The sequence below is a fragment of the Somniosus microcephalus genome, unplaced genomic scaffold (assembly GCF_052327205.1).
Source record: "Somniosus microcephalus isolate GS21.2 unplaced genomic scaffold, FLI_Smic_1.0 unresolved_chr4, whole genome shotgun sequence".
Taxonomy (NCBI): domain Eukaryota; kingdom Metazoa; phylum Chordata; class Chondrichthyes; order Squaliformes; family Somniosidae; genus Somniosus; species Somniosus microcephalus.
Genome location: NW_028225182.1, coordinates 11,785,073 through 11,857,161, shown reverse-complemented (window position 1 = coordinate 11,857,161; position 72,089 = coordinate 11,785,073). Strand labels below are relative to the sequence as shown.

The 72,089-nt window shown below is 43.9% G+C and overlaps 1 protein-coding gene across 1 annotated transcript; it reads left to right on the top strand.

Moving 5' to 3' along the window:
* The first annotated feature begins 35,954 nt into the window (after nucleotides 1-35,954).
* Nucleotides 35,955-37,960, top strand: LOC147089574 (putative G protein-coupled receptor 139). Its single transcript, XM_085977093.1, has 2 exons — nucleotides 35,955-36,185; nucleotides 37,049-37,960. Exons 1-2 carry the CDS (start codon nucleotides 36,035-36,037, stop codon nucleotides 37,948-37,950), a joined length of 1,053 nt encoding a protein of 350 aa, XP_085833219.1. The 5' UTR covers nucleotides 35,955-36,034; the 3' UTR covers nucleotides 37,951-37,960.
* Nucleotides 37,961-72,089: the final 34,129 nt, after the last annotated feature.

The window sequence follows — 72,089 nt, the reverse complement described above, 5'->3', positions numbered from 1 at the left end:
ATCATACAATGACAACATGTTCCCGTAAAGGTCAAGGGTGGTTCCCAAAATCACAGGGAACCTTGGATGCCAGGGGATATACGAGAATGGATTAGGAATAAAAGGAGGGCTTTTGGCAGATACAAAAGGCTAAAGACGGAGGAAGCCCTAGAGGAGTACAAAAAGTGCAGGGGGATACTTAAAAAAGAAATTAGGAGATCAAGGAGGGGCCATGAAATAACACTGGCGAGCAAAATAAAGGAAAATCCTAAGATGTTTTATAAGTATATTAAGGGTAAGAGGATAATTAGGGAAAAAATAGGGCCCATTAGGGACAAAAGTGGCAATCTGTGTGTGGAGCCGGAAGATGTAGGAGGGGTTCTAAATGAATTTTTTGCATCTGTTTTCACTATGGAGAAGGACGATGTAGACATAGAAATAGGGCGGGGGGACTGTGATATGCGTGAACATATTAACATCGAGAGGGAGGAGGTATTGGCGGTTTTAGCTGGCCTAAAAATGGATAAATCCCCAGGCCCGGATGAAATGTATCCCAGGCTGCTGTGTGACGCAAAGGAAGAGATTGCGGGGGCTCTAACACATATATTCAGGACCTCTCTGGCCACAGGGGATGTGCCAGAGGACTGGAGAACCGCTAATGTAGTACCATTATTCAAGAAGGGAAGTAGGGAAAAACCGGGGAACTACAGGCCAGTGAGCCTAACATCAGTGGTAGGAAAATTATTGGAAAAAATTCTGAGGGACAAAGTTTGTCTCCACTTGGAGAGGCAAGGATTAATCAGGGATAGTCAACATGGCTTTGTCAAGGGAAGATCATGTCTGACTAATTTGATTGAATTTTTTGAGGGGGTGACTAGGTGTGTGGATGAGGGTAATGCAGTGGATGTGGTATACATGGATTTCAGTAAGGCCTTCGATAAAGTCCCGCACAGGAGACTGGTCAAGAAGGTAAGAGCCCATGGAATCCAGGGTGCCTTGGCACATTGGATACAAAACTGGCTTAGTGGCAGAAGGCAGAGGGTGATGTTCGAAGGTTGTTTTTGTGACTGGAAGCCTGTGGCCAGTGGGGTACCACAGGGATCGGTGCTGGGTCCCTTGCTGTTTGTGGTCTACATTAATGACTTGGATATGAATGTAAAAGGTATGATCAGTAAGTTCGCGGATGATACAAAAATTGGTAGGGTGGTAAATAGCGAGGAGGGCAGCCTCAGTCTGCAGGACGATATAGATGGGTTGGTCAGATGGGCGGAACAGTGGCAAATGTAATTTAACCCGGAAAAGTGCGAGGTGATGCACTTTTGGGGGACTAACAAGGCAAGGGAATACACAATGAATGGTAAGACCCTAGGCAAGATGGAGGGTCAGAGGGATCTGGGTGTGCAAGTACACAGATCCCTGAAGGCGGTGGAACAGGTGGATAAGGTGGTAAAAAAGGCATATGGGATTGAATATAAGAGCAAGGAGGTTATGATGGAGCTGTATAAAACACTGGTTAGGCCACAGCTGGAATGCTTTGTGCAGTTCTGGTCGCCACACTACAGGAAGGATGTGATCGCGTTGGAGAGGGTGCAGAGGAGGTTCACCAGGATGTTACCAGGGCTGGAGCGCTTCAGCTATGAAGAGAGACTGGGCAGATTGGGTTTGTTTTCCTTGGAGCAGAGGAGGCTGAGGGGGGACATGATTGAGGTGTACAAAATTATGAGGGGCATAGATAGGATGGATGCTGAGGAGCTTTTTCCCTTAGTAGAGGGGTCAATAACTAGGGGGCATAGATTCAAGGTAAAGGGCGGGAGGTTTAGAGGGGATTTGAGAAAGAACTTTTTCACCCAGAGGGTGGTTGGAGTCTGGAACTCACTGCCTGAAAGGGTTGTGGAGGCAGGAACCCTCACAACATTTAAGAAGCATTTGGATGAGCACTTGAAATGCCATAGCATACAAGGCTACGGACCAAATGCTGGAATATGGGATTAGATTAGACAGGGCTTGATGGCTGGCGTGGACACGATGGGCCGAAGGGCCTCTATCTGTGCTGTATAACTCTATGACTCTACATTTCTGAACTTTAGGGCTTCAGAGATTCCAGGGATTAAAAGCGTTCAAAAGATGAAATGGACCTCACTGTGGATCAGTTTTCTCTCACTCAAAGGTATCTGATTAGTGAAGTGAAATATAGAACAATTAAAGAATAAAGGAGAAGCCGCTGTCGCCCTTTTGACAGGAGAATAAACTCGCCATACATCTCTCACGTTTCCCAGTTATAACGCAGTGTAATCGACTTGAAAGCTTCACTCTGTTTTTTTATCCACAGATATTGCCTGACCTCTTGAGAATTTCCAGCATTTTCCGTTTCTATTTCACATTTACAAAATTTACTTTTGTCACAGCAAGCTTAAACATAATGCCCCCGCTCGGGCTCGAACCGGTGATATTTTGCGTATAGAGCGAACGTGATAATGACTACACTACGGGAACGGCTGCATGCATGCGTTTAAGAGAAGGGAACTGACCAGTGAACTCCCTCTGTGCTGATTGGTTCACCTTAAACAGCATCACTCAATATAAAGGATGAGCTCACAAATAGGCACAGTGCAGTCTGGTCAACGACAGCCCCTCCTTTCTTATGTAACAGAGGAAGAAGAGACATGAACGGGAATCAGACGCCACAAACTTTAATTAAAGGGACAAATACGAGTAATACTTACTTCCAAATCGTTTCACTGAAAAATGATTTCACTTGATGTAAAAGCTGGCTGCGTCGAATCTGAAAATGAGCACCGTGAGGTATTTTGTTCACAACTGATTCTATTCTCTGTGAGCAGTGAAGCAGAGGTTTCCGTAGAGTAGCGGTTATCAGGTTCACTTCACACGCGAAAGGACAAAATGCATTATTGAAGTGTGTTCCGCCTTTCTTTCATTCTGTAAATTATGGTCATCGGCTATTCTTTGGTGATTGCAAAAGAAGCCTTCTAATTCGGTGTGAGACGCGCTACCGTTGTGCCATGAGGTCTAGACAGCTTTCTACCCATATTCAGGTTGATATATATGTACAAATATGGTAGCTGGTCCCTGGTGGTCGACTGGATTTCGCCCGGTTTCGATTCTCAATCAAGGAATTCCTTTTGACAAAAGATTTGGGAACAGTTCATTGCATAAAAAGTAACTCAAGTTTGTGAGACGATTATTAATTGCTTTAATCGCCATTAATAAACCCATTACATTCTGTTACAGATTTAGCTTACAGACTCTCTTTGAGGGACAATTGTCCCCGGTTTAATTTTACAAACTGGGTGAGATCGCTGATGGCGGGGAGACACGAGGAGCTTCCGCGATCCCTCTGTGAAGTTGTGGAAGCGAACACGATGGGCGTGTGTGCGGGAGAATCAGTGACATTATTTTAAAGAGTAGCGGAGGAGAAGCATTTAGAGCTTTCAGTGTGGGACAGAAGTCAAGCAACACATTACCGATCAGCACAGAGGGAGGTCTCTGAGTCAGTTTCCCTTCTGCTAATAATATAGAGCCGGCGGGTTCCTCAGTGTAGCAGTTATCACGTTCGAGCCCGGGTGCAAACATAAGTTGTTAAACTTGCTGCGGCAAACAACCAGAGGCGAGTTTAATCTCCTGGAAAAATGCAGCACCGGCTTCTCCTTTACTCTTTAATTGCTCTTTATTTCACTTCACTGAATAGTTACCTTTGAGTGAGAGAAAACTGATCCACAGTGAGGCCCAATTCATCTTTTCTTCCCTTTTAAACACTGGAATCTCCGAATCCCTGAAGTTCACAATGTAAGTCATTAATCTGCAGGGTGGCCGTCATTAAGAAGACTTTTCTGTCTGGATCCGGGAGTGCAGCTGGTTTCACACTCAAGATTACAGCTACTGTCGTTCGAGTTTTATTGGGTAAGTGTATTAAGGGTTAAGGAAGCAAAGCTGGTACATGGAGTGAAGATACAGACCAGACTGATTGACTGGTGGAACTGTCTCGAGGGGCTGAACAGCCTCCTCCTGTTCCTATGTAACAGGCTCGAGGGGCTGAACAGCCTCCTCCTGTTCCTATGTAACAGGCCCAAAGGGGCTGAACAGCCTCCTCCTGTTCCTATTTAACAGGCTCAAGGGGCTGAACAGCCTCCTCCTGTTCCTATGTAACAGGCTCAAGGGGCTGAACAGCCTCCTCCTGTTCCTATGTAACAGGCTCGAGGGGCTGAACAGCCTCCTCCTGTTCCTATGTAACAGGCCCAAAGGGGCTGAACAGCCTCCTCCTGTTCCTATGTAACAGTCTCGAGGGGCTGAACAGCCTCCTCCTGTTCCTATGTAACAGTCTCGAGGGGCTGAACAGCCTCCTCCTGTTCCTATGTAACAGGTTCGAGGGGCTGAACAGCCTCCTCCTGTTCCTATGTAACAGGCTCAAAGGGGCTGAACAGCCTCCTCCTGTTCCTATGTAACAGGCTCGAGGGGCTGAACAGCCTCCTCCTGTTCCTATGTAGCAGGCTCAAGGGGCTGAACAGCCTCCTCCTGTTCCTATGTAACAGGCTCAAGGGGCTGAACAACCTCCTCCTGTTCCTATGTAACAGGTTCGAGGGGCTGAACAGCCTCCTCCTGTTCCTATGTAACAGTCTCGAGGGGCTGAACAGCCTCCTCCTGTTCCTATGTAACAGGCTCGAGGGGCTGAACAGCCTCCTCCTGTTCCTATGTAACAGTCTCGAGGGGCTGAACAGCCTCCTCCTGTTCCTATGTAACAGGCTCAAGGGGCTGAACAACCTCCTCCTGTTCCTATGTAACAGGTTCGAGGGGCTGAACAGCCTCCTCCTGTTCCTATGTAACAGGCTCGAGGGGCTGAACAGCCTCCTCCTGTTCCTATGTAACAGGCTCGAGGGGCTGAACAGCCTCCTCCTGTTCCTATGTAACAGTCTCGAGGGGCTGAACAACCTCCTCCTGTTCCTATGTAACAGGCTCGAGGGGCTGAACAGCCTCCTCCTGTTCCTATGTAACAGGCTCGAGGGGCTGAACAGCCTCCCCCTGTTCCTATGTAACAGGCTCGAGGGGCTGAATGCCCTCCCCCTTTTCCTATTGAGTTGCTACAATGCAATGCACCCGAGTGCTGGAGGGTTTCCGGTGTGTAGCGGGGAGACACACGAAAACTCAACGGTTCGAAAGTGGGGAAAGGCAATTTAACGCCTTTACTGCATTCAAATTTAGTTCATATGAAAACTGGAATAATTTACTTGTTTTTAAGCATAAATAAAAGACGCATTGTGAGTGAATTATGACATTTAAATGGCAGCGTTACAGCGAGTGAAGTAATTCTCAATGATATTCCCCATATAATTTGGGTTGCGATAGTGTAAGGAGGAATTGGGGAAATTTAGCGCTGATTTAGGGAATGACCCTCTCGCGTGTCGCTACTTGAGGAGGTGGGCCTTATTTTATTTAAAATTTAAGGTTCAGAACTGTGTGACTGAGAATGTGGAAGCAGAACAACACAGATTAATAGAAAAACACAGGGCCAGCGATAGGATTCAAATTACAGTTTCAATCGCTCCGTCTGGGTGTCTTTTCAATAAGTAATAAAAAACCGCGTCTCTAAAAATGTCCCCCATCATGTTATGATGCAGAAAACTGAGACAGGGGAAACAAATTAACAGGGATATAGACAAGAGGATGAGAGAAGGGGAAAGATCCCGTTTCCACACAGAACTAATGCCGAGACTCCTCTGCTGCCCCTGGGGCGGCCTCCTGCAGCCCCGATGCATTAACGTCCTAACAGCTCATTAACTGTAGGAGTGGGACCGGGCGGCGCTTCAGAAGACAGGTCGAAAAGGCAAAGACACTGTTTTGGTCTCAAATGCTCTGCCCATCAAGAATAGCCACACAATAGATGGTTTTACAATGGTAATCTCTTATCTCGACTAATACCAGCCAATCCGCTCGTTGGTCTAGGGGTATGATTCTCGTTTCGGGGTTATTGGTTGAAATTTGCGAGAGATCCTGGACGAGCCCTAATTTTGCCCGCGGATTTTGAAATGAGGTTGAAACTGTTGCAAAGAAATAACTCCATTAATACGCGCTTTTCACGAATTCAGGGCATCCCAAAGCGCTTTACAACCATTGACGTAACTTTGAAGTGTGGTAATGTGAGCAAAGATTTGCCCAAATCGCCACCACCTGAATCTGAACTCTTTGGGAAGGTGTTCGGTGCAAAGAATCAGACACCTCAATGACTTGGACTTTCTTTGAATGAGCTCTGCCTCTAACTGCACTCGAGCTTAAAACAACACCTGGGCCTCCATCTCAGGGGAGCAGAATGTGGTCGCTGTGCAGCAGTTAGCGAGTCGGTGACGAGCTTGGGGTCGAGCCGCGTCGCATTCGAGCTATGAAATTTCACCAAAGGCCAGAGAAAAGATATGCTGAATGTAACTGTCCCTGTGAGCGATGAATTTAAGGGAACACTGGAAAACGCGCAGTGCACTAAAAGGGTTCCCAACATTAAATGTCAGAGTTATTAAGCATGCAATAAATAGTAATATCATTAACAACAGCATTTAGACAAATCCTTGCGAATTCTAGCCGGAGAATTCAAATACGTTATAGTTCCGAGTTCGATATACAATTTCGTCAAACTTTTATCGGATTCTAAAGTGTCTGCTCCAAACGTCACTTTGATATCTTATCCTCACCTCTTCTACGGGATCATTTGCACGTTTAGTAGTGTTACCTAACACAACTGCACAACTTCTGATGGAAGGTCATCGAACCTCGGTTTCTCTCTCCACAAATGCTGCCTGAACTGCTGAGTGTTTCCAGCATTTTCTCTTCTTATTACCGGACCTTGTTACCAGAGTATCACTCCCCTTATCTCCTTCCTTACATGTTGCCTTGTCAGAAAAACAGACTCCTTTCGCACAACGGGATTTTCTGGTCCAAGCATTAATTGGAACAATAAATTCTTTAGGATAACAACAACAAATTGCAACATCTCAAACGGATGTAGCGTCTCAAACTAATACAACACCTCAAACTTACACAGTACCTGAAACTAATAAATGCCTAGAACTAATTCAGCACCTCAAACGAATACAGCCCCTCAAAAAATTGCAGCTGCTCATACTAAGTCATCACCTCAGAGTGTCATAGATTTATACAGCACAGAAAGAGGCCCTTGGGCACATCGTGGCCGCGCAGGCCATCATGCCCTCTCTATTCTAATCCCATTTTCCAGCACTTGGTCCGTTGCCTTGTATGCTATGGGGTTTCAAGTGCTCATCTAAATGCTTCTTGAATGCTGTGAGGGCTCTTGCCTCTACCACCCTTTGAGCCAGTGATTTCCAGATTCCAACCACCCTCTGGGTGAATAAGTTTTTCCCCAGATCCCCTCTAAACCTCCTGCCACTTACCTTGAAACTATGCCCTCTGGGTATTGACGCCTCAACTAAGGGGAAAAGTTCCTTTCTGTCTACCTATGCTCCTCATAATTTTGTACACATCAATCAAGTCCCCACCCAGCCTTCTCTGCTCTAATGAAAACAACCCCAGCCTGTCCAGTCTCTCTTTATAGCTGGAACGCTCCAGCCCAGGTAATATCCTGGTGAAACTCCTCTGCACCCTCTCAAATGCAATCACATCCTTCCTATGGTATGGCGACCAGAACTGCACACAGTATTCCAGTTGTGGTCTAACTAACGTTTTGTACAGCTCCATCAAAACGTCGCTGCTCTTATATATATTGCGTCGGCTAATGAAGGCAATTATCCCATAAGCCTTTTTAACCACCTTATCTACCTGTCCTGCTGCCTTCAGGGATCTATGCACATGCACACCAAGGTCCCTCTGATCCTCTGTCCTTCCTAGGGTCCTACCATTCATTGTGTATTCCCTTGCTGTGTTACTCTTCCCAAAATGCATCACCTCACAATTTTCAGGGTTAAATTCCGTTTGACACTGTTCTGCCCATCTGACCAACCTGTCTATATCGTCCTGTAGCCTGAGGCTTCCCTCCTCGCTATTTACCACTCCAACAATTTTCGTGTCATCTGCGAACTTACTGACCATACCTCCTACATTCGTATCTAAATCATTACTGTACACTACAAACAGCATAGGACCCAGCACCCAACCTGGCGGTTCACCACTGGAGACAGGCTTCCAGTCATGAAAGCAACCTTCGGCCATCACCCTCTGCCTCCTGTCACGAAGCCAATTTTGGATCCAATGTGCCAAATTTCCCTGGATCCCATGGGCTCTTATCATCTTGATCAGTCTCCCATGCGGGACTTTGTCAAAAGCCTTACTGAAATACATGTAGTCTACATCAACTGCTCTACCCTCATCCACAAAACTAGTCACCCCCTCGAAAAATTCCATCAAATTGGTTAGACATGATCTCCCCTTGACAATGCCATGCTGACTATCCTTGATTAATCATTGCCTCTCCAATTGGAGACTAATTCTGTCCCTCAGAATTGTTTCCCATAATTTCCCAACCACTGATGTTAGGTTCACTGGCCTGTAATTCCCTTGTTTATCCCTACTACCCTTCTTGAATAATGGTACTACGATGTTTGTCCTCCAGTCGCCTGGCAGCTCCCCTGTGGCCAGAGAGGATCTGAAAATTTGTGTCAGAGGCCCTGCAATAGTCTCCCTCGCTTCACAGAGCAGCCTGCGATACATCTCGTCTGGGCCTGAGGATTTATCCAATTTGAAGCCCGTTAAAACCGCTAGTGCCTCCTCCCTCTCAACACTAATTTGTTCAAGTATATCACAATCTCCCTGCCTGATTTCTCTGCCTACATCAACCTTCTCCATAGTGAACACAGATGCAAAATATTCATTTAAAACCTCAACTACGTCTTCTGGCTCTACACACAGCTTGCCACTTTGGTCCCTAATGTGCCCTATTCTTTCCCTGTTTATCCACTTGCCCTTAATATATTTATAACGCACCTTGGGATTTTCCTTAATTTTGCCCGCCAGTGTATTGTCATGCCCCCTCTTCGCTCTCCTGATGTCTTTTTTAAATAACCCCCTGCAAATTCTATACTCCTCTAGGGCTTCCACTGTCTTTAGTCCTTTATATCTGCCAAAGCCTCCCTTTTTTTCCTAATCCATTCTTGTATATCACTTGACATCCAGGGTTCCCTGGAATTTTTGGTCCCACTCTTGACCTTTATGGGAACATGTTGGCGTTGTACTCTCCCTAATTCCTATCGGAATGACTCCCACTGCTCTGATGTGGATTTTCCTGGAAATAGCTGAAGCCAGTCCACTATGGCCAGATCCTGCCTTATCATATTAAAATCGGCCTTCCCACAGGTTAGAACCTTTATTTCCGGTCCACCTGTGTCCTTTTCCATGATTACCTTAAATCTCACCGAATAATGGTCACTGTCAGCAAAATGCTCTCCTAATGCCACTTCTACCAATTGCCCGGTTACTTTCCCTAGAATTAGGTCCAGTACCGCCCCTTCTCTTGTAGGGCTTTCGAAATGCTGGCTCAAAAAGCTCTCCTGGATGCACTTTAAGTATTATGCACCCTCTAAAGCTTTCACACTATGACCATCGCAGTTAATATTGGGGAAGTTGAAATCCCCTACTATTATTTCACTATTATTTCTACACTTCTCTGAGATTTACCTACATATCTGTTCTACGATCTCCCCATGACTGTTTGAGGGCCTGTAGTACACTCCGAGAAAAGTGCTTGCCCCCTTTTCGTTTTTAAGTTCTACCCATATGGCTTCATTAGAGGAACCTGCTAAGATATCATCCCTCCTAACAGCAGTAATTGCCTCCTTGATGAATATTGTGACAACCCCTCCTCTTTTACACCCCCTCTGTCTCGCCTGAAGATTCTATGCCACGGAATATTGAGCTGCCAGTCCTGTCCCTCCCTCAACCATGTCTCTGTGATAGCAACAATATCCTACTCCCATGTGTTCATCAATACCTTCAATTCATCTGCCTTTCTCGTAAGAATCCTTGCATTAAAATAAATGCCATCCAGCCTTGCCATACACCCTGCTGCCATTATCTATTTGTGCTGCCTTCCAGACTGACTTGTTTTGTCCTCTATATTTGGCTGTGCATTACCGTCTGCTGCAGCTCCACTCTGTATCCCACCCCCCTGCCAAGTTAGTTTAACTCCCCTGCAACAGCACTAGCAAGCTTCCCCACAAGGATGTTTGTCTGTTCCGGTTCAAGTGCATCCCGTCCGACTTGTACAGGTCCCACCTTCCCCAGAAGCAGGCCCACTGATCCAGGAAACGAAAGCACTCCCTCCTGCACCAAAACTTTAGCCACGCATTCATTTGCTCTATTCTCCAATTCACATATTCTCTAACACGTGGCACCGGGAGTAATCCAGACATTACTACCTTTGAGGTCCTGCTTTTTAATCTGCTACCTAGCTCCCTAAATTCTTGTTGCAGGACCTCATCCGTCTTTCTGCCTATGTCACTGGTACCAATGTGAACCACGACCTCTGAATGTTCGCCCTCCCCCTTCAGAATGCCCTGCAGCCGTTCAGTGACATCCTTGACCCTAACACCAGGGAGGCAACATACCATCCTGGAGTCACGACTGCGACCACAGAAACACCTGTCTGCACCCCCCACTATCCTACCACTATTGCACTTCCACTCTTACTCCTCCCCGCCTTGTGCAGCTGAGCCACCCACAGTGCCGTGAACTTGGCTCTGGCTGCACTCCCCAGAGAAACCGTCACATTCACCGTTTTCCAACACAGAAAAATGGTTGTTGAATGAGATGCACTCTGGGACTTTCCTGACAAATTGCCTGCCCCCCTTCTTCTGACTGGTGGTCACCCATTCCCTCTCTGACAGCACTTTCTTAAGCTGCGGGTGACCACGTCTAAAAACGTGCTATCCACATAATTCTCAGTCTCGCGGATACACAGCAGTGCCTCCAGCTGACGCTCGAGCTCCGAAAACCGGATCTCAATTTGGCCAAACCGTTGGCACTTATTGCACACGTGGTCTTCCTGACTGAAAGAAGCGTCTAGGAATTCCCACATGCTGCAGGCCGTGCAACTCACGGGACTAAGGTGCCCTGGCATACTTATAAATAAAAAACTCATAACTGAAATTTAAGCTCTCGGATTGTTGCTCTCCCGAAAAGCATTAACTATGAACTACCTTAAAAGAAATTAACATAGAATTGAAAAAAAAGCACTCACCTACTACTCATCAATCAGCTTCTTCCCCTGCGCCAGCGTGACTTTCTTTACTCTGACGCCACTCTCGAATTCTGCCGCCGCTCCTGCTGCTCGACTGGGCCTGAAAATCACCGACCTAAATTTTGTCCCCCAGCCGCTGCTCCCTGGCAGGTCCGCCGCTCCCGCTTCTGCCCAAGAAGAAGCAGAACTCGGCATTTCTGGCAAAAGCTGGTTGCAAACTCTTCAGCCTTAGCATTTGCACTCACACGCTGCCCTCCGCCACCATTGGGGATGGGGACACAGTAACCAGACATTGCTCTAAAGTCTGTCTCACTGTTTCCCCATTGTCATGCACAGAAGTGCCTGATGACCCCATTTTGATGCTTGGTCTCCTTAGGCACCTTGGAATTCTGGAGAACATGCTTCGTAGTTTGCAGAAACGCCGCTTAAATCTGCTGTTGTGAACCGAGGCAGCACTTTAGGATCCTTTAATAATCTCTCACAAATGAACTGAAAGCACCGGACTGTGCAGCTTTGAGAGGGGCTTTCTGCACCGTCAGGGCTGGAAACGGGAGGGAGCGAGCGACACTGTAGAGTTTTGATGTGCACAGAACTGTACAGAGAATCAACAAATGTAACAGGACTTTGTACATTGAATCACAAATGCGAATTTTTCCATTTTTCTTCTATTAAATTGAACAGATTTCAAAATGTTTCCACACGGTTTCGGACCGGGGCACCTCCGCGTGCTAAGGGAATGTGATAAACGCCGAAACGCTCTGCTAAATAGCCACCTTCTGCGCTGAATGTATAAATCTATAAAAAAGTTATTCAAGTTTGACTGTCACCTGGCAAGCATGTTAGCATTTCCTTCAGTGTGCGAAAAAACAGTTGTGGGTTGATTAAAACAATTATTAAGTGTCTCACAGACTTGAGCTATTTATTTCAGAACTGAATTCCCTGCCTGGGAATCAAAGTTGGGTCTGCGGTAAGAGCGCCGAATCCGAGCCACTAGACCAGCAGGGAAAACTTGAGCAAAATGCAGTATCTCCCAGTCCTTTGCCTCGCTTCATAACAGCTGATCTGAGCCGCATTTCAATTTTGGTCACCTTACCTAAGGAAGGATATACTTGCCTTAGAGGTAGTGCAAATAAGGTCCCACTAGCTTGATTTCTGTGATGACAGAGTTGACCAATGAGGAGAGATTGAGTAGATTGGGGCTATATTCTCTGGAGTTTAGAAGAACGAGAGGTGATCTCATTGAAATATACAAAATTCTAACAGGGTTTGACAGGGTAGATGCTGATAGCCTACAGGGTCCCCTGGCTGGAGAGTCAAGAACTAGGAGGCATAGTCGTGGGATAAGGGGTCGGTCATTTAAGACTGAGATGAGGAGAAATTTGTTCTCTCAGAGGATGGTGAATCTTTGGAATTGTCTACCCCAGAGGGTTGCGGATGCGCAGTCATTGAGTATATTCAGGGATTTAGGTGTCCTTGCATATGAAACACCGAAAGTTAACATGCAGGTGCTACAAGCAATTCGGAAGGCGTATGCCATGTTGGCTTTTATTGCAAAGTGGTTTGGAGTACAAGAGTAAAGAAGTCTTGCTGCAATTGTATGGGGCCTTTGGTTTCTAAGGGAATCAAGGGATATGAGAATCAGGCGAGAAAATGGAGGATAGGTCGAAGATCAGCCATGGTCTTATTGAATGGCGGTACAGACTCAAAGGGACGAATTTCCTACTCCTGTTCCTGATTCTTATGTACCTTATGTAACAGGGTTAGGGAGTTGGGGTTAATTGGAGTGGCGCTTGCAGGCGTGATTAGGTCCCCAGTTTAAATTCCCCATACTACCACTTGCAACAAAGCTTGGAGTAATATGCAAGGACACCGACAGACCCTCCAAAGCCAATATATCCTGGTCACTGAGCCTTCGAGCAGCATTCAACAAGCACAGGGACTGAAACTTTCTAAATGCGATATCGCTGAGTTTCAAAACTGACATTAACCTGTCAGGATAGCCGAGCGGTCTAAGGGCACCAGTCACGTTTGCAATCTCCTTTGGGACATCCCTCAAAAGTGGGATTTAGCGGTTCACCTGCTCGCTGAACATTTCCATCTGACCTGGTACTGAAAGTGGAGATGTTTCCGCAGCGTAGGAGCTATCAGGTTCGCGGAAACATTTTGTTGGAACTTGCTCCTCATGCATGTCCAGGGGTGAGTTTGCTCTCATGTGAAAGGACATAAGAACATAAGAATGAAATAATTAGGAGCAGGAGTAGGCCTGATGGCCCCCCGAGCCTGCACCGCCATTTAATCAGATAATGGCTGATCTTCGACCTCAACTCCACTTTCCTGCCTTTCCACATATCCCTTGATTCCACTACAGTCCAAAAATCTATCGATCTCAGCCTTGAATATCCTCAACGACTGAGCATCAACAGCACTTTGGGGTAGAGATTTCCAAGGAAAGGGGCTGCAATCCTTTAAATCTAACAATGGCTGATGTCACAAGCACCGAACATTTTAAGCAAATTCTGAAAATAGATTGTGTAAAATCAGAAGGGAAAAAATTCCTGACATGCAAAGCATGGAAAGTACAGTGTGAAATGGGACTTGGATAATGTTATTGTCAATATTTTTCTGCCTGACAGGGTGGTGGAAGCAGATTCAATATTAACTTTCAAAAGGTAACGAAATTGAATAAGAAACACTTGCAGGGCTTTGGGAAAAGAGCAGGGGAGTGGGAATAATTGGATCGCTCTTTCAAAGAGCCGGCACAGGCACTATGGGCCGAATGGCCTCCTTCTGTGCTGCCTGATGCTATGATTCTATAATAAGATATTACAGTTTGTCTGTCACCCAGTAAACTTGTTAGCAATTCCTGCACTGAGCAACACAATGTTGTGGGTTGATTAATGATGATTGAAACAATTATAAAGAGTCTCACTGACTTGAATTAACCCTTAATACCTTTGGTTAACAAAAATCTATCAATGGCAGATTAAAATGAACAATTGATGGAGCATCTTTGAAAGAGCTATCCAATCAGTCCCACTCCGCTGCTTTTCCCCCATAGCCCTGCTGACACTCCTGCCAGTGGAAACAGATACCCCCATAATTTTGAACAACTATAAGATCTCCCCTGAACAGCGATTAATGGAGTTCAACGTGGGCAAGCGTCAGATCATTCACTTTGGGTCTGACAAAGATCGGTCAGTGTATGGTCTGAAAACACTTTGTCAGAGAATATTTCGTTTCTGTGAAATAACCAGTCCTGTTAAATATAACAAAAGTTGCCCCAGCACCCTGCTTTCACAAGCAATGAACATTTAAAACCATTCTCATGAAATACGATGTATAAAATGAGATATAGGTTAAAAGTTCAGCACATGCAAGAGCAAATTAAATGACTGAAGTTTCGATTGTCCCTCAGTAACCAAATTTTATGTATTTCAATCTGCAAAAGAAAGTTATTGGTTCAATAATGGTTACTGAAACAATTCTTATTTTTTCACATTAGATGCATGTTATTAATTAAATAAAATTACTTCGCATTAATTAATTAAAAACGGTGATATAAAAATAATTCCCTAACTGGGAATCAAACACAGGTCGTACTGCTAACAGAAATCGGTTGCGAATCGTTTAAAGTTGTCCTCTAAACATCTCACGCTGCTAAATTAAAATCACGGTTACAATTTGTTTTGGTGTAAAAGAAGGAGATTGAAAATTATAATAACAACACCTGCGGTGAGACATGGCTCGAACTTACAATTAAGTTGGTGCTGCGAAGTAACCGCTGAGCTAAAGCTGCCGTCAACTAAAAAGCGAGAAACTGCTCAATATAAAGGATGAGCTCACAAATACCAGGGCCAGTGCAGTCTGGTCAAGGTCATACCCCTCCTTTCTCATTCAACAGAGGAAGAAGAGACATGAATGGGAGTCAGACGCCACATGCTTTAATTATAGGCACAAATACGAGTAACACATACTTCCAAATCTTTTCACTTTAACATTCTTACAAAGCTGATTGCGTTGAATCTGAAATTCAGCCCAATGGGATTTTATGTTCACTGCTGATTCTATTTGCTGGACGAGTAGAACTAACCGGTCCTGTTAAATTTGAGCAAAGTTGCCCAGATTCCTGGTGTCATCAGCAATGCACATTTTGAAAACAGACTCCTAAAGTACAGTGTGTAAAATGAGATATGGGCAACAGTACAAATTACTGAACTATCGACTCTCCCTCAGTTAGCATTTCTTTCATTGTGCAAAATAATATTATTGGTTAACAAATGATGCTTTCCGTGAAACCAACATAAAAGTTTAACAAAATGCTTTCGCCCAACGTGGTGCTCGAACCCACGAACCTGAAATTAAGAGTCTCACACTCTGCCGACTGAGATCGCCAGGTCTGATCACTTTGAACGTCTTTGTCGCTGGTTGCAGCCAGGCGCCTGCTGGCTCCGCTCCAGGGGTTTAACTTGTTCTGCAAACCACGAACCAGGTTCTCCTGAATTCCAAGGTGTGTAAGAAAATCAAGCATCAAAAGCCCTTTCATTAACCACAGGGCTTCAGGCAATGTTCTGATCGCAAAGCGCTTTTAGACACAAAACTACGGCATCTTTCCAGCAATCTGAGAAGCAGAGTTCTCATCTTCAGTTTCTTCAGGTAATCCACTCCCCAGGTCATTACCTTCTTTATTCAGGGCTATGGGTAGAAGCAAGTGCCGAGAGAGGATGATGGGCTGGCAATATCAGCAATCTTTATAAACCCCAGTATATCCAGCTCTGTGCTGATAGTTTTTGGGACAGGCTCCAGTTCTTCATCAATGATGATAGGTTCTGGTCTCGGAAACATCTGCTTGTCAATATCTCTTGCCCATTTCCCGGTGTTTCCCGATTCTGTCTGTCTCTCTGGCTCTGTTTTTTCTATGTGTGGCCACCTGCAGGTTGATTTTGAACGAATAACTATTTGTGAATAGCAAAATGAAATACATGAAGGCATCAGGTGCTTCTGTCCCTGACATTGGGGAAACAGTGAGACAGACTTTAGAGAAAAGATCTGGTTATCGTGAAACAGCAAAGAAAATATTAATTCCAGGATTATTCAAAAGAACAGTGATCTCGACGTTATTTGAACATGCAGACCTTTTAAGTTGGAGTCAGACGCGCTACCATTGTGCCACAAGGTCCACACTGCATTTAACGATGTTTGTATATATACACGTTCCTCAAACACTGTTTCATTTCTCCTGCCTTGGAGTAATTAAAGGGCTTTAAAATCCCCACCCACTCGAGTCCCCCGGGTGTCAGACAGCATCAGAAGCAGCGCTCACCTGTCACTCACCGTCTCACGCCCGCTTTCACCACCTGCTGCCGGCTGACTGCAGCAAATCCAATGACACACACCGAGCCCCCACAATCATCACATCACAGGGAAATAAACTGGGAAACTGCTCCAAATACACAACTGGTCCAGCAGCTTCTGAAAAACAATTAAATTTGCGGCGGGGAACAATATTCAGAACTGCAAACAAGGCTGTGTAAAAATATAAACTGTGTGTGTGAGCCGAGGCCCTAAGCTCTGGAATTCCCTCCCTAAACCTCTCCGCCTCTCTTTCCTCCTTTAAGATGCTCCTTAAAATCTACCACTTTGACGAATCTTTCGGTCACCTGTCCTAATATCTCCTTATGTGTCTCGGTGTCAAATTCTGTCTGATAATCGCTCCTGTGAAGCGCCTTGGGACGTTTTACTACTTAAAAGGTGCTACATAAATGCAAGTTGTTGTTGTTATGTATATGGGTGTGGTGCTTATATATAAAATGGGTGTTTATAGAATGAGTGCGATGCTGTGCACGTGCGTTAATTGTAAATAGCGGTGAACGGTTATTTTCAGACTGGAGGGAAGTATACAGCGCTGTTCCCCAGGGGTCGGTATTAGGACCAATGCTCTTTCTGATATATATTAATGACGTGGACTTGGGTATACTGGGCATAATTTCAAAGTCTGCAAATGGCAGGAAACTCAGAACTATAGTAAATAATGAGACAGAAAGTAACAGACTTCATGAGGACATCTACAGAGTTGTGAAATGGGCAGAGACACAGCAGATGTAATTTAACACAGAGAAGTGTGAAGTGATCCATTTTGGTCGGAAGATTGAACTGATGCAATATAAACTAAATGGTATAATTTTAAATCGGGTGCAGGAACAGAGAGACCGGGCGGTGTATTTCTCTATCTTTGAGTGTGGCGGGACAAGTTGAGAAGGCTGTTAAAAAGCATACGGGACCCTTGGCTTTATTAATAGAGCCATAGAGTAAAAAAGCAAGGAAGTAATCACAGAAACCCCACAGTGCAGATAGAGACCATTGCGGCCCATCGAGCCTGCACCGACACATATCCCACCCAATCCCCATAACCCCTACACCAACACATATCCCACCCTATCCCCGTAACCCAACTTATTTAATCCCCCCTAACACTAAGGGTCAATTTATCATAGCCAATCAACCTACTCTGCACATCTTTAGACTGTGGGAGGAAACCAGAGCACCCAGAGAAAACCCACGCAAACACAGGGAGAATGTGCAAACTCCACACAGACCGTCACCCGAGGCCGGATTCGAACCCGGGTCCTAGTGCTGTGAGGCAATAGTGCTAACCACTATGCCACCGTGCTTTACTGAGCCTTTATACAGCATTGGTTAGGCCTCAGGTGCAGGATTCTGGGCAGAATATTTTAGGAAGGATGTGAAGGCACAAAACATTTTCAAGTATGTTTCGGGGGATGAGGGACTTCAGTTACATGGACAGACTGGAGACGTTTTTGTTTTTCTCCTCAGAGCAGCAAAGATTGCGATGAGATTTGATGGAGGTGTTCAAATTCATGAGGGGTCCAGCATTGGCAAGGAAACCTCCAGCTGATTATCACCTACCGCCCTCCCTCAGCTGATGAATCAGCACTCCTCCATGTTGAACAACACTTGCAAGAAGCATTGAGAGTAGCAAGGGCACGGAATGTACTCTGGGTGGGGGACTTCAATGTCCATCACCAAGAGTGGCACAGCAGCACCACCACTGACCGAGCTGGCCGAGTCCTGAAGGACATAACTGCCAATCTGGGCATGCAGCAGGTGGTGAGTGAACAACACGAGGGAAAAACCTACTTGACCTCGTCCTCACCAATCTACCTGTCGCAGATGCATCTGCCCATGACAGCATTGACAGCAGTGACCACCGCACAGTCATTGTGGAGTAGAATTCCCGTCTTCACACTGAGAACACCCTCCATCGTGTTGTGTGGCACTACCACCGTGCTAAATGGGATAGATTCAGAACAGATCTAGCAACTCAAATCTGGGCATCCAGGAGGCGCTGTTGGCCATCAGAAGCAAAATAATTGCATTCCACCTCAATCTGTAACCTCATGGCCTGGCATATCATTCACTCTACATTTACCACCAAGCCAGGGGACCAACCATGATTCAACAACGAGTGTAGAAGAGCATGCCAGGAGCAGCACCAGGCGTACCTAAGCATAAAATGCCAACCTTGGGAAGCTGCAACACAGGAGTACATGCATGCTAAACAGCAGAAGCAGCATGCTATAGACAGGGCTAAGTGATCCCACAATCAACGGATCAGATCAAAGCTCTGCAGTCTTCCCACATCCAGTCGTGAATGTTGGTGGATCATTAAACAAATAACGGGAGGAGGAGGCTCCAAGAATATCCCCATCCTCAATGATGGAGGAGCCCAGCACGTGAGTGCAAAAGACAAGGCTGAAGCATTTGCAAACAACTTCAGCCAGAAGTGCCGAGTGGTTGATCCATATCGGCATACTCCCAAGGTCCACACCATCACAGAAGCCAGTCTTCAGCCATTCGATTCACTCCACGCAATATCAAGAAATGGCTGAGCACACTGGATATAGCAAAGGCTATGGGCCCGGACAACATCCCAGCTATCGTGCTGAAGACTTGTGCTCCAGATCTAGCCGCACCTCTGGCCAAGCTGTTCCAGTACAACTACAACACTGGCATCTATCTGACAATGTGGAAAACAGCCCACAAAAAGTATGATAAATCCAACCCGGCTGTTGCCGCCCCTTCAGTCTATTCTCAATCATCAGCAGCGTGATGGAAGGTGTCATTGACAGTGCTATTAAGCGGCACTTACTCACCAATAACATGCTCACTGATGCCCAGTTTGGGTTCCACCAAGACCACTCGGCTCCAGATCTCATGACAGACTGGGTCCAAACATGGACAAAGGAGCTGAATTCCAGAGGTGAGGTGAGAGTGAGTGCCCTTGACATCAAGGCAGCATTTGACCGAGCCTGACATCAAGGAGCCCTCGTAAAACTGAAGTCAATGGTAATCAAGGGGAAAACGCACCACTGGCTGGAGTCATAACTAGCACAAAGGAAGATGGTTGTGGTGGTTGAAGGTCAATCATCACAGCCCAGGAACATTGTTGCAGGAGTTCCTAAGGGCAGTGTCCTAGGCCCAACCATTTTCAGCTGTTACGTCAATGACATTTCACCAACATAAGGTCAGAAATGGGGATGTTTTCTGATGACTGCACAGTGTTCAGGGCCATTCACAACTCCCCAGATAATGAAGCATTCCATACCCGCATGCAGCAAGACCTGGACGACGTTCAAGCTTGGGCTGATAAGTGGCAGGTAACATTCGCACCACAGAAGTGTCAGGCAATGACTATCTCCAAGAAGAGAGAGTCTAAACTCCTCCCCTTGACATTTAATGGCATTATCATTGCCGAATCCCCCACTATCAACATCCTGGTGTCACCATTAACCAGAAACTTAACTGGACCAGCCACATAAATACTGTGGCAACAAGAGCAGGTCAGAGGCTAGGTATTCTGCGGCGAGTTTATCACCTCCTGACCCCTCAAAGCCTTTCCACCATGTACAAGGCACAAGTAAGGAATGTGATGGAGAAATCTCCAATTGCTTGGATGAGTGAAACTCCAACAACACTCAAGATGCTCGACACCACCCAGGACAAAGCAGCCCGCTTGATTGGCACCCAATCCACCAACTTAAACATTCACTCCCACCACCACTGGTGTACCGTGGCTGCAGTTTGCACCATCTACAAGATATACTGCAGCAACTCGCCAAGGCTTCTTCGGCAGCACCTCCCAAACCCGCAATCTCTTCCACCTAGAAGGACAAGGGCAGCAGGCGCCTCCAAGTTCCCCTCCAAGTCACACACCATCTTAACGTAGAAGTATATCGTCGATCTTTCATCGTCGCTGGGTCAAAAACCTGGAAATCCCTACCATACAGCACTGTGGGAGCACCATCATCATGCGGACTGCAGCGATTCAAGAATGCGGCTCACCACCACCTTCTCAAGGGCAACTAGGGATGGGCAATAAGTGCTTGCCAGCGAAGACCAGATCCCATAAACGCTTAAAAAATAAAGAAAGGCAGTGTGCTAGGCCTAACCATCTTCAACTGCTTCATCAATGACCTTCCATCCAAAATAAGGGCAGAAATGGGGATGTTCACTGAAGACTGCACAGAAGGGAATGCAATGGATGTTGTCCACAGGGATTTTAGGAAGGTGTTTGACAAAGTATCACATAGAAGGCTGGTTAACAAAATTGAAGCTCATGGAATAGGTGGTCAGTGGCAGCTTGGATAAGGAACTGGCTTAAGGACAGAAAACAGCGAGTTGTGGTAAATGGCTGTTCTTCACACTGGAGGATGTTCCCCAAGGGGCAGTGCTGGGGCAATTGCTTTTGTGATATTTATAAATTACCTGGATATTGGAATAAAGAGTAGAATTTCTTAATTTGCCGACGACACCAAACGTGGGTGTGTAGGAAAAAGTGAGGATGATACCAATCGACTGCAGCAGGAAATAGAAAGCCTAGCAGAATGGGCAGACAAGTGGCAGATGGGATTTAATACAGAGAAGTGTGAGGTGATGTATTTTGGCAGAAGGAACAGTGAGAGGCAATATACACTTCATGGCACAGTTTTAAGAGTGTGCAGGGACAGAGGAGCCTGGGAGTTAATGTGCATAATCCTTGAAGGTTGCAGGACATATGGAGAGAGTGGTTAAAAAAACATACGTGATCTTGGGCTTCATAAATAGAGGTAATGAGTACCAAGGTAGCGAAGTTACGTGGAACGCTTATAAAGCACAGGTTAGGCTACAACTGGAGTACTGCATCCAGATCTGGTCACCACACTTTAGGAAGGACGTGAAAGCCCTTGAGAGGGAGCAGAGGGGATTTACCAGAATGGTCACGGGGATGGGGGATCTTAGCTACAAGGACAGTTTTGAGAAGCTGCATTTGTTTTCATTATAACAACAAAAACGTGCATTTATATAGCACATTTCACGTAGTAAAACGTCCCAAGGCGCTGCACAGGTGTATTTTAAGACAAAGGCGTTTATGGGGTGATTTGATCGAGGTGTACAAGATTATGATGAGCTTGGATAGGCTAGATGTGGAAAGGCTGTTCCCACTAGTTCATGTTGATGGACTCGGGGACACAGATTTAAGTTATTGGGCAAGAGATAGAGGGGGGACATTAGGAAAACTTTTGTTACGCAGTGAGTGGTGAGGACCTGGAATTCGCTGCCGATGGAACAGGTGGAAATGGAGATATTCAATGTTTTCAAGGGGAGACTGGATAGGCACTTGAGAGAAATAAACTTCCCGGGCTACGGGGATAGAGCGGGGCAATGGGACTGACTGGATTGCCCCATAGAGAGCTGGCACGGACTCGATGGACCGAATGGCCTCCTTCTGTGCTGTATGATGCTATGATTCTATAAAAGGCTATTCAAGTTTGTCTGTCACCCAGTAAACTTGGTAGCGATTCCTGCAGTGAGCAACACAATGTTATGGGTAGATTAATGATGATTGAAACAATTATAGAGTCTCACAGAGTTGAATTATCCCTTAATATTTTTGTTTACCTAAAATCTTTCAAGCACAGATAAAAATGACCAATTGATGTAGCATCTTTGAAAGAGCTATCCAAGTAGCCCCACTCCGCTGCTCTTCCCCCATAGACCTACTGACACTCCTGCCAGTGGAAACCGTTTCCCCCATAATTTTGATCACCTCTATTAAAGCTCCCCTGAACTGTGATTAATGGAGTTCAATGTGGGTCAGTCACCTTCTCACGCCCACTGTCACCACCTGCTGCCAGCGGACTGCATCAAATCCAATTACACGCGCCAAGCCCCCTGACTCAGACTCTGCACTGCTCATTAACGATTCATCAGTCAATTAATTATGGGGTTTGGCGGCACAGAGATTATATTACTCGACCAGTAATCCAGAGGAAACTTTGAATGGTTAGGAAAAATTGTCCTGTGCTGGCTGGTGGGAGAGGTTTAACTTGAGGGGGCAGCGATGAAGCGCCATTGCAGTGCTGGTCCACGCCACAAACTCTGTTCCTCAAACACCGACTTCATGTTGGTCTGGAGACCTGAGTTCACAGTTTCACCATGGCAGATGTTTAAAGGTTTAAAATCGGGGATGTGCAAGAGCCCAGAATTGGAGGAGCACAGAAATCTCAGAGGGTGTAGGGCTGCAGAAGGTTACAGAGGTAGGGAGGGGCAAGTCCATGGAGGGATTTGGAAACAAGGAAGATAATTTGAAAATTGAGTTGTCGCATGATTGGGAGCCAATGTAGGTGAGTGAGAACCGGGGTGATGGGTGAACGGGACATGGTTCGAGTTAGGATACGGGCAGCAGAGGATTGGATGAGCTGAAGTTTATGGAGGGAGGAAGATGGGAGGCCTTCCAGGAATCATACCTAGCACAAAGGAAGTTGGCTGTGGTTGTTGGAGTTCATTCATCTCAATCACATGACATCACTGCAGGAGTTCCTCAGGGCAGTGCCCTAGGCCCAACCATCTTCAGCTGTTTCATCAATGACCTTCACTCCGTCATAAGGTCAGAAGTGGAGATGATTGCTGATGATTGCACACTGTTCAGCACCATTCGAGACTCGTCAGATACTGACGCAGTCCGTGTCCATATGCAGCAAGACCTGGACAACATTCAGACTTGGGCTGACAAGTGGCAAGTAACATTCGCACCACACAAGTGCTAGGCAATGACCATCTCCAACAAGCGAGACTCTAATCATCTCCCCTTGACATTCAATGGCATTACCATCGCTGAATCCCCCACTATCAACATCCTGGGGGTTACCATTGATCAGAAACTGAACTGGACCAGCCATATAAATACTGTGGCTACAAGAGCAGGCCAGAGGCTGGGAATTCTGCGGCGAGTGTCTCTCCTCCTGACCCCCCAAAGCCTTTCCACCATCTACAAGGCACAAATCAGGAGTGTGATGGAATACTCTCCACTTGCCTGGATGAGTGCAGCTCCAACAACACTCAAGAAGCTCGACACCATTCAGGATAAAGCAGCCTGCTTGATTGGCACTCCATCCACCACCGTCAACATTCACTCCCTCCACCACTGGCGCACTATGGCTGCAGTGTGTACCATCTACAAGGTGCACTGCAGCAACTCGTCAATGCGCCTTCAACAGCACCTACCAAACCCGTGACCTCTACCACTTAGAAGGACAAGGGCAGCAGACGCATGGGAACATCACCACCTACAAGTTCCCCTCCAAGCCACACACCATCCTGACTTGGACCTGTATCGCTGTTCCTTCACTGTCGCTGGGCTAAAATCCTGGAACTCCCTTCCTAACAGTATTGTGGGTGTACCTATACCATATGGACTGCAGCGGTGCAAGAAGGCGGCTCACCACCATCTTCTCAAGGGCAATTAGGGATGGGCACTAAATGTAGGCCTAGCCAGCGATGCCCACATCCCATCAATGAAAAAAAAATGTACATTAGAATCGTCAAGTCTAGAGGTGACAAAGGTAATGATGAGGGTTTCAGCAGCAGATCAGTTGAGGCAGTGGCGGAGTCGGGCGATGTTACGGAGGTGGAAGTAGACCATCTTGGCCAAAAGCTCATCTCGGGGTCAAATATGGCACCCAGGTTGCAAGTTATCTGGTTCAGCCTCAGTAGCCAGGGATTGGGATGAAGTCGGAGGTGCGGGGACGGAGATTGTGGCAGGGATCAGCCCCGCAATGGCGATACATTGCTCCCCCCTCAAGGCTACTTGCAAAACACGCCCAGCAGCAATATTGGAAGAACTGGATAATTTTAACTCGACCATTCCATTTTGCTCCGGCCTTTTCTCATCCATACCTTCAGCTTCGACACTTTCCCGCTGCTGAACAGTCAATCACACAGCTGCCATCAAAATTATTTTTACTTGCTTGTCGCAAATTTTACAACAGCTGGAACAAGAGAGAATCAGGTTTCTACCGAGATTTGAACTCGATTCAAAGTCCAGAATGCTCACCATTACACCATGGAACCCTGATACACTATATTGAGGCCAATTCGCTTTTCTCCAACTCACCTACCATTCACAGCTGCTGAGTATTTCCAGCAAATTCTGCTTTATTACAACTACCAGCATTCGCAGCATTTTGTCTTGTGTGAGAAAAGCAAATGGAATCCTGGGCTTTATAAACAGAGGCATAGAGGGCAAAAGGAAGTAAGTTATGCAAAACCTTTGGAATATTGTGTGTAATTCGGGCACTGCGCTTTAGGACGGATGCGGGACTTCAGTTCCATGGAGTAGTGGAGAAGAAGAGGTTGTTCTCCTCAGGGGAGATTTTGTCGACGTGTTCAACATCATGAAGAGTTTTAATAAAGTAAATAAGGTGAACATTTTCCAGCGGCAGAAGTGTTGCTAACCAGAAAACACATATTAAGGTGATTGGATAAAGTAACAGTAATAACGTTCTCTCGGGCTTTTGTTGGCCGATTTACTGGTAAAGCTGGGAATTGAGGGGAAACTGGTTCATGGTTTGTAACACAAGCAGTGCGCGGGGTCAGACCGGCCCGGCTAGCTCAGTCGGTAGAGCCTGAGACTCTTAATCTCAGGGGTGGTTTGTGTTTCAAATTATTGGGCTGATTTCACAGGCGATCCCCAGCTCCAAATCCCCCGGCACCTCTCGGTCAATGACTCTTTCAAAAAATGCGATTCAACAACATTATCAGGAAATCTGAAGTGTTTATAAACACCGGCAGCTGACACACCAGGGAAGGCCTCACAGTGTTGGACACAGAGTGAAATACACTGAAGTGTTTATAAAACGTTACAGAGCACAACACGTGTGTAAAATTCCCCATTGTTTTCTCGGCCCTGATGGGTTGTGAAGGGAGAGATGGGCCAAAGTCCCACTGAGCCGCACTGACCCAGAGCCAAGGTGAAATTAAAGTCAGTTCAATCTTTAGCAGCGAGCGGCTGGAGAGAGATAAGATTCCGGAATCAATGAGAGATTTTCTTATTTTGTTGAACCGTATTTATATGAAACACTCATTGACCGAGCTGGGAATCACCTTTAAAATCAGCCCAAAAATTTAAAACGCAAACTCCCCACCGTGGGGATGAAGTATCCGACACTCCACCGACTGTGCTAGCCGGACTGGTCTGTCGCAAGGACCCTGCCTGTGCTCCAGTTTCCTCTCAATTCCCCGGTTTATCAGTAAATCCACCAACAAAAGCCCGAGGGAACCTTATTACTGATTCGTTATCCAATTACTTGAATAGAAAGCGAGCGGAGGAGAAGGATTGAGAGATTTTAGTGTGGGACAGAAGTGATGTTGTTTGATGGAGAAGCGAAACAATCTTAATCAGTGCAGAGAGAGGTGAGTCAGTGGGTCACCTTCTCCCTTAACACATCCTTCTGACTCGCGGCTGACAAACTGAGCAGAGATTTCGGGACTGCAGCAATTATCACGCTCGCCTTACACGCGAAATGCCCCCGGTTCCGCTCCAGGACGGGATGAATGATTTTGGAACTTGCTTCAAGTGAATCTCCAGGGGCGAGTTTCTTCCCCTGTGTAAAAACGGTGACAGTTGTCGGTCCCTGTTTAACTGAACAATGGCTGCACCAGATTCCCTGTGTGATAAACACTGAACATTTTTAACCAACTCCTCAAATACCATCTGTAAAATGAGAACTATTGAAAATTCATCGCAAGCAAAACACAAAACACTTATGAAAATTTTGCCTGTCACTCGGTGACCATGTTAGGATTCCCTTCAGTCTGAAACAGAAAGTTGATTCATCAGTTAGAACAATTGTTCATCTTTTTACAGAGTTTAATGATTTCAGTGAAATTCAGCTAATAAATTGTATTAATACAAAATGTAATCCTGGACATGCATGTGAAGACCCCGGTTCTCTTCTGTGATGTTCTTACATCAAGTTAGAGAACAGGGTTTCCGTAGTTTAGTGGTTATAAGATCCTTGGTTCGATACCGGGCAGAAATATTTTAAACACCTTCCCCATTAAAATTGAATTAATTTTAAAAAGATGGAAGAATTGATTTTGTGGTTAAATATGAATAAAGTTAAGAATCTCAAAGAACCCTTGTATTTTACCTGAACAACTCTGCACAGACTACAGTTCTACACAGATACCGACAGTGTCCCTCCCTCACTCCCGTTTCCTGTTCTGAGGGTGCAGAAACCCCCTCTCAAACCTGCACATTGGACTGGTTTCAGTGGATCCACGGGAGACCTTTAAAGGATCCTGCAGCGTCGCCTCGGAAAATAACCAGAGATCGTCACCATATTTCATACACGGTAGCAACCCCATCCATTTCATCGAAGTCCCCTTTTTACTGTCTTAATAATCTCAATTATGACCAAAAAACCTCTTTGACACTGAAAATTTACTTTTATAAGCACAGAGTCTCATTCATTCAGATTTTAATTGTTGCTGGAGATTTTTAAATTACAAAATCTTGTTCTTACTTTTTTCTGTTTTTTCTTTCTCCCTCCCTTAATCCAATCTATCTTTTCCATTCTTTATTTTGCTTTCTGCATCTAGTTTGACATTGAATTTGCTCTCCGAACTGATATGATATGGCATCATAAAGGTTATGTTTCTCGACTATTAGTGATCCATTAATGATGTAAGACATGTGAGTTCAAATCTCACCGCATTAGCTGGGGATATTAATTTAAATTAAATAAAACTGGAGTGGTGACAATGAAACGACCAGATTGTCTTAATAGTTCACTAATGCACTTTAGGGAAAGAAATCTACCGTTCTTACCCAGCCTGGCCTAAATATGACTCCCGACACACAGCAGCATGTTGTCTCTTAATTGTCCTCTGAAATGGCCTAGCAAGATACTCAGTTTCATCAAATAACCACGAAAAACATTAATAAGAATAAAACCGAATGGACCCCCAGCACTGACCGACGTACCAGTTTCGGGATGACAATGGCCCGCCCAGTCGACGCTGCAAATTCCTCATCACTAACATCTGGGGTCTTGTGTCAAAATTGGAAAATCTATTAGCCTGTCATTGTCATACTTACAGAATCGAACCTTTCCCCCAAAGTCCCAGACTTCTCCATCAACATCGATGGTTTTTCCTGTCCCACCGGCACAACAGATCCACCAGAGGTGCCTCGACATCGGTATTCAGTGTGGAAGGAGGGGACCTGGGAGTCCTCAACATTGACGCCAGACCCCGGTCTCATGGCATCAGGTCAAACATGGGCAAGGACGCCTCCTGCTGATTATCACCTACCGTCCTCCCCTCAGCTGAAGAATCAGTATTACTCCATGTTGAACACCACTTGGAAGAAGCACTGAGAGTAGCAAGGGCACATAATGCACTGTTCGTGGCGGACTTCAATGTCCATCACCACGAGTGACTCAGTTTCACCACTACTGTTCGACCTGGCTGACTCCTGAAGGACACAGCTGCCAGATTGGTTCTGTGGCAGATGATAAGCGAACCACCACGAGGGAAATAGCTACTTGACCTCGTTTACACCAATCTACCTATCGCAGATGCATCTGTCCATGACAGTATTGGTCGGAGTGACATCTGCATCGTCTTTTTGAAGACGAAGTCCCATCTTCACATTGAGGACACAATCCATCATGTTGTGTAGCACAAGCACTGTGCTAAATGAGTGAGATTTTGAACAGATCTGGCAGCTTTAAAACTGGGCATCCATGAGGCACTGTCGGCCATTACCAGCAGCAGAATTTTATTCCAGCACAATCTGTAACCTCATGCATGGCATATCCCTCAATCTACCATTATTTTCAACAAGGGGACAAACCCAAGTTCAATGAGAAGTGTAGAGAACCATGCTAGGAGCAGCACGAGGCGTACATAAAGTGAGGAGTAAACCTGGTGAAGCTGCAACACAGGACCACATGCATGGTAAACAGCAAAAGCAACGTGCTACATGATAATGAAGCAGTCCATGCCCACATGCAACAAGACCTGGACGACTTTCAGGATTGGGCTAATAAGTGACAACTTACATTTGCGCCACAGAAGTGCCAGAGAATGGCTATCTCCAACAAGCGAGAGCCTAACCACCGCCCCTTGACATTCAATGGCATTACCATCGCCGAATCCCCTACTATCAACAACCTGGAGGTCAACATTGACCAGAAACTTAACTGGACCAGCCACATAAATATTGTGGCAACAAGAGCAGATCAGAGGCTGGGTATTCTGCGGCGAGTGTCTCACCTCCTGACTCCGCAAAACCTTTCCACCATCTACAAGGCACAAGTAAGGAGTGTGATGGAATACTCCCCACATTTAGGGATGAGTGCAGCTCCAACAACACTCAAGAAGCTCGACACCATTCAGGACAAAGCAGCCCGCTTGATTGGCACACCATACACTACCTTAAACCTTCACTCCCTCCACCACCAGTGTACCGTGGCTGCAGTGTGTACCCTCTACAAGCCAAGGCTTTTCCGGCAGCACCTCCCAAGCCCGCGACCACTTCCAGCTAGAAGGACAGGGGCAGCAGGCACATGGGAACACCACGACCTCCAAGTTTCCCTCCAAGTCACACACCATCCTGGCTTAGAAGTATATCGCCGATCTTTCATTGTCACTGGGTCAGAATGCTGAAACTCCCTCACTAACAGCGCTGTGGGAGCACCATCGCCACATCGACTGCAGCGGTACAAGAAAGCAGCTCACCACCACCTTCTCAAGGTAATTTAGGGATGGGCAATAAATGCTGGCCTTTCCAGGACGCTCACATCCAACAAACAAATAAAAAAAAGCGATCCCACAACCAAAGTATCTTATCACAGATCTGCAGTCCTGCACACCCAGTCTTGAATAGTGGTGGACAATTAAACAATTAACAGAGGGAGGATGCTTCATCAAAATCCCCATCCTCGATGAATGCAGAGCCCCGCCAGAAGGATCAAGTGGATGGTCCATCTCAGCCTCCTCCTCAGGTCCCCACCATCACAGAAGCCAGTCTTCAGTCAATCCCATTCAATGCACTTAATATCAAGAAACGACTGAGCGTACTGGATGAAGCAAAGAATAAGGGCCCTGACAAAATCCAGGCTGTAGTCCTGAAAACTTGCAGAACTAGCTGCGCCTCTAGCCAAGCTGTTCCAGCGCAGCTACAACACTGTCATCTACCCGACAAAGTGGAAAACTGCCCAGGTATGTCCCGTCCATGAAAAGCAGGTCAAATGCAATCTAGCGAATTACCACCTCATTTGTCTACTCTCAGTCAACAGCAAAGTGATGGAAGGTGGCATCAACCGTGCTATCAAACGGCACTTCCTCACCAATCATCTGTTCACCGATGCTCAGGTTCAGTTCTGCCAGGATCACTTTGCTTTAGACGTCATTGCTGCCTTGGTCCACAGAGACACCAGAGCACAGGTCACTGATGGGGCTCTGCCCTTTCTGCTTTTTATGGGGGTCAGTCGCAAACTGATTGAGAACAACGAACCTACAATAGGCCTGCAATTGAGCATTGGCCCTTCCTAGTCTGTGGGACTCAGTACCACACTGCTTGAGATGGAGCAACATGCCACAGGCCGGGGATGGAGCCTGGGCCCTTCCTGCTCTGTGGGGCTCAATAAAACACTGCTTGAGATGGAGTAACACACCACAGGCCGGGGATGGAGCCTGGGCTTTCCATGTTCTTTGTGGGGCTCAGTACCACACTGCCTGCAATAATCTAACAGGTCTAAGGTCAAGGAAGGAAACTAATCACATTCTGTTGTGTGGGGCTCAGTACCACACCAGGTGAGATCTGAAAACACTGCTCACAAGCGGAGCCCCTGGGGCGGAGCCATCAGCAGCCTCCCTGCAATAACAGAATTAGAGGAGGGTCTGAGGTTGTTATTTCAATGTTTATAAGCTAATTTCACAGGCGAACACCAGCTCGGAATCCCCCAGCTCTGAATCACCCAGCAGAGAATTCAGTGTTGGACACAGCGAGAAATGCACTGAAATATTCAAATAAAGTTACAGAACACAACACATGTGTAAAATTCCCCGTTGTTTTCTCGGCACTGATGGGTTGTGAATTGAAAGACACTGGGCCGCACTGATCCTGAGAGATGGTGAAATTATATCAAGTTCAAACTTAAGCAGCGAGTTGCTGTAGAGAGATCAAAGTCTCGAATCAAGGAGTAAATGTGGTGTTACTGTTGTTGAATCTTATTTATATTAAACACTGTTTGAATTCCCTGCTGGGTGTTTCAGAGCTGGGGATCACCTGTGAATTCAATTTAAAAACATTGTTGTACTGTGGCAGTGGCGGAAATCTGATTGGAGGGATTCAAACATGGAGTTCCGGGAAGCATGCTATGGATTTGGGAGGCGTAAACACGTTCGAGGACGTTGAAGAGGAAAGGGAGCTTAGAGGTTGGGCGGTGGTTAGCAAGGACGGAGGGGTCAAATGCTGATTTTTAGAGGGGAGAGATGATGACAGCAGATTTGAAGGAGAGTGTGACAATACCTGTGGAGAGAGAACAGTTAACAATACCAGCTTACATGGGAGCCAGAAAAGGAAGTTGGGTGGTTAGCAGTTTGCTGGGAATAGGGTCGAGGAAGCAGGAATTGTGTCTGGTGGACAAGATGAGCATGGAGACGTCATGAGGGGAGATCGGAGAGAAACTGGAGAAAGATGCGAGTTCAGGGCTAGGGCAGAGGGAACCTTAGAGGAAGTTCGGCCCAATGGGCTGGGGGAAGGACTGGACGTGGCAGAGGCATAGAATGGATGGTCTCAGTCTTAGTGACAAAGGAGTCTATGATCTCCACACGCATTTTTTTGGAGATGGAAGAGATATGGGAGAGGGTTTTAAGAAGACTTTTTTTGTAGTAGTTAAAAAGAGCCAGCAATTATCTTTGCAATCCAGAATGATCCTAGAATAATGTGCAGCTTTGGCAGACCGGAGCAGGAATCTATAATGGTTTATGTAGTCCAGCCAGATCTGGTGGTGAATTGATATACTAGTTGTCCACCATATTCTTTGAAGTCTGCATCCCTTGGACTAAAGGGAGCGAAGATGAGGGCCATCCAGGGGGAATGGTCAGGGTGATAGTGTGCGTGGTTTCAAGAAAGACTAGGGCACCGAGCTGGGGTGAGGTTATGGTTCAGCATATCAGTAGCTGCAGAAATGTCATGGTGAATGGTGGCCCAACGTCTGGACAGTTGTGATTTAATAAGTACAGTTATAAGTGCTTTATAAGAGAATGTTTTCCACACGCGGACAAATAAGGGAGTGACGTTGGGGGTGGGTGCGGAAGGGGATTGCGGCTACAGCGCTACACAAGGAAGTGGTCAGAGATTGCCTTAACTGTGATTGACACAATGGGTGTAGCGAGGCCACGAGAGATGGCAAGATCAAGGGGAATGCCATGAATATTGGTTGAGGAGTTTACATGGAGGGAGAGGTTAAGAGTGGATAGGAGTCTACTGAACTCAAAGGAAAGAGAGTATGATGAACGGAGATGGAGGTTGAAATCACCGAGGATGAGACGCTCACTGCAGAGGCTGAGGGAAGAAAGCCAGTTAACATATCGCAGTGATATTATTTTTATGGTGCTTGGGTGAGCGGTAGAGAAACGAGAATTTTAAATGGGGTGATAGGGGTGGATGGAAGTCAGATGCTCAAAAGATAAGAAAGGACCAGAGGAGTAGAGGGGCAGACCAAGTTTTGATTTGGTGATGAGAGCCACACCTGCACCGTAGCGGTCTGGGCGGGGTGAGTGGTGGAAGGTAATTTAAGTGTAAGGTCTCATCACCACCCAGCCAGGTGTCCATCAAGGTCACAATATTGCTGCAATCATCAAAGATAAGCTCATGGATGGCAAGGACCTTGTTCACAGGTGAACGGACTTTCTGGAGGAAGATGCGGAGAGTGTTGGTGATGGCTGATCCATTGCTAGAATACACAGGGTCAACACTGTGATGGGTGAGTTGGATTGGGGTGGGTGCAGAAGGGAAATGTGCCTGGAGTGCGATACAAGGAAGTGGTCATAGATTGCCTCAACTGTGATTGACACGATGGGAGTAGCGAGGCCACAAGTGTTTGCAAGATCAAGCCTGGGATGGCGGCAGGAGAGTGGGCAGGCCAAAGTTTAATGAAGGTTTAACGTAGGGATTTAGAAGGGGAAGTACTCGAGAGAGCAGAGATGAAAGGAGGCATGACGACAGAGGACAACAGTCAAGGAGGGATAGGTACAAAAAAAAGAGTAAGAAAAAATGGAAAAAGAAGTGATTGGCTCGGGTCCAGAGCAGCAGCCAAAGTCTCCATGCGAATGGAGACAGGGAAAACTTAAGTTACATTAGCATTGTTATAAAGCAATTATTCAATACATATTTCCTGGTAGCAACAAGGAATATTTAGGCGACAATAGGAGGAATTCCAGAGTTAAAGACATATAACTCCAATGGCGACAAGAGCAATTCTGAGGCTGGGTATTCAGCTGCAAGTGACTCACGTCCTTACACCCTAAATCGTTTCCTTCGTCTACAAGGCACAAGTTAGGAGTGCCATTCAATACCTTCCAATTGCCTGGATGAGTGCAGCTCCAACAACACTCAAGAAGCTTGATACCATCAAGGAAAAAACAACCCACATGCTAAGCTCCCCATCCACCAATTTAAACATTCACTCCCTCAATCACCGGGGTGTCGTGGCTGCAGTGCATACCATCTACAAGATGCATTGCAGCAACTCGCCAAGACTTCTTCGACAGCACCTCACAAACCCACGCCCTCTTCCACCTAGAAGGATAAGGGCAGCATCGGCATGGGTGTACCACCTTCTGCAAGTACCCCTCCAAGTCACACACCATCCTGACTTAGAAGTTTATTGCCGTTCCTGCATCGTCGCTGGGACAAAATCCTGGAACTTCCTCTCGAACAGCACTCTGGGAGTATCTTTACTACAGGGACTGCAGCGGTTCAAAAAGGCAGCTAACCACCACCTTCTCAAGGGCAATTGGAGAGGGGCTAAAATGTTGGCATTGCCAGCATTGGCCACATCTCAGGAACAAATAAGAAAAAGCCTTCAACTGATAGGATCCTCGCAAGGTTTGTGACTAAAGAGACCTGAGTACAAATTCTAGGCTGACACTCCCAGTATTGAGGTGTTCACATGGGACGTCAAACCGAGGCCATGTAAAAGATCACATGGCACAATTTTGCTTTTAGAGCAAGTGAATTGTCCCTTTTTTCCTTCGCATTATTTACTCGTCAACAAACTGAGAAACCGATATCTGATCATAATCACTGTGCTGTTTTAGCAACATATATTGTGTTGTTCAACTGCCGACTGAAAATCTAACATTACAACATTGACTACACTTCAAAAGTACAGAGTGCTGTTGTTGCAACATTGGCTGTGGACGCTGAGTCAACTGGCCTTTTAAAGACAGCAATCGATAGATTTTTGTTAGGTAATGGTATCAATGTAGTGGATGAAAGTGGCTAAATGGAGCTGAGGTAAAGGTATTCATGATTGAAGAGCGGAACACGCTCGAGGGGCTGAATGGCCTTCTCCTGTCCCCACCTTTCTATGTTCCTCTAATGGCATTTTCAATGCTCGGAGGTGCCAGCTGATATTTGGCTGCAACTTAGTGTACAGAGTGAGGCAGACCTAGCTTGTATCAATCTTTAGAGGGTAACGCCTCGATATTTTCAGAGACAGCAGAGAGGTTAAACATGCAGAAAGCTCTTACAGCCTCCTTTTCAACGGAGTCGGCGGTACTGAGGCTCTATGTGTTTCGTGTACAGTGGAGTCAGATTTAATAAAAATTTTAAAAAGGGACTGTGATAAATACTTGACAGGGAAAACATGGCAGGGCTACGGGGAAGGAGCAGAGAGTGGGACCAACTGGATTAAACTTTCAAAGAGCCGGCACCGGCAAGATGGGCCGAGTGGCATTCTTACGAGCTGTATTAATCTATCATTCTTTAGGATTTTAGTTCCAGTGGGAGCTCTTACCATGTTAGTGGGTAATGGAATCTTTGATAGTGGAGCAATATTTCCACGGGATAATATGGATTTCATGCACGCAGGTGATCTTCAGACTGTTGGGGGTGGGGTGAATATAGGTGTAAGTCACTGTTTTCAGGTGATACTGGGTACCTTAGCATTTATACAGGGAGCCCGGGTATGGTCTAGTATTCTAATACGGTTGACAGGAGCCTTTGAATAACCAGTAACATGTCAGTATGCTCAGAGTTCTGTAAGAGATTTAAAGTCCCCTAGCAGAGCCTCAACATTAACAAGGGATCTGAGAGTGTGTCATTATTTACATGCAGTAGTGGAGACTTTTCACATTCAGGAAGTTCCCAGACTGGCAGCATTTACAGGGGAGTGAGGAAGCTCGTTTCTGGAGCACTTAAGTTTTCTTTCAAAGTGTCCGCAGAGGGAGATCTAGCATATTTTCCTATTTTTTTGTGCCGTCCATGAGAGTGACACAATATTTCCAGGGCCTGTCAGACAGATTCCCCCTCTGTGGTAATGTTTACTTGGGTCTGTGGTGAGGCGAGTGGAAGGGCGTTCCTCGAAAGAGTTCAGTAGTTACAGGGGACCTTCAGATGTATGTTACATTCTCACAGGCCATCGGGGCAGTGTGTCAGTATAAAGGGGAATTCCAGCAACCGTCACTTTAATGGCTGAGATTTCTGTGACTGATTCAGTATTTGAGGGGCAAATGACAACGTCTGGTCAATTGTAAGAGGCTGTCTGCCGGATGTAGTCAACATTTGCAGGGTGTTCCCCGGAGCAGGGGGCGGTGGATTGTAATAACATTTCCAGAAGTATTTATAGTATTTTACACTATTTTCTGGGGATCCAGCGCCAATAGTCATTGGAGAACCAGAAAATGGCAGATATTTGTAGGTGATTGTCGGTAGTGGTACATTATTGACAGGGTTCTATGAATTTGTTAATATTTGCAGAGGGTCCGACAGTCATATAATATTTGCAAGAGGTCCCTGAGAGCTTCCGTGGAAATTTCCTCTGGCTTTCTCGGTATTATTTTGATCACCAGAAACCATGTAGATCTAGATCAGATGTGAATGTCAACGGCGCCAGCGCAAAGTTGATCGGATTTTACTGATGTCACAGGATTGCATGGCATCACAGAAACAATCTCAATCGAGTAAAGATATCTCCTCTCACTTTAATCTGCCTTTTAGACACAATCCTACTTTAGTTATATCAATTATTTGAATAACACTCTGGCCTCTGGTGGTTGTCACTGACGTTGATGTAACATGTGGCAAAATTGGTTTGTTCTATAAAAAGTGTCCGCGTGTAATGGATGAACGAAACCTGTTTGTTCAGTGACTGTAATTAATGTTAGTCTCCATGGATCATAATTGATTCGCTAGAGGGTTTCCAGTATTATAAGTCAGAGGGCTGAGCTCCCAGTGTCAGCGGACTCTGTGTCTCTCAGAGAAAGGGGAACATGGCTCGGAGTCAAAGGCTGCAGATTCACAGATCATCAGCTTTCACACAAAGTGAACGGTGGTCTTTTATGGATCATCTCAAGATACATTTCATTTTTCGTGATATACAGAGTATTTACTATCCAGTACTGGCGGCTTTCGGTGTTCCTTGTAAGTCACTCTTTCCAGATATGATTTCTGTAATTCCTGCTTTAATGTATTACTGTTCTTGTCGTTCACTATCCCAGCCTCACTGCTGTTGGTAAACCAGTCATTCGGTGTAAAAAGATCTATCCTGTGTAAACCATGTTCAATTGTATGGCTACTCTTAACATTTGTTGTCCTACTTTTGCAGCTGGTAATGGACCAAGTTAATCACTATATTCAACTATGCGTTCTATAAACTCTCTTTTAATTTCTTTCTTTCACAATATCGGTGGTTTCTTGTATTAAGTGTATTGAATCCATTGTGTGGATAATAATTTCCAATGTTTCCCTGACATGATTGTTTCTCCAATCACTTATTCACTGGTCTGAGATCAGTCGCATTACTGTTCACCATTTGTTTGATTTGATACAGTCTATTTAGGCATCTGACGTTCTTTGAGTCTATATCATCATCAGTACTGTTGGATAATTATTTGTGTTCAACATTTTGTATTTTGTTGTCTTCATTGAGCGCTTGTATCAAACCAGAAAGATGTCTTGCCGGACTTCGATCTTATCGACATCCCATGTTGCTTTGAAGATTTAAAGGATGTCAGGCGCACACACTTGCCACTGCTCTCTTCCTGATTAATTTAAAATATGTTATTCCTTTGTTAAATTTTATGTCGGCCTTATGTTTCATTCACATTTTAATATTGATTATGTTATGGTAAATAAAATGTCTCTAGCAAACAATGCTTCTCTCAGGTAATATATTTAGAATCCCTCATTGGTTGATTGGTCAAAATATCATTTTTTACCAATAACTCAATCCACACAGATGCTTTTTCTCTGATCCTGATCCTTTCTCTTTTAATTCCTTACAGTTAACGTGGTGACGATTGTGATCCTGTCTCGGGGAAAGTGCGGTCTCTCCAAATGTGTCACTCGCTACCTGGTGGCCATGGCAGGGGCGGATCTACTGGTCGTTATCATCGATGTGATACTGAGACATATCCCTGTTGTTTATTCTCTAAAGTTCACTTTCATGAGATACCTCCCAGTGTGTAATATCCACGCCGTCCTGCTGTACGCAGTCACAGACTGTTCTGTCTGGTTCACGGTCAGTTTCACCTTTGATCGATATGTAGCCTTGTGCTGCCAAAAGCTGAAAACTAAATATTGTGTGGAGAAAACAGCCATTGTGGTTATAGCAACAATTACTGTGTTTTTCTCTTTAAAAAATACTTTTTGGTTCTTTATGTACACGAGTAAATACTGGTTCGTCAATCAATCCTGGTTCTGCCTTGTAACAGATAGTGTGGCACAATCTCAAGTCTGGGGCGCAGTTGAATTCTTTCATTATATTTTAACTCCATGCATTCCATTTTTTTTGGTCTTGCTGTTTAATGCTTTAACCGTCAGGTACATTTTAGTGACAAACAGAGCCCGCAGGCGACTCCGGAGTCCTGTCGGTGCGGAGAGTCCCAGTGACCCAGAGATGGAGAACCGCAGGAAATCAATGATTATATTGTATGCTGTCTCGGGGAATTTCATACTGTTATGGGCGCTATATATGGTATTTTGTATTTATTGGCGAATGGGATACCTGGGCTACGATGCAGTGTATCTACCTGTGTTCATACGGGAGTTAGGCTTCATGCTTCAGCTCATGGGTTGCTGCACAAACACCTGTATTTATGCGGTGACACAGCGCAAATTCAGAGATGAGTTGAAGAATCTGTTAAAATATCCCTTCACTATAATTTTTAAATTAAATAAAAAATGAGAACAACTCAACACTTGAACGGAATCTGGTCTCAACTTATTTGAGTTCCACTCTCTTGCAGTCTCAGTGATTGGGACATAATGGGCCACATGCTATGCAATCTCTCACTTTTACAGATATCACTAATTTAGGAGGGACAGTCAGTATTGCAGATGGGAGCAGGCTGTTGCAAAAGGACTTGGACAGATCATGTGAGTGGAAAAATCCATAGCAAATATAGTTCAATGTGTGGAAGTGAATGCAATTTGTACCAAAGAAAGATTCATCGGAGGATGTTCTAAATGCCGAGAAAAGAGGAATTTCGAGTCCATGTACACAAATTATTAAAACCTAGTAAACAGGCGCAATTGGAAACAATTCTATCGGGTGAATAAAGAGGAACGATTGCCTCTCGTGTTGTGATGAAGGAGAATGGGCTCACCTTAAAATTAGAGCTCAGACATTCCGGGGGGAAATGAGAATTCACTTTGTCAAGGAAGGTTAGTAGAAATCTGGTTCTCACTCCGCCAAAAAGCTGTGGATGTTGGGGCTCAATTGGAGCTGTTAAGACTGAGGTCGACAATTTTTTTGTTGGGGACGCTTATCAAAGCATGTGGAGAAAAGCCTGGTAAATTGAGCTGAGGTGCAGATCAGCCATGATCTAAATGAATGGTGGAACTGCCTCGAGTGGAGGAGTTGCCTGTACCTGTTCCTAATGTTCCTATTTTCCTATGCAAACCCACCCGAATCCAAATCTAGGGATAGTTATCTTTCGAAGCGTCTTTGAGTTCTACTTTGTGGCAAAATGCACAGTTCTTCCCCAGCATCCGGCCTTACATATTGGATATATTGAGCAACTCGAGCCTGTTCCGCAGTTCAATCAGGTCCTGTTCGATCTGCAGCTCAGCTTCATTTATGCACCTTTGTTCCGCAACTCTTGACATCCTTTTCTAACAAAAACTATAGGCAGAGAGTTGCAGTTGTCCACCACCCTTTGTCTGAAATGTTGCTTCCTGATGTCACTCCTGAATGACCGAGCTCTAATTTTAAAATTATGCCCTTCTTCTAAATTCCCCACCAGGTGAAACATGTTCGCAATATTTACCCTATCAAATCCTTTCCTATCAATTTAAACAATTCTCTTCAATCGCCATCAATCTTTTATACTCAAGGGAGTAAGGGACAAGTTTACGCAGCCTGATCTCAATTTAACCTGCCTGTTATCATTGTGGTGCATCTGTGCTGCAACGCCTCCAAGGTCAATATATCTTTCCTCAGGTGCGGTGGCCAGAACTGAATTCAATACTCCAGATGGGGTCCGATATAGGATCTGTAAAACTGAAGCATCACTTCCTCCTATTTTTCTTCCAGCCACCTTGCCACAAAGGCTATCTATCCATTTGCCTTTTAATTCCATTAATACATGTATCTCAGCTGTGTTTTTACATTTATACCTGAGATAATAGGAACATTAGGAATGCTACATTTATTGCCAATTCTCTAAATTCCCTCTGCTGTGGATTAAAAAGCCAGGTGGATGACTGAACAATGAGCTAGGCTTTCAATAAGGACATGACAATTCCACGCAAAGCCCAGTCAATCATGCACTATCCTTCCACTTAACATCTATGGAATTGTGCCAAAGTAGGAAGCCCTATCGCACTGACCTAACAAGCAACAATCTGGCAACAATCATTGTTACAGAATCATAGATAGCAGCCAACGTCACAGATTCTTCTATCACCATGCCTGGGTATTTACATTCACACCAATAATCCAGACCCACATGAGGTGGGGGCGTTGTGCTTTAAAGTCGTAGGAGATTGTCCCTGGGAGTCCTTACCATTGATTCTGGATCCTATGTATCATCATGTGTTCAGGAAAAGAATGGAAAAGGAAACCTCCTACTGATTATCACCTACTGCCCTCCGCTAGCTAATGATTTATTACTCATCGATTTTGCATACCACTTGGAGGAAGAACTAAGTGTAGCAAAGCACCGAATATTCTCTGAATAGGGGACCTCAATGTCCATGTATTGGTAGAATCTAAATTGGCTGAGCTGGCCGAGTCCTGAAGGACATAGCTGCTGCAGGTGGTGAGACAACCAATACGAGAGATTAAACTAATTGACCTCCTCCTCACTAATCTGGCTAATTGCATCTGTCAATGGTGGTAATGGTCGGAGTGACTATCACATAGTGCTTGTAGAGAGCAAATGAAGACTTCTCACTGAGATACCCTGCATCGTGACATGTGGCAATATCATCGGGCTAGGTGTGGTAGATTGCAAACTAGTACACCTAGCAGCTCCAAGCCTGGCATCTATAAGCAACAGTGGTCCATCATCATCAGCAGAAATGTATTTCACCTCAATCTGTAACCTTATGCCCCGGCATATCCATCACTCCTCATCACCATCATGTCATATGACACAATGAGGCGTGCATAAATGTGTAAGCCATTTAAGACTGAGATGAGGAGGAATGTCTTCACTCAGTGGGTTCTGAATATTTGGAAGTCTCTGCCCCAGAGGGCTGTGAATGCTGAGTCTTTGAGTATATTCCAAGCTGACATAGATAGATTTTTGGACCCTAGGGGAATCAAGGGATATGGATATCGGGCGACAAATTGGATTTGAGGTCGATCATCAGCGATGAACTTATTGAATAGCGGTGCATGTTCGAGGGACCACATGGCCTGCTCCTGCTCCTAATTCTTATGTTCTTATTTTCTTATAAATGCATGTCAGGAGCAGAAACAGGTGTACTTAAACATGAGGTGCCAGCTGCTGAAATCACCGGTCAGGGAACTTTACTTTCATGAGTTTTTCAGGCCCAGTCTCTTTGCTGAGACTATGGCAAATATTGACATTAATATTCTTATCTGGTCGTGGTTTCGCTGTTGCTACAGATGCTTCTACATCTGCTGCTGAAGAGAAACAGGAACAAAAGAACCAGGGGTAATTAGAAGAGTATGACAATGATATGGAGCTTGGTCACTTTGATTAAATGTGCCACTGATCATGATGTTTGTAATTCAAAATAAAGAAAACAAAGACTTGCATTTGGCCCGCGCCTGTCGCGACCACCGAATGTCTGAAAGCACTGTACAGCAAATGCAGTACTTTTTTGAAGTGTAGTTACTGTTGTAACATGGGACAAGTGGCAACCAATTTGCGCACAGCAAGCTCCCATAAACAGCAACGTGATAATGACCAGATAATCTGTTTTTTTTTGTTATGTTCATTGAGGGCAACATATTGGCCAGGACACGGGGGATCAGTCCCCTGCTCTTCATCGAAACAGTGCCTTAGCATATTTTACATCCACTTGAGAGAGCAGACGGGGCCTCGGTTTAACATCTCATCTAAAAGATGGCACATCTGACAGTGCAGCACTCCCTCAGCATTTCACTGGAGTGTCAGCTCAGATTTATGTGCTGAAGTCCCATGGAGTGGGATTTGTGCCCACAACCTTCTGAATCTGTAAGGCGAATTTGCTAGCCACGGAGCCACAGCTGACACTAGAGAGAATCAAGGTGATGTGTGTCTTGGATGGGATCTAAGAGGTGATGATGTTACTCTTTTATTGCTGTCTTGTTCTTGGTAAGAATGTTAAAACAACTGGGAGATTCAGTCAATGTAAACGTGAGATCGGCTACAGGATTTCCTGTCGAAAGAGCTTGCAGCAGCGGAGATGAAGGGCCTGAATAATGAGGAAGGGCCACAAAGGAATCAGATTGATTCGGTTGGGATTTTGCCCAGCTGGTTGCAGTGTTTATGTTGATGTACACACATCACTCCATTCTCCAAAATATTGTATTCATTGACATGACAGTCGGTACCAGAGGGCACAGATTTAAAGTAATTATTAGAAGGATCAGAGGGGAGATGAGGAGAATTATTTTCACGCTGCGAGTTGTTATGATCTGCAATGTACTGCCTGAGAGTGTGGTGGAACACGATTAAATATTAACTTCCAAAAAGTGAAATGTATAAATACTTGAACATGATACATTTTCAGTGCTATGGCAAAAGACCAAGATGTGGTTCTAATTTGATAGCTCTTTTTAAGAGCTGGCAGAGGCACGATGAGCCAATGGCCTCCTACTGTGCTGTAAAATTGTATGAGGTTTATTGGGGTCAGTAATTGCTTTGCAACTGGACCAACCGTGTAACGTCTTCAAATATGAGATGGCTAGACTACAATATCAATATATTTCTATAAGAAGGAAAATTATCCGTCAAAACATCGTGGTCTGTCGTTAAATAGACAATTGCAAACGAAACTGAAAATTAACATGGCAAAGTAGGATAACCATTGCAGGTAACGCCACAAAGAAAATCGCGAGGAATATAGAAAGTGGGCTGAGGAGCTGAAAAGTGGGCTTAAAAAAGGTACAGAGCAAAAACAAGCCTGATGGTTAATACAAAATTAATCCGTAATGCCTATTAACGTACATTAAAAGGAACATTCCTGTAATGACAACTTCCTTAGGTTCAGAGACACCGATCTAACTAGTTTTTTTCCCGACCACTTTCTTATTTATCAGTGTTTACTGGGATCACCAGCCTGTATATCTGGGTTTATCGGATTTACTGGGATCAGTAGCCCATTTATCTGGGTTTCTCGTGTTTACTGCGATCACTGGCACCTCCAAGTTAACATTAAGTCACACACCATCCTGACTTTGAAGTATATCGCTGAGGCTTCATCGTCACTGGGTTAATTCCTGGAACTCAACACCTAACAGCAGTGTTGGCGTACATTCACCACTTGGACTGCAGCGGTTCAAGAAGGCGTCTCACCAACACCTTCTCAAGGACAACTAGGAATGACCTTGCCAGTGACGCCCACTTTACATAAAAGGTATTAATTAACCTTTATTTTTGAATTGTCAGAGCTTATTGGAATCACCAGCATATAACTGGGTGCATATGAGGTTACTGAGAAAATCAGCCTATATATCTGGGTTATCAGGTTTACTGAGTTTATAACTAGACTAGATAATTCAGACCATGATAAGCTATTTCATCTTGTTAAGAACTGTAAAATCAGAGGACATCGCCTGTGTTTGAGGCAGATTTAATCAAAACTAATCCAGTAACAATGTTTCAGTGAGCGAGTGGTCAATCTATAGAAGAGGCTTCCTTGGAAGACGGTGAGAGGAGTTAATATTGATTCATTCCAATACAAATTGGATAGATTTCTTTCAGCAAATAATATCTCGTTGTACAATATTTGAGACTTGACATGTGCAGGTGCAGCATACTTGGGAGAAACAGGTGACTTTGGATCTGTGATTTGCAAAGCTCTCCACAACTGGGGGTTTCCTTGCGACCAGCCTGTTTAATATTAATTGAAGAGATTGATTGCTATGATTAGTCACCAACTACATTATCATTGCACCATGTGACAGCCAGGATGATAAGAGGAGAACTAGATGGACGTCGGTCTTTTACTGTCTAGCAAAGCCTGTGTTCCTATACCTGCACTACAAAGAACATAAGAAATAGAAGCAGGAATAGACCATTTGGCCCCTTGAGCCTGCTCTGCCATTCGATAAGTTCATGGTCTTGGCCCCAACTCTTCTTTCATGCCCGCTCCCCATAACCCTTGAGTAAATTATCTTTCAAAAATCTGTCTGTCTCCAACTTGAATATACTCAATGATTCTGCCTCCACAGCTCTCTGGGGAAGAGATTTCCAAAGATTCATGCCCCTCTGACAGAAGAAATTTCTCCTCATCTCCATTTTAAATAGGCGACTCCTAATTCTGAATCTATGCCCCTTAGTTCTAGATCGCAACACGAGGGGAAAAATCCTCTCTGAATCTACCCTGTCAAGCCCCCACATAATCTTATACGTTCCAATAAGATCACCTATCATTCTTCTAAACTCCAGTGAGTACAGGCACAACCTTTTGATGGAAAGGCTTGATTTATTTCAATTTCCGGAGAAACACTCATTGCCTTGAGCAATTGACCATAGTCATTTCATGAGCACAGAGTGTGGGTGCTGTCAACTTTCGATTCCATTCATGAGGGCACCATCGCTTCAGCCATTCCTGTTATTCCCAGGCATCTTTACCACCTCCCCACCTCAAGACATTAAGGTTAGTTGTATCACCCCAACAGCTAACCCACAGATACTACAATTTAAACCTACTACACCCCACCTTTATTCTCCCCCGACTCAGGTGTAAGTGTGGCTGTCACTTCTCGATTGGATACTTTTGCATTTAATCTAACATCGGCTCCTGTTTTTAACCCTGTTTCATTTCATCTGTTGCGTCACATAATTGTCTATTGATTATTGATAACTATGTTTACAATCTATATCCAGGACGCCCTGTCAGAGCTAAAATAATCAGGTACCATCACTGGATGCAAAGCCAAAATGGAACATTCTTGGCGTATTTCAGGTTATTGAGAAAAATGTTAATGTGTTTGTTGTATAACCAACTTCCTAATTTAACTGGAAGCACATCACACTACTGTTTGCGTCCGGTGTCGTGAGAATAATTCCTCCATTTTCCTCTTGGTTACAGTTGATGTGGTGACAATTGTGATCCTGTCTCGGGGGAAGTGCGGTCTCTCCAAATCTGTCACTCGCGACCTGGTGGCCATGGGAGGGGTGGCTGTACTGGTTATTAACACCTAACAACTAATGCAGATTCTTATTGTTTGTTGTGAAAAATTTATATTTGTGCGGACATGTCCCGAGTGTAACATCCACGTTTCCTGGTTTATGCTGCCACAGTTCAGTTCACCGTCACTTTCACATTTGATTGGTTTGTGCCCATTTGTTGACAGAAGCTGAAAACTAAAGATTGCACTGAGAAAACGGCGGCTGTGGATCTAGGAACACAGGGCTGGAAAATACCCTGGGCTGGTGGCAAAAAATGGGAGCTATTGGGTCGTCCGCCTGTTATATGCAGCATCTGATATGCAGGTCTATTACTGCCAATCGCACTGAATATAATGCACTGTGTATAACTGGCGGCCGATCCGACACCGGTCCCTTACCGCCACTGCCTGAGACGAATTTCTAGGCCAGTGAGTGTGCTGAGATCTTTGAAGAAAAGTTTCTGGCATTTTCTGTATCCCAGTGAATATTGGCTTTCTACCTTTTTGGCGGTTTTGCTGTGTGCCTTTGTGTATAACGTATTCGCTGGTCTGCAGCCTCGTTGAATGAATGCATTACATTTTAACACCATTTATTCAATTTCTTTTGATTTGAGTGCTGTTTGCATTGACGTTCAGACACGTTTTAGCCCGCAGCAGAATCCGAGGTTGGACAGAGGCAACAGCCCCACTGACCCAGGGATGGCTAACCGAAGGAAATCCATGCTTCTACTATTTGTTATATATGGGAATTTCATACTGTTATGGGTGGTATTCACGGTTTATTCTATGTGGAGACGATTGGATTATTTGGGGTATCCTGTGTCTCTGTCCACACTGGCACCAGAAATCGGCTTCCTGCTCCAGCTCCTGAGTTGCTGCACGAGTACTATTTAATATGCAGTGATCGAGAGGATATTCATAGAGGAGTTGAGGAATGGAGTGAAATATACCGTCGTAATGATGCTCAAGTTAATTGGATCAGAAGACCAAACACTTTCTAACATTACCAAATAATTATTCATGAGCTATAGAATGCAGCACCTTAAATTCTTTATTTCTGAAATATTTCATAAGCTGGTCCAATCCGCAAAGTAAGTTAATCTCGTAGTTCGTGTCCTGTTAGCTATATTGCCATGGATTGGACCCAGACACGAGTTACCTACAGATGCACTTTGAGCAGATATTTGCACAAGAGCAGTTAGCTGATTTAAGCAGCTCAATGCTGAGCCCACAGCCCAGCGATGTTTTGGGAATGAGTGATTGTTGTGATAATTTCCCGAAAAGAGACCAATCGTTCTCAATGTCCTATACATCAGGGGACATTTATTACAACACTGCTGAGAAGCTTCTCTGTTAATCTTTGAAGAATGAATTTTTGAAAATCCGGTCCGATACCAGAAAAAAGTCAAGGTCGTAGGAAGAATGCCGAGGATATTAATCTCTGCAACATCACTGGGACAGATAGTGAAAATGAATCACCGCCCACCCCACACCCCCTCTGCACCACTGCCTTGTGTTAGTTTATCTCTGTTCTTTGTCTTTGTAACAGGCTCCAGGCATATTTTGAATTGATTACACCGAACATATTCAATTGTACTCAGTGTTCTGTATGCTTATACTGTTCTCCAATAAAACAGATTGAGAATCGAACTAAAATTCACTTTGCGCAGTGCTAACTTACTCCACCAGTAAAGAGATTTGAAGAGGACACAGACAGTCCTCGGTATATCAGCAGATAATGTCATTGTGACACTGCCGTTTCCCAGTACAGCACAGTCACGGGTCCACGTACAGCGCACTCATGGTCCCAGTACAGTGCAGTCACGGGTCCACGTACAGCACAGTCATGGGTCACAGTACAGCGCAATCACGGGTCCAGACACAGCGCACTCACTTTCGCAAGACACCACAAACCCGGCGCCAGGTACACCACACAGCCAATTCTTGGTACAACACACTCCCAGGTCCCGGGACAGGACATTCTACAACAACAACTTACAATTACATTGTGGCTTTAAGCTAGTGAAACGTCTCAAAGTCGCTGTACAAGATCGTTATCAAACAAAATGTGAATGCGAGCCACATATCATATATAATTCTATTTTCAAACTACCTTCGATGTAGCCCTACCACCTATTAGAGGTTTTACTAAAATTGAAGCCCACGGTATACAAGGGGCACTGGCAGCATGGATACAGATTTTGCTAAAGACCAGAAGGTCTGAAAATCTTTTTATCAGTATTGGTGAACATGACCCTATTGGATTGTCCAGAAAATCCATCTGGTTCACTAATGTCCTTACTCGGTCTGGCTCCAGACCTACAGCAACCTGGTTGACTCTTAACTGCCGTCTGAAATTGTAAAGCAGGCATCTGAGTTGTATAAAGCCGCTACGAGAACCAATCATAACAAACGATAGAAAACAGAGAGTTGTGGTGAATGGCTGATTTTCATGCTGGAGTTTTGTATACAGTAGAATGCGCTGGTTCAGTCCTCGGGGCCCATTCTGTTTTTGATAGACATTAATGACTTTAACCTGTGGGTGGAGGGCAACATTTTCAAATTTGCTAAAGACACGAAATTTTGAAGTGAGCAAGATATTTAAAGACTTCAAGAAGACATAGACAGGCTGGTGGAATGGGCTGTCTCATGGCAGATAAAATTCAACATAGAGACTTGTGAGTTGATACATTTTGGGAGCGAGAATGAGGAGAGACAATACCTGCTAAATGAGACAATTTTAAAGGGGGTGCAAGAATACAGAGAGCTGGAGGTTTTTGTGCGCATATTATTTGAAGGTGGCAAGTCACCTAAAAAACGATTGGGATTGTGGGCTTTATGAATAATGGAATCGAGTACAAGAGGCAGAGAATGATGCTGAACCTATGATGCACTGGTTCGGCTCCAGCTGGTGTATTGTAAACAATTCTGCGTTCCTCGCTGTAGGAGCGATGCAGAGGCTTTGGAGTGTAAAGTAATAGCCATATTTCAGAAGTGTATACCATCCTTTGAACAGAATTCTGCCTTTATTAAAACATGATAAACTGGGTTTAAAAATCTAAAAGCCTCAAAGACACAGGCTGTAAACAGAATACAGGCTTCTGAGATAAGATGAAGGGTTGTTGACAGAAAACTGTAAACACTATACAAGCTTTTGAAATGGGAATTGATTGTTAATACTAAGAAAATAGCCATGTTGAAACACCAGGTTGGAGGTTCCTCTATGTCTGAACATTGGAAGAAACACAATAGCAATGCCCAAGTTAAGTATTATAAACCAACACTTCAAAAAGCATCACATCATTTAAAAAAATAAAATGTGAGTTTGAAAAATTTACATCAAGTAACAGAAATACCTGCCGGAAAATAATTATATGTTAAACTTAGAACAAGGAGACAGAAGTCTGCTTACAGCAATTGAAGTAAATAGGAAAACAATCAATTACTCAGTTGAAGTGTTTTTGAGTTACATATTGTAAAAGTACAAACTGAAGACTTTGTCAATAATACATCAATAGATGCACCAACCAATCACATTGTATTTGTGTTGAAAATGGAACAGTTAGGGGACACGACGTCTGCTTATAAACAGTTAAGGTGATTTAAAAATTGAAGGGAAGACATTCGTAAGAATGCCATCAAATAGATACAGCAGTCATAACCATTATTTATGATAAACCTTGAACACCTAAAGGTTGAGTCAGAATTATGCAAATTAACAGCTGAACTGACATAAAGATTAGGAGGAAGTCAACAGAAAGAATGATTCGAGATAATGAGCTTACATCAGCAGAAAACTTCAAAGTATACACCACGGCAAAAAGGTTATAAAATATGGAACATTCAGATAGAAAGACAGAAGTCGCTGAAAGGGGCAAGTGATTCTTAACTTCAGAGGCAGGCTCTGTAAGTTTTTAACTCTTTGAGTCTAGCGAATCAAAAAGGTGCATTTATTTCATTTTGGTGGATACCCTGGATTCGAAAAAATAAGACTTATAAATGTAAAATGTAACGAAGTTAATATTTGAGTATAAGGATTTCTAAGAATAAGAAATGTAACCGATTTGTTATTGAACTGTTAAAGTTGCGATTGACTCACCAGCTTTTAACTACAAGTCGGTTCTATAATAAATCTACATATTTTTAGAATTGTCTCGCAGAGTATATCTGTACCAAACTCGTGAACTCAATCTCTGTACATTCTTTGCTGAGCTGTTACAGAATTCTGGGGGAATATAACGGACCATCATAATATCCAGAATGTTACAGTCTAGTTAAACTTATTGAAAATGTTATCTGGAGGATGGTATCATCTTCAAGTTGTTCCTTTCCTTTAGGGAGAGATAGCGTGGACCTTTAGACCCAATTAAGTGTCTTATAGAATTCGGCTACCTGTAACTTTAGTTGAAGGTGAATGTCTGGGGATTATGCTTCATCCGGGGTAGCCCGAACATTTCTACGACTAGTAATTATCCCTTCAGGAAAGGGTACAGGAGAGATTTGTCAGCATGGCTCCAGGAATGAGGGGTTACAGTTACCTGGATAGACTGGAGAAGCTGGGGTTGTTATCCTTACAGCAAAGAAGCCTAAGAGGAAATTTAGAACATAAGAACATAAGAACATAAGAAATAGGAGCAGGAGTAGGCCAAACGGCCCCTCGAGCCTGCTCCGCCATTCAATAAGATCATGGCTGATCTGATCCTAACCGCCAATCTACTATCACAGAATTATCTCCTGAATCTAACAGAATTAGACACATGAAATGGGAGCAGGATCAGGCTACACGGCCCCGGGGCCGGCTCCGCTAACCACAGGGCCATGACCGATCCAAACCTAGACTCATGTCCAAATTCCTGCCCACTCCCCGTAACCCTTAATTCCCTTTACTTCTAGGACACTGTCTACTTCTGTTTTAAATTTATGTAATGATGTAGCTTCTACAGCTTTTTGGGGCAGCATATTCCATGGACCTACCACCCTCTGAGTGAAGTAGTTCCTCCTCATCTCAGTTTTGAAAGAGCAGCCCCTTATTCTAAGACTAGGCCCCCTAGTTCTAGTTTCACCCATCATCGGGAACATCCTCCCCGCATCCACCCGATCCAACCCCTTCAAAATCTTATATGTTTCAATAAGATCGCCTCTCATTCTTCTGAACTCCAATGAGTAGAGTCCCAATCTACTCAACCTCTCCTCATATGTCCATCCCCTCATCCCCGGGATTAACCGCGTGAAACTTCTTTGTACTGACTCGAGAGCAAGTATGTCTTTTCTTAAGTATGTACACCAAAACTGTATGGAATATTTCAGGTGCGGTCTCACCAATACCTTGTACAACTGAAGCAATACCTCCCTATCTTTATATTCTATCCCCCTAGCAATGAAAGCCAACATTCCATTGGCCTTCTTAATCACTTGCTGCACCTGCATACTAACCTTTTGAGTTTCGTGCACCAGGACCCCCAGATCACTTTGTACTTCAGTACTTTCCAGTTTCTTGCCATTAAGATAATAACTTGCTCTACGATTTTTCCTGCCAAAGTGCATAACCTCACACTTTCCAGTATTGTATTCCATCTGCCAAATCTCTGCCCATTTACTTAGCCTGTCTATGTCCCCTTGCAGGTTTTTTATGTCCTCCTCACTCACTACTTTCCCTCCCATCTTAGTATCATCTGCAAACTTTGATATGTTACACTCGGTCCCCTCCTCCAAATCGTTAATATAGATTGTAAAGAGTTGGGGACCCAGCACAGACCCCTGCGGAACACCACTCGTTACTGATTGCCAGTCTGAGAATGAACCATTTATCCCAACTCTCTGCCTTCTGTTAGATAGCCAATCCTCTATCCATGCCTGAATATTACGCCCAATCCCGTGATTTTTTATCTTAAGCAATAATATTTTGTGTCGCACCTTGTCAAATGCCTTTTGGAAGTCTAAATACACTACATCCATTGTTACTTCCTCAAAGAACTCCAGCAAATTTGTCAAACATGACTTCCCCTTCATAAAACCATGCTGACTTTGTCCTATTAAATTATGATTATCCAAATGTCCTGTTACTGTCTCCTTAATAATGGACTCCAACATTTTACCTACCACAGATGTTAGGCAAACAGGTCTATAGATTCAAGCCTTCTGTCTACTGCCCTTTTTAAATAAGGGTGCTACATTAGCAGTTTTCCAGTCTGCCGGGACCTTTGCTGAGTCCAGGGAGTTTTGGAAAATTATTACCAATGCATCCACAATCCCTACCGCCACTTCCGTCAAGACCCTAGGATGTAAGCCATCAGGTCCAGGTGATTTATCCGCCTTGAGTCCCATTATTTTACCGAGTACCACTTCCTTAGTGATTTTGATCGTGTTTAGCTCCTCCCCCCCTATAGCCCACTGTTTATCCAGTGTTGGGATATTCTTAGTGTCCTCTGCTGTAAAGACTGATACAAAATACTCATTCTGTGTTTTTGCCATCTCCATATTTCCCACCATTAATTTCCCAGTCTCATCCTCTAAGGGACCAACATTTACTTTAGCCACCCTTTTTCTTTATATATAACTATAAAAACTCTTACTATCTTTTTTTTATATTTTTTGCTAATTTACTTTCATAATCCATCTTCCCTTTCCTAATCAATCTTTTTGTTATTTTTTGCTGTCTTTTAAAAGTTTTCCCCATCCTCTATCCTCCCACTAGATTTGGCTACCTTATATGCCCTTGTTTTTAGTCGAATACTCTCCTTAATTTCTTTACTTAGCCACGGATGGCTGTCTTTTCTTTTGCACCCTTTTCTTTTCAGTGGAATATATATTTTTTGGAAGTTGTAAAATAACTCCTTAAATGTACACCACTGATCATGTATCGTCTTACCCTTTAATCTATTTTCCCAAACCACTCTACTCAATTCCGCGCTCATACCTTCATAGTCTCCTTTATTCAAGCTTAGCACGCTTGTTTGAGATCCAAACTTCTCACCCTCTAATTGAATATGGAATTCAACCATGTTATGGTCACTCATTCCAAGGGGATCCTTTACTAGGACATTTTTAATTCATCCTGTCTCGTTACACAGGACCAGATGTAAGGTTGCTTGCCCTCTGGTCGGTTCAGTTACATACTGCTCAAGAAACCCATCCCTAATACATTCAATGAACTCATCCTCAAGGCAGCCCTGCCCAATTTGATTTGTCCAATTAATATGATAGTTAAAATCCCCCATAATTATAGATGTTCCCTTATTACAAGCCTCAACTATTTCCTGATTGATACTCCGTCCAACTGAGTTGCAACTGTTCGGAGGCCAAAAGACTACGCCCGCTAGTGTTTTTTTCCCCTTATTATTCCTTATCTCCACCCAAACTGTTTCATTATCCTGATCTTTTGACCCAACGTCATTTCTCTGTATTACAGTGATTCCTTCCTTTATTAACATAGCCAACCCACCCCACTTTCCTTCCTGCCTGTCATTCCTGATCGTTAAATAACCTGGTATGTTTAATTCCCAGGCATTGTCACCTTGCAGCCATGTTTCTGTAATGGCCACAAAATCTTACCCATATGTAGTTATTTGTGCCATTAACTCATCTATTTTGTTACGAATGCTACGTGCATTCAGATAGAGAACTTTCAAATATGTTTTGTGGCACTTAGTTCCTGCTTTTGCCCTTATTATTACTTAACCTTTTACTCCATACCTTCTGCCCCTTCCTGACACACTCTGGTTTTTAATTTCCCCACTGCTACCTAAGTCTATGAGCTTCTCTGTTGTCATTTTTGTTATTTGCTCTCTAGAAACCTCCCCCCCACTCGTTAGTTTAAAGCCCTCTCTACAGCCCTAGTTATATGATCTGCCCGGTTTCTAGTTCCAGCACTGGCCAAGTGAAGCCCGTCCCAACGGAACAGCTCCCTCCTGCCCCAGTACTGGTGCCAGTGTCCCAGGAAGCAAAACCCATTTCTCCCACACCTGTCTTTGAGCCACGCTTTTAACTCTCGAATTTTATTTGTCCTAGCCAAATTCGCTCGTGGCTCAGGTAATAATCCAGAGGTTATTACCTTGAGGTTCTGTTTTTTAATTTGACCCCTAGCTGCTCATACTCCTTTAACAGAACCGGCTTCTTAGTCCTATCTACGTCGTTTGTACCATCATGGACCACGACGACTGGATCCACCTCCTCCCACTGCAAGTTTCTTTCCAGCCCAGAGGAGATGTCCTTAACCCTGGCACCGGGTAGGCAACACAGCCTACGGGACTCTCGCTCTTGGCTGCAGATAACTCTATCTATCCCTCTAATAATACTATCCCCTACCACTACAACATTTCTATTTACTCCCCCCTCTTGAATGGCCCACTGTTCCACGGTGCTGTGGCCAGGTTGCTCATCCTCCCTGCAGTCCCTGCTCCTGTCCACACAGGGAGTAAGAACCTCGAACCTGTTGGCCAAGAGCAAGGGCTGCGGCTCCTCCAACACTACCTCCTGGATCCACGTACCTGCCTCGCTCGTAGTCACACCGTCCTGACCCTGGCCATGGGCTACATCTGAATTAATTAACTTCATAGGTGCGACCACCTTCTGGTACACTGTGTCCTGGTACTTCTCCCCCTCCCTGATGTGTCGCAGTATCTGAAGCTCAGACTCCAGCTCATCAACACGGAGATATTGATAGGGATGTTTAAAATTATGGAGGGTTTAGATAGAGTAATTAAAAATAAACTGTTTCCAATGGATGAAGTGTCGATAACCAGAGGGCACAGATTTAAGGCGACTGGCAAAATTACCAGAGGCGACATGAGGAAAGAAAGATGTTACATAATAAAATGTTAGGATTTTAAAAGCCTGATAAAGTGCTAGAGTCAGATTCAGCAGTAGCCTTCCAAAAGGTCGGTGGATAAATACTTGAAGGGGAAATAATTGCAAGCCTATGGGGAAAGAGTTGGGACACTTTAGACTAACTGGATTGCTCTTTGAAAGAGCTCGTGCAGACTTGATGGGCCTAATGTCTTCCATCTATAGTACCAGGCTCAATAGAAGAGTCCGTGCTGGTCAGTAATATGGATGAGATGGTAGGATTGGTAGAAATGGACCCAGTTGGTGAAAAACTGCTCGTCAGTGATATGGTGGGAAAGGGTACTAGTGGTATGTGAATCAATGCTCCTGAGGGGCTAAAGCGAGAGGTGACAATAGGTCAATCAGTGCTGGGCAGTGTGAACCGGGGCGTGTAGTGGAATGGGTAGATCTAGGTTCTAAATTTGAATCAGTTCTGGTTAGTGAGATGTGCGAGCAGTGGAACGGGTAGCACTAGACTCAATTGTTGACTGTTTGCTGCTCAGTGAGATGATGGTATAAGTGTGATGGGTAATGCTAGGAACTACAGGAGAATCAGTGCTGATCTTAGTGTTGGAGAGTGTAGTGGAAGAGATATTACTAATGTTTATAGGTGAATCAAGGCTGGTTAATGCACTGGAGGGTAGCAGTGAAATGGGCAGTACCAGAATCAATAGGTGAATCAGTGTTGGTCTATGTGGTGGCGGGGGGGGAAGTCGGTTGGTTAGTACTGGGGTTTCTAGATGAATCAGTGCTGGTTGGTGAGAGGGAAGGACAGTGGAATGGATAGCAATAGGCACAATATTTACATCATTGTCTGTCAGATAGATGGTGGTAGAAGTGATATGGGGATTACTAGGGTCCATAGGTGAATCAATGCTGAATGGAGAAATAGAGGGGTAGAAGGAACGAGTATTACTGGTCTCAGTAGGTGAATAGCTGCAGCTCATTGAGATGAACACAGGTAAATAAATAGCAGAAAATGCTGGAAAAACTCAGCAAGTCAGGCAACATCCGTGGAGAGAAATTTGAGTTGACCCTTCTTCAAACCCGAAACGTCAACTCAAATTTCTCTCCACGGATGTTGCCTGACTTGCTGAGTTTTTCCAGCATTTTCTGTTGTTATTTCGGATTTCCAACATCTGCAGTATTTTGCTATCGTAAATAAATAGCGTTGGGCGATTCACTGCTGGTAATAATATTGAATGTTTATCTCAGTGATGTGTACTGTACCCACAGTTAATTCGCCCTATTAATTAAAGGACTCAAGCTATAGTCATATGCATCATCAAAGAACTGGCGCAATCCAGGTCTAAGCGGCAAATACACAAGTAGAGAGGTAAAGCTGAGTGTCGGTCGTTCAGGATAAGAAGAAGATAAAACAGGGTGCGATCAGTCAGAAGACGGAGAGAGCGGCAGAGTGCGGAATCTGCAGCTGGACAATTTCACCAGTTAGTAATTCACTAATGGTAAGTTATGCTTTTTGAGCTGCTGTCCGTCCAATATTGATAAAGCAATAACATTTCGCAGAGCACTGGTGGAGTACGAGCACTTGATGTGTTTTTCTTAAATTCTCTCTCCCGGTAAATTGAAATTTATTATTGAACTTTTTCTTTTAAATGTAGAAGAATCACCAATACACAATAAGGACATAACAACATTAGAAATAGGAGCAGGAGTCGGCCATTCGTTCCTTGGAGCCTGCTTCACTATTCAATGAGATCATGGCTGAACTTCTGCCTCAATTCCATTCACCGGTCCTATCGCCATATCCCTTGATGCCTTTACTAGTCAGAAATATATCGACTTCTGTTTTGAATATACCCAATGACTGAGCCTCCACAGCCCTCTGGGGTAGAAAATTCCAAAGATTCAACACCCTCTGTGTGAAGGAAATTCTCCTCATCTACCCTTTATCCTGATGCTGTGGCCCTTGGTTCTACACTCCTCAGCCAAGGGAAAAATTCTCACAGCATCCGCCCTATCAAGCCCTGTGACAATTTTGGATGCTTCAATGAGACCCCCTCTCATTCTTCTGAATGCAAGAGAAAACAGGCCTAATTAACTCAATCTCTTCTCATACGACAGTCCCACCATCCCTGGAATCAATCTCGTGAACCTTCGTTGCACTCCCTCTATGGCATATATATCCTTACTTAGGTAAGGAGACCAAAATTGTACACAGTACTCCAGGTGTGGTCCCCACAAGGCCCTATATAATTGGAGTAAGACGTTTGTCACTCCAGTACTCAAATCCTCTTGCAATTACATACAATACCATTTGCCTTCCGAGTCGCTTGCTGCACCTGCACATTCACTTTCAGTGACTCATGTACAAATACACTCAGGTCCCCTTGAGCATCTGCTTTCCCCAATCTTTCACCAGTTAGGAAATACACTGCCTTTCTGTTTTTTCTACAAAAGTGGATAACCTCACATTTATCCACATTATATTCCCTCGGCCATGTTCTCACACACTCACTGAGCCTGTCAAGATCCCTCTGAAACCTCTTGACTTCCACTTCACAACTGACACTGCCAACTATCTTTGTATCATCAGCAAATTTGGAAATGTTACATTTAGTCCCCTCATCAAAATCTTTGATATCGATTGTGAATAGCTGGGGCCCAAGCGCCGATCCTTGCGGTACCACACAAGTCACAGCCTGCCATCCTGAAAAAGAGTCGTTTATCCCTACTCTTTTTTTATGCCTGTTCACCAATTCTCAATCCATGCGAGTATTTTACCCCCAATTCCATGTAGCCAAATTATGTTCATCAACCTCTTATGTGGGACATTATCGAAGCCTTCTGAAAATCCAAATACACCATATCTATCATTTGCACTTTCTCTACTCCACTAGTTACATCCTCAAAGAACTCGAATAAGTTTGTCAAACATTATTTCCCTTTCAAAAATCCATATTGACACTTCCCAATGTTACTATTAGTTTCAAAGTGCCCAGTTATTGAATACTTTATAATAGATTCCAGCATTTTCCCAAATTTGGATGTTAGGCTAAAGGTCTGTAGTTCCCCTTTTACTCTCTCCCTCCTTTCTTAAATAGCGGCTTTGCATTTAGCTATCCTCCAACCTGCAGGAACCGTTCCAGAATCTATAGAATTTTGGAACATGACAACCGTGAGTCCACTATCCCAACGGCCACCTCTTTCAAAACCTTACGATGTAGGTCATCCGGTTCTTGGAATTTATCGACTTTTAGTCCCATTAATTTGGCTAGCACTGTTTTTTTACTAATAATAATTTCTTTCATTCTCGCCACACCCTCGGTTTTCTCGTATTTTTTGTTTTTTTGGTCCTTCCTCCGTGAAGGCAGAAACAAAGTATTTATTTAATTTGTCTGTCGTTCCCTTATTCCCCATTATATATTCTCCCGTCTCTGACTGTAAAGGACCTACATTTACTATCGCCAGTCTTTTCCTTCCTGCATACCTAGAGAAGCTTTTATAATCCGTTTTTATATTTTTTGCTAGTTTTATCTCATATTCCATTTCCCCTTTCTTTATCAATTTCTTGGTCACCCTTTGCTGATTTCTAAAAACATCCCAATCCTCAGGCTGACCGCTTTTTCTGGCAACTTTATAAGCTTACTCCTTTGACTTAATACTGGCTTTATTTACTTTTGTTAGCCATGGTTGAATCACTTTTGTTTTTGGATTTTTATGCCCCAGAGGAATATTTTGTGTTGCAATTTATGCAGTATTTCCTTGAATGTTTGCCATTGTATGTCCACCTTCATACATTTTAGTGTAGTCTCCCAATCTACCATGGCCAACTTGGCCCTCATACCTTTGTAGTTTCCTCTGTTTATACTGAAGACCTTAATTTCAGATTGGACTACATCACTCTCAATCTTAATGTAAAATGCAATCATGTTTTGCTCACTTGTACCTAAAGGCCCCTTTGCTACAAGATTATTGATTAGCCCTTTCTCATTACACAGTACCAGGTCCAGAATAACCTGTTCCCTTGTTGGCTCCTCCACATTCTGATCCAGGAAACCATCTCGCATGCAGTCCAAGAATTCATCCTCCACACCACTAGTGGTAATTTGATTTGCCCAGTCCATATGTAGATTAAAGTCCCCCAGTCTCTAGGAGTCTGCTGTTAATTGTGGCCAGTGATTGTTGCAATATTACCTATATCACAACAGTTACTGCATTCCTTTCTTATCTTATTTATTTCTTTCATTCTTACTTTACTTCGTACTTCGCTTGTTACTGCATAACATACAAATTCTATCCGGTATCATCAACTGGAATAGAATTTTTGGCGGCAAATTTACAATATTCGACAGGAAAGCCAGAGTAAATGGTCAGCCTATATTTTCTAAATTCTTAAAACGATAGAACAGGTGGATAACGGTGAAAAAGGCATATGGGATACCTGCCTTCTTTAGTCGAGGCATAGAATAAAAGAGCAGGGAGGTTATGATGGAGCTGTACAAAACGCTGGTAAGGCCACAGCTGGAGTACTGTGTGCAGTTCTGGTCACCACACTATAGGAAGGTTGTGATTGCTTTGGAGAGGGTGCAGAGGAGATTTACCAGGATGTTACCTGGGCTGGAGCGCTTCAGCTATGAAGAAAGACTGGACAGGCTGGGGTTGTTTTCCTTGGAGCAGAGAAGGTTGAGGGGGAACCTGATTGAGGTGTACACAATTATCAGGGGCATAGATAGGGTAGATAGAAGGGAACTTTTCCCCTTGGCGGAGGGGTCAATAACAAGGGGGCATAGATTCAGGGTAAGGGGCAGGAGGTTTAGAGGAGATTTTTCGAGGAACTCTTTCACCCAGAGGGTGGTTGGAATCTGGAACTCACTGCCTGAAAGGGTTGTAGAAGCAGGAACCCTCACAACATTCAAGAAGCATTTGGATGAGCACTTGAAATGCCATAGCATACAAGGCTACAGACCAAATGCTGGAAAATGGGATTAGATTCGACAGGGCTTGATGGCCGGCGCAGATGTGATGGGCCGAAGGGCCTCTTTCTGTGCTGTAACAACTCTATGACTCTCTATCTCTATCTAAAAATATTGTGGATGCGTGAATTCTTCAATAAAAAAAGTAAACAATTGAAACAGCCAGCAGGTCAGGTAGCATCTGTTGAACAAGCACCGCAGGGACTCGAAGGTCTGGTGGATACAGGGAATAAGATTATTATTTCAGTTCATAAGATTCCTTTGTTTACTTTTATTGCGTAAATTCTTTATCATACGTGCATCTCTAAAAGTGTGCACTTTATTTGAGTTGTTCTTAGATGACACTAGGAAAACCCTGTGTTTCTTTTTAATTTGATTGAGCAAATGCATCTAGGAAAGTTATTTTTGGGCTTGTGGGATTGGTATTCGGGGCTTTGGCAGATTGGGAAATCCGCGTTTCTCGCTAACAGTCTTGTTGTGAAAATTATTGACTTCATGTGTTTGTTCACTGGCTGTAATTAAGCCCAGTCAACATGGGACCCGATATTCTGACCTGATGTTTTTACTCTCCTATAAATAAAGCGAATCCTCTGAATGTCTTAATCGGGGAACTGTTGCCAGCATCTACACCAACCACTGAACCATCGATTCTTGCCGAAAGGGAAATAATGTCTCTTGGTTTCCTGATCAAACTCCAGATTCTCTTTGTGATTTATGATATACAAAAGATTTACTTCCCCGTCTTGGCTGCGGTCGGTATCCCTGGTAAGTTGCTCCGTGGGCCTGGTATGTCAGGAACAGTAGTCTAACAGTCTGATGTGAATTCCCATTCACTGGTGCCAGTTCAATCATTAGTCTGTCGGTAATGGCCATTATTAGGAACATGTCAGCCAATCTTACTAAGATCACAGAATAAGCCATGTTACTCGAACATTCTCTTAATTAAATGTCTGTAATTTGCTGTCAATACTGAGTCAGTGTGTCAGATGAGAAAATGTTTTAGAACCAGCAAATCAATCCTAAAATATAAATGTAAAAGAAAGCGATGGTCCAATCTTCTTCAGATATCTCACTTGCTATCATTTTCTGTGGAACTTTAGAAACACTGTTTCATAATCGGTGCATTAGAATTATTAGTGTGAGTTAATTGTTATTATTATTTAGCTGAATTAATTGTTCTATTTCTAGTAATTAATTTGTACATGATTGTGAATAACCAATTGCTGAGCTGGGAGCGTAGCGTGTCTGTAAATCGACTCATCGAATGGTTGACCATTCGGAATCCAGGGGCAGAGGATCAGACTGGATCTCATTTCTGCTGTCCAAAACAAACTGGGAATCAATATTTAATATTTCGGACCAGGTGCAGATAAGTGTAACAACTACATAACGAGCATTGAATGGGAAGGACTGATTTCTGTCATTGTACAGAAGCGTTCAAAGACTTTATTAAGTGACCACAGTCAATGTATGAGCACAGAGAGTGCCTATTTTTAGCTAACTGCCCCATTCAGAGAGCACCATCGACTCTCCAATTCCTTTTGCTATCAGGCTTCTTTTATCTCCTCCCAACATCGGGACATTAAGGTCAGTTGTATGCCCCCAACAGCTAACTCACACACATTGTGTCCAGAATTGGACACAATACTCCAGCTGGGGCCGACTTATTTTGTATACATATATTTAGCATAACTACCTAGCATGTATATTCTATGCCTCTATTGATAAAGCCCAGGTTACCATATGCCTTATTAAACTGATTGGTTAATCTGTTTTGCCACTTTCAAAGATTTGTGGAAGAACGCCGCCAGGTCTCTCTGTTCTTGCACCCCCTTAAAAGTGTACCATTTTGCTAATATTGTCTCTTTTCATTCTTCCTACCAAAATATTTCATCTCACACTTTCTGGCATTGAATTTCATCTGCCATGTTTCGGCTCATTCCACCCGCCTGTCTATGTCCTATTGAGTCTATTAATATCTTCCTCACTGTTAGCTACTATTCAAAATATCCGGGCATGTGTTGCCCTTTATTCGCAAGTCTAACCATTAATGTATATCAACAACAGCACTGCTCCTCACACTGAACCTGAGGGAACGCCGTTGTATACCGTCATCCAGTCCAAAAAAAGGCCATTCAGCAGAACTCTTTTTTTTATCCCTTAGCCAATTTTTTATCAATGCTGCTGCGGTCCCTTTCAGCTCATGGCCTTTAATATTGCTAAGAAGCCCATTATGTGTTACTTTATCAAACGTCCTCTAAATGTCCAGATACAACACATCAACTGCACTGCCCGCAACTACATTGCTTGTTATATCATCAAAAAACTCAATCAAGATAGTCACCTAATTTGGTACACAGCAGTGAAAATCTGGATCAATCTCCCAAAAAACCTTTTGCGCCAAGGAGAATTAAAAATGTCAAAACTGAAAAGGCTATTTCTTTCATAGGCAAGGCTATTAAGTGTTACATAACCAAGGCTTGTAGATAGAGTTAATTTAAAGATCAGCCATGATCTAATTGAAATGTGGGACAGTCCCAAGGATCTTAAAGGCCTATTCCTGATCCATGCTCTTATGTAAGTGCGGATCACATCTTCTGACTGGTTACTTCAGTATTTATTGTAAATTCAGTTTCTGTTTATAACCATGTTCCATTTGATGCCACTTCATGTCTTATTTGCCGATTCATTACTGCTTACTCTGATTAAAAAACCTATATCCAGGGCGGCCTCTCACAGGTAAAAGAATTAGAATCCATCACTGGAAGCAAAGCCATGCTGCACATGTCTTGGCGAATTTCAATTTATTGCAAAGAACTTTAAGGTAGATAGTCTACAAGCTACTCCGTTACTTCACTGGGAACGCATCAAACTTGTGTTATTACCCAGTGTCTGGTGAATAATTTCCCTATTTTCCTCCTGCTTGCAGTTAACGTGGTGACGATTGTGATCCTGTCTCGGGGGAAGTGCGGTCTCTCCAAATGTGTCACTCATTACCTGGTGGCCATGGCAGCGACAGATCTACTGGTCATTATCATTGATCTGGTACTAAGGCAGATTCCTATTATTTATAGGGAACAATTTAGATTTGTGCAGTCAATTCCCGTGTGTAATATCCACGCTGTCCTGCTTTATGCTGCAACAGACTGTTCTGTCTGGTTTACCGTCACTTTCACTTTTGATCGATTTGTAGCCATTTGTTTTCAGAAGCTGAAGGTAAAGTACTGCACAGAGAAAACGGTTGTTGTAGTTCTCGGAACAGTGACTGCGCTGAGCTGCTTAAAGAATATTTTCTGGTATTTCCTGTACACAGGTAAATATTGGCTTACTAACAGTCCCTGGTTTTGCTTTGTGATATTCCGTGTAGCTCGTTCGCTGGGCTGGACCGTGGTTGAATTAATGCATTACATCTTAACACCATTTATTCCTTTTATTTTGATTCTACTGTTAAATGCATTAACTGTCCGACACATTTTAATGGCCAGCAGAGCCCGCAGGAGACTCCGGGATCAGAGCAATGTGGAGAGTCCTACTGACCCAGAGATGGTGAACTGAAGGAAATCCATGATTTTGCTGTTTGTTATATCAGGGAATTTCATGCTGTTATGGGTGGTGTTTATGGTCTGTTCTATATTGAAACGAATGGATTACTAGGGATATCCTGTCCCTCTGCCCACATTTGTACCCGAAATCGGCTTCATGCTCCAGCTCCTGAGTTGCTGCACCAACACTTTTATTTATGCTGTGACCCAGAGGAAATTCAGAGAGGAGGTGTGCAATGGAGTGAAATATCCCCTTGTGAAGATGTTAAAGTTAATTAAATGAGAAGACCTCACACTGTAAAATACTATTATACATATCGAAAGTGTAGAGGGGTTCTAAAAAAGGGAAATACATCTGGCAAAGACAGCTTTTAAGATTTGATTAGCGGCGCACATAAAAATGAACCAAATGTCTCTTATCAACATAAAAATATAAGAAGGGCTTGGATGAGGTATTAAATGAGTGCTTTGCATCTGTCAGCACGAGAGAAGAGGATGCTACCAATGCACTTGTAAAGAATACGCCTGTAGATATATTAGTTAGGATAAAAAACAGAAAACAGCATGTACTTAAAGTATTCCCAAACTTCAATGTGTAAAAGCCACACGGTTCAATTGAAAAGTTTTCTAGGTTACTGTGGGAATTAAGGGTGGAAATCGGGGAGCCTCTGGCCGCAATCCTCCAATCTTCTTTGGATATGGTGGTGCTGGCAGAGGACTGGAGGATTGCAAATGTTAAACCACTGTTCAATAAAGGGAGAAAGATAAACCTGGCAACTACAGGCATGTCAGCCTAACGTCAGTGGTGGAAAAACTTTTAGAGCAATGGCCCCGATTTAGCTGTGGGCATGATGGCATACACTGACAGTATGCTGTCATCCAACCTTTGAAATACACAAGTTTGGGATTTCCACGAAAGCTTGTGGATGTGCTGAATCCAGAACTTGCAATCTGTCAAGGTTCGCCTTGGCAGGTCATCTGAAGCGTCGCAAAACTATCAACTGCTGGTGCAGAGTTGGACTATTTGCTCACTAACTGCCCAGCAATTACGGAGGAAACTCTTATGGTTGTTGACACCAAGCGTTGGAGCCTGATGTCCTCTTAACTTTCTTTACATCTCTACCTGACAAGATGGGCAAGGTGACTCCTTTAAAAGAAATGATGTGTTTACATGCTGCATATGGTTAATAGAACACAGGCCTTTTTTACAGCAAGACTGCATTTGCCTTTACTGAATATTAGAATGTGAATACATCTAACACGCCTCCGAGATGTTATGCAGATTTTTTTTTGTAGAAACAATCATACCATTATAGGTTTATAAATTGTCCTTAGTTACAATTGCTTTGGCATGTTTTATTTTCCTGCTATGTAAATGAGTTGTTATTGTATGTCTTTCCCTTACTAGTGTTCGGACCTCGAGAATTATGAATTAGCTTACCAATGACAGATAAGGGTGTGATCAAAAATGTTGCTCTTTATTCAAACTATAGTTCAAAATTCGAGTGCGGATAGAAGCAGCTTCGGAAATAAATTCAAATAATTCTCGGCAATGAATATGCATGAATATTATTAATTCAAACGTACATAAAAGTACACCCTTAACAACATATAAGCTTATGTCCAACTTTCGTACATACTCCTCTATCTCTAGGTGACTGGTCCAGTGAAATTGGAAGTTGAAACATAGACAGGCCAGCATTCCCAGCTCATTCTTCCTCCTGCTCTGTTTTCTGGGGTTATTCCCAATCCCTCCTGGTTCCTTCGGTGTTCCTTCTGAATCTTGAAGCTCCCGCCCCTGGTTTACTGCTGTTATATTACTGTCTGCCTAACTCTGATAGGTCAGTTTCACTCCAAACCTTCCCTGACTGGAGTTCCTACCACATGATGCATTCCTGTTCGCTGTGATGTATTGGGGCCGGACTTCCTTCTCTATCATGTTCTTCCTTCTTGTCCATGTGACCTCTTAAAGAAACAACAAAACTGACAACCAGGCAAAAGACCCCCTGCTGACTTCCACCATTTTGTGTCTTCACAAACAAAGTACACATGCTGATTTCCTCCATTTAGAATCCATCCGATATTATTTCACAATTCGTTCGCCAGTTCGATCTCCACGCGATTTTATTACAATTTAAAGAATCCAAATTATGCAGGAGTTGTTACCACCTGTAAATTCTGAGCGTTGGATGGATACTGGGGTGTGGGTTGGTTGTCAGGTAGAGACATGTTCTTTAGCGACAAACAGTATACTAGCAGAGATAGAGAGAGGGAGAGAGAGGGGGAGGGGGAGAGTGGAGAAAAATTAATCCAGTGGAGGAAGAAACGGTGCAAGAGTTACCCTCTCGGGCTGTAGTAATAACACTATTAGCTCATGCTCCACGTTGTCGACATGTTATTAAGACAGCAATACTACTGATATAGATTAACAGGGAATTAGATAGGCCTACACTGGCAAATGAAACTATTACATACCCATATTGTAGATTCACAAGCCTTACTATAACCGTCAGAATTGACATGTGCACAATATTTAAGTACTCAGCCTTATCGATAAAGCTTGTATGCTTTATACTTACTCATTCACGGATGGTGGGTGTTGCTGACAGGCCCAGCATTTATTGCCCATCCGTAATTGCCCTTGAGAAGGTGGTGGTGAGCCACCTTCTTGAACCGCTGCATTCCATGTGGTGAAGGTGTTCCCTCAGTGCTAACATTGTCGTAGGAATTTGGTACAACTGAATGGCTTGCTGGGAGATTTCAGAGGGTGGTTAAAATTCAACCACATTGCTGTGGGTCTGCAGTCACACATAGCCAGACCGCGTAAGGGCAGCAGATTGCCTTCCCTGAAGGACATTGGTGAACCCAATGGATTTTCACCACAATCCAATAGTTTCCTGGTCACCATTACTGCTACTAGCCTTTTCTATTCCATATTTATTCAATTAACTGAATTAAAATTCCCCAGCTGCCTTGGTGGGATTTGAACTCATGCCTACTAGATTATTATTATTATTATTCCAGACCTCTGGATTACTTGTCGAGTAACACAACCACTAAGCTACCGTACCCTATGCTATTGTATAAGTCAACAATAAAGTGCCAATGATCAGTTATTACATTCGATGAGCTACAAATATGAATCTAAAGAGGAAGTTGTATACATAGCGAATAATATATTAAGAGTTTGGATGAATAAAAAACCAAAATGCTCATATATTAAACAAGTTTAACTTACAGTTTAATTGAAACTTTTTAGAAGTTTTAAAACGTTTTGAAATGTAATTTCAAAGTAAAATACTGAGATAAATTAGATTCGCCATGGCTTCGTTCAGATAACTTTAGAGGGAGTGCATTCCCCTAGACCTGGGCTGCACCCTGCGCTTCCGGCCTTACCGTACACTGTGCAGAAAACTGTAAAGGTTGAAGAGTAAATCTCTCCTCCTGGGCCTTTTGAAGGTAAGTGAGTATTATTTTCGGAAGTCGGAGGCCGCACTCCGGTGCTACACCGCCAACCACAGATTTTTGCCCAATAATCCATATGAACATTCAGGAAAATAATAATTGGCATTTGGAAAGCCTGGGTTAATAAAGGAAAGACAGCACGGAAGTGATATAAAGGCAAAAGCAAACTGCTGCGACTGCTGGAAATCTGAACTAAAACCAGAAAATGCTGGAAATATTGAGCAGGTCAGGCAGCATCGGTGGAGAGAGAATCCAAGGCTTGGATTTTACCATGGCTCCCGCAGCATATGCACAGCCTTGAGAATTGGTCCACATGTTCCGGGTTTTCACATGTGCTGCACATGTGTGAGAACCTCTCAGTTGTGATGTGTCAAGCTTCGCTTGGACAGATCCAGCACATCCGGTAGAAATCACTTTCACTGGTGCAGAATGGGTCTATTTCCCCAACTACTGCCTAGCAAATAGCCACGAAACCCTTATGCCTGGTAAAAGCAGGCATAAGGCCTTCTTTTAACAGTGTAGGCATTTAAAGAAATAGTAAAATAACATTCGTAAATAATGTAAATGAAGGAAAATCCACATCGCAGCAATGGGAGTCTTTCAGAAAGGAAATTGAGAGAGTAAATTGGCAACATGTTCCCATAAAGGTCAAGAGTGGAGTGGGACCAGCAAGCCCAGGGAACCTTGGATGTCAAGTGATATACGAGAATGGATTAGGGAAAAAAGGGGGGCTTTTGGCAGATAGAAAGGACTAAAGACAGAGGAAGCCGTAGAGGAGTATAAAAAATGGAGGGCGATACTTAATAAAGAAATTAGGAGAGCGAGGAGTGGCCATGAAATAACACTGGTGAGCAAAATAAAGGAAAATCCTGAGGTGTTTTCTAAGTATATTAAGGGCAAGAGGATAACTAGGGAAAGAGTAGGGCCCATTAGGGACCAAAGTGGCAAGCTGTGTGTAGAGCCAGAGGATGTAGGTGGGGTTTTAAATGAACTTTTTGCCTCTGTGTTCACTATGGAGAAGGACGATGTGGACATAGAAATCGGGCAGGAGGACTGTGATATTCTTGAACATATTAGCATCGAGAGGGAGGAGGTACTAACGGTTTTAGCAGGCTTAAAAGTGGATAAATCCCCAGGCCCAGACGAGATGTATCCCAGGCTACTATGTGAGGCAAAGGAGGAGATTGCAGGGGCTCTGACACAAATTTTCAGAACCACTCTGGCCACAGGGGATGTGCCAGGGGACTGGAGTACAGCTGATGTAGTACCATTATTCAAGAAGGGTAGTAGTGATAAACCAGGGAATTACAGGCCAGTGAGCCTAACATCAGTGGTAGGGAAATTATTGGAAACAATTCTGAGGGACAGAATTGGTCTCCACGTGGAGAGGCAGGGATTAATTAGGGATAGCCAGCATGGCTTTGTTAAGGGATGATCATGTCTGACCAATTTGATTGAATTTTTCGAGGGGGTGACTAGGTGTGTGGATGAGGGTAGTGCAGTGGATGTGGTTTACATGGATTTCAGTAAGGCTTTTGATAAAGTCCCGCATAGGAGACTGGTCAGGAAGGTAAGAGCCCATGGGATCCAGGGTGCCTTGGCACATTGGATCCAAAACTGGCTTAGTGGCAGAAGGCAGAGGGTGATGGTGGAAGGTTGTTTTTATGACTGGAAGCCTGTGTCCAGTGGGGTACCGCAGGGATCGGTCCTGGGTCCCTTGCTGATTGTGGTCTACATTAATAATTTGGATGTGAATGTAAAGGTATGATCAGTAAGTTCGCAGATGACATGAAAATTGGTGGGTTGGTAAATAGCGAGGCGGGAAGCCTCAGGCTACAGGACGATATAGATGGGTTGGTCAGATGGGCGGAACAGTGGCAAATAGAATTTAACCCTGAAAAGTGTGATGTGATGCACTCTGGAAGGACTAACAAGGCAAGGGAATATACAATGAATGGTAAGACCCTAGGAAAGACAGAGGATCAGAGGGACCTTGGTGTGCATGTACATAGATACCTGAAGGCAGCACAACAGGTGGATAAGGTGGTTAAAAAGGCATATGGGATACTTGCCTTCATTAGCCGAGGTCTAGAATATAAGAGCAGGGAGGTTATGATGGAGCTGTACAAAACACTGGTAAGGCCACAGCTGGAGTACTGTGTGCAGTTCTGGTCGCCACACTATAGGAAGGATGTGATTGCTTTGGAGAGGGTGCAGAGGAGCCTTACCAGGATGTAACCTGGGCTGGAGCGCTGCAGCTATGATGAAAGACTGGACAGGCTGGGGTTGTATTCCTTGGAGCAGAGAAGGCTGAGGGGGGACCTGATTGAGGTGTACAAAATTATGAGGGGCATAGAGAGAGTGGATAGAAAGGATGTTTTTCCCTCAGTAGAGGGGTCAATAACAAGGGGGCATAGATTCAAGGTAAGGGGCAGGAGGTTTAGAGGGGATTTGAGGAAAAACTTTTTCACCCAGAGGGTGGTTGGAATCTGGAACTTAATGCCTGAAAGGGTGGTAGACGCAGGAACCCTAACAATATTAAAGAAGCATTTGGATGAGCACTTGAAATGCCATAGCATACAAGGCTATGGACCAAATGCTGGAAAATGGTGTCAATTTAGATAGGGCTTGATGGCCGGCATGGACGCGATGGGCCGAAGGGCCTCTTTCTGTGTTGTATAACTCTATGACTCTATGACTCTATTTTAAACATACACATACATTTAAAACTTGTTTTAGGTAATTTTATCCAGTTTTAAAATGTGTAAAAGTATGTTTCAAAGAATTAAACTTCATTTTAGATATTTAATTGAACTTTGGTGAGACCGCACCTGGAATACTGCATACAGTTTTGGTGTCCATACTTAAGAAAAGACATACTTGCTCTCGAGTCAGTACAAAGAAGGTTCACTCGGTTAATCCCAGGGATGAGGGGGTGGTCGTATGAGGAGAGGTTGAGTAGATTGGAACTCTACTCATTGGAGTTCAGAAGAATGAGAGGCGATCTTATTGAAACATATAAGATTGTGAAGGGGCTTGATCGGGTGGATGCGGTGAGGATGTTCCCAATTATTGTTCAAACTAGAACTAGGGGGCATGTTAAAGAATGTTATTTTTTAATTTGCGAGAGATTACAAAATGCTGAGGAACAGAGGGATATGAGGGTTCTTGTACATGAATCACAAATGGTTAGCTTCAAGGTACAGCAAATAATTAGAAAGGCAAATGGAGTGTTTGCTTTTATTTCAAAGTGAATGGAATATAAATGTAGGGGCATCCTGTTATAACTGTACAGGGCGTTGGTGAGACCACACCTAGAGTACTGCGTACAGTTTTGGTGTCCTTATTTAACGAAGAATATACTTGCATTGGAGACAGTTCAGGGAAGGTTCACGAGGTTGATACTGGAGATGAAGGGATTGTCTTATGAATAAAGGGTGTGCAGGTTGGGACTGCATTCATTGGAGTTCAGAAGAATGAAGGGATCAAAATGAAACATGTAAGATTCTGAAGGGACTTGGCAAGGTAGATGCAGAGAGGATGTTTCCTCTCGTGGTGGAATCTAGAACTAGTGCGCATAATTTCTGAATAATGGGGCATCCATTTAAATCGGAAATGAGGAGGAATTTCATCTCTCAGAGGGTCCTGAATCTTTGGAATTCTCTTCCCCAGAGAGCTGCGGAGGCAGTGGAGATAGTCAGGTTTTTCAAAGGTATGGGAATCAAGGGTAATTGGGAGAGGGCGGGGAAGAGAGTTGATGCCAAGATCAAGTCAGCCATCAACATATTGAATGGTGGAGCAGGCTCGAGTGGCCAAATGACCTCATCCTGCTCCTACATCTTATGTTCTTATGTCTTATGTTCTAAGTTACCCTCCAAGTCACAAACCATCCTGACATAGAAGAATATAATCGATCCTTCATCGTCGCTGGGACAAGATCCAGGAACTCCCTCCCTAACAGCACTGTGGGAGTACCATCACCACACGAACCGCAGCGGTTGAAGAAGACAGCTTACAACAAGCTTCTGAAGGACAATTAGCGATGGGCATTAAACCCTGGCCTTGCCAGCGATGCCTGCATCCAATAAACGATAAAAAGTAATAGGCATGTAGAAGCACGTGTAATTTCACAGAGGTTATAGGCAATTAAACCCATCAGTTCTTGCGCTTGGTAACAATGGGGGAAATGGAGAGGTGTATAAATTGTGTATTGGCAGACGTTAGTAATTCCCAACAGGAAACCTATGTTAACCTTACCCTCCATGGTGGGTCTCGAGTTGCAGAAGAATTATGCGGAGGTATATGAGTCACAGAAACATTTAACAGGCCAGTGTCAGGAGCGTTGCGAGTGGAGTTTCAGTGATTATTTAACCTCACTTTCGCGGGCTTTTTTCACAGGCCAGTGTCAGGAGTGGTGAGAGCGGAGTTTCAGTGCGTATTTAAACTCACTTTCGCAGGCATTTTTCAGAGGCTTAGTAATCTCACAGACCGGAGGCAGCATTCCAGAGGCACGATTCAAAATGTGACGTGCACAGAAGCAAGCAGCTGATTGGGTGAGTATGGTCAGGTGAGCATTTATACTACTCTACAGTTTGACAGTTAAGCTTCATAGTTTATAAAGTTTTGAAGGTCTTAATTTTGTGGTCATATTTTCTAAAGTCTCTGTTGTGTAGCGGGGAGTGCTAGGAAACAAGAGCCATTGAGTATATCATTTATTTGTAGTATAATTGGTGGTATTGATTTAATTAACTTGTAAGTTATGGCAGCAAAGCTCGGCCCCGTGGCATGCTCCTCCTGCACTAGGTGGGAAATCAGGGACACTTCCTGTGTCTGTGACAACCACGAGTGCGGGAAGTGTATCCAGCTGCAGCTTTTGGCTGACCGCCTTGCGGCGCTGGAGCTGTGAATGGATACATACTGTAGCATTCACGATGCTAAGGACGTCGTGGATATCACGTTTAAACAGTTGGTCACACTGCAGGTAAAGGCTGCACGGGCAGGAAGCAAATGGGAGACTGCCAGGCAGACTAGTAGGTGCAGGCAGGTAGTGCAGTGGCCCCCTGTGGCCATTCCCCTCTCAAACGGCACAAATAACTACATATGGGTATGATCTTGTGGCCATTACAGAAACATGGCTGCAGGGTGACCATGATTGGGAATTAAATATACCAGGTGATTTAACAATCAGGAAGGACAGGCAGGAAGGAAGGGGAGGTGGGGTGGCTATGTTAATAAAGGAAGGAATCACTGTAATACAGAGAAATGATATTGGGTCGAAGGATCAGGATAGTGAAACAGTTTGGGTGGAGATACGGAATAATAAGGGGAAAAAAACACGAGTGGGCATAGCCTATAGGCCACCAAACAGTTCCAACGTTGTTGGATGGAGCATTAATCAGGAAATAGTTGAGGCTTGTAATAAGGGAACAGCTATAATTATGGGGGATTTTAACTAACATATTAACTGGACAAATCAAATTGGGCAGGGCAACATTGAGGATGAGTTCATTGAGTGTATTAGGGATGGGTTTCTTGAGCAGTATGTAACTGAACCGACCAGGGGGCAAGCAACCTTACATTTGGTCCAGTGTAATGAGACAGGATTAATTAAAAATTTCCTAGTAAAGGATCCCCTTGGAATGAGTGACCATAACATGGTTGAATTCCATATTCAATTAGAGGGTGAGAAGGTTGGATCTCAAACAAGCGTGCTGAGCTTGAATAAAGGAGACTATGATGGTATGAGAGCGGGATTGATTAGAGTGGACTGGGAAAATAGATTAAAGGGTAAGGCGGTACATGATCAGTGGTGTACATTTAAGGAGTTATTTTGCAACTTCCAAAAAATATATGTTCCACTGAGGAAAAAAGGGTGTAAAAGAAAAGATAGCCATCCGTGGCTAAGTATAGTAATGAAGGAGAGTATCCGACTAAAAACAAGGGCCTATAAGGTGGCCAAATCTAGTGGGAGGATAGAAGATTGGGAAGTCTTTAAAAGACAGCAGAAAATAACTAAAAGATTGATTAAGAAAGGGAAGATAGATTATGACAGTAAATCAGCAAAAAATATTAAAAAACAGGTAGCAAAAGTTTCGATAGTTAATTGAAACGAAAAAGGGTGGCTAAAGTAAATGTTGGTCCCTTAGAGGATGAGACCGGGAAATTAATGGTGGGAAACATGGAGATGGCAAAAAAGCTGAACAATTATTTTGTGTCAGTCTTTACGGTAGAGGACACTAAGAATATCCCAACACTGGACAAACAAGGGGGCTCTAGGGGGGGAGGAGCTAAATACGATTAAACTCAGTAAGGAAGTGGTACTTGGTAAAATAATGTGACTTAAGGTGGATAAATCCCCTGGATCTGATGGCTTACATCCTAGTGTCTTGAGGGAAGTGGCGGTAGGGATTGTGGATGCATTTTTAATAATTTTCCAAAACTCCCTGGACTCAGCAAAGGTCCCGGCAGATTGGAAAACTGCTAATGTAACATCCTTATTTAAAAAGGGTAGTAGGCAGAATGCTGGAAACTATAGACCTGTTAGCCTAACATCTGTGGTTGGTAAAATTTTAGAGTCCATTATTAAGGAGACAGTAACGGGACATTTGGATAAACATAATTTAATAGGACAAAGTCAGCATGGTTTTATGAAGGGGAAGTCATGTTTGACAAATTTGCTTGAGCTCTTTGAGGAAGTAACATGCAGGGTGGATAAATGGGAACCAGTTGACGTAGTGTATTTAGACTTCCAAAAGGCTTTTGA

Coding starts and splice junctions, on each gene's coding strand:
- LOC147089574 (XM_085977093.1), top strand. CDS start 36,035: ATGGCTCGGAGTCAAAGGCTGCAGATTCACAGATCATCAGCTTTCACA. Junction 36,186..37,048: donor GGCGGCTTTCGGTGTTCCTT/GTAAGTCACTCT, acceptor AATTCCTTACAG/TTAACGTGGTGACGATTGTG.